This window comes from Peromyscus eremicus, chromosome 4 (genome assembly GCF_949786415.1).
Source record: "Peromyscus eremicus chromosome 4, PerEre_H2_v1, whole genome shotgun sequence".
Taxonomy (NCBI): Eukaryota; Metazoa; Chordata; class Mammalia; order Rodentia; family Cricetidae; genus Peromyscus; species Peromyscus eremicus.
This window is the reverse complement of record NC_081419.1, coordinates 75,288,840-75,360,928: the sequence shown is the minus strand read 5'-3', so window position 1 is coordinate 75,360,928 and position 72,089 is coordinate 75,288,840. Positions and strand designations below refer to the sequence as shown.

At 35.6% G+C, this 72,089-nt stretch overlaps 1 long non-coding RNA gene and 1 pseudogene across 1 annotated transcript; both read left to right on the top strand.

The window, feature by feature from the left end:
- The first annotated feature begins 18,790 nt into the window (after positions 1–18,790).
- On the top strand, positions 18,791–39,601 carry LOC131908402 (uncharacterized). The gene is made up of 3 exons (XR_009378580.1): positions 18,791–18,887; positions 19,787–19,836; positions 39,495–39,601. It is a non-coding gene; the product is annotated as an uncharacterized LOC131908402 (long non-coding RNA).
- A 4-nt stretch (positions 39,602–39,605) lies between these two features.
- LOC131907820 (large ribosomal subunit protein eL38-like) lies at positions 39,606–39,829 on the top strand (annotated as a pseudogene).
- The last annotated feature ends 32,260 nt before the right edge of the window (positions 39,830–72,089 follow it).

Genomic DNA, 72,089 nt, shown 5'->3' with positions numbered 1-72,089 from the left:
TGATTGTATAGGGAAAGAAATAAAGTACAAAGTTAGCTGGATCTAAAGTCTGACACTATCTTCTAGCTTTCATTAAATGGGTTTGGCATCGAATAGACATGAATATGAATTAAACTACTCAAGAATTAAATAATGAATGTATACTGTAACTTTATACTTCTAATGAAAGAAATTTCAACATTATTATGTAAAAGGATTAGAGATTCTTCATGAAAAATATGGTCATGTATGGCTTTTTTGTTGTTGTTGTTGTTGGTTTTCGAGATGGGGTTTCTATGTGTAGCTTTGTGCCTTTCCTGGATCTTACTCTGTAGACCTGGCTGGCCTTGAACTCACAAAGATCTGCCTGTCTCTGCCTCCTGAGTGCTGGGATTAAATGCGTGCACCACCACCACCTGGCTGGTCATGTATGTTTTAATCAAAAACTTAGAGATACATATTTGTAATTTTTTTCTATCTTGGGATTTTTTTTTTTTTGATTTTTCAAGACAGGGTTTCTCTGTGCAGTTTTGGTACCTGTCCTGGATCTCACTCTGTAGACCATATTGGCTTCAAACTCACAGAGATCCATCTGGATCTGCCTCCCGAGTGCTGGGATTAAAGGCGTGTGCCCTTTATGCTTGGGAAATTTATTTTTTAAGACCTTATTCAGCTTCACCAATTTTCTTCAGTTAACTCTCATTTCAGCTTCTCCAAGGATCACTTTTACTATCTACATTCACAAAGCTTTTTCATCCTTAGACTCACAGCAGTATGTATTCATAACTGTAAAATTGATGTCTAGCAAGTGGATAAGTTTACACACAATAAACTATTTTTGGCAAGGCATTCATTTCATTGATATTTTTCTAAGACATTCAAATATATATTTCAGCTACAAGATATGAAATGTCTTAATTATAACAGTTGTGTTCCGTGTTGATCAACTTTCAGTTATATTTTATTTTGATATAATTTACTATTCTATAGCAACTTGAGAAGTCATTACTTATCTGTTGTCATTCTATGTGTATACACCACAGCTGATACTCTCAGCAGTGAGGCTATGCCAAATAATATTGTAATGGAATCATATTCAAAGATTTTGTTAGTTTGACAAGTGATAGGCTGAAGATATAGCTCAGAGGAAAACTATTTAAGTAGCTTGTCAAGGCCTTGGGCTAGATCTTCAGTACTGAAAACAAATAAACAGATAAACATTGGCTCCAGTTAATTATAAACCTGATCATTGAAGACTTTGTATCAGCTATTTTAGCAAGTATTATAAGTGATAATAATGGCTTTGATGATTAGATTAAACTAACCAATCACTGAACAACTAAATTGTTATTTGAAAATGATTCAGTGAAACATTTTTTCTCTCCTGATTTAGAGTACCCAAATTTTATATCTCATAAACATACGAAATAATGTCTTCAAGGTATTCAATATCTTGAAAATGGTAAAGAAATACAATAAGAATAAGGAGTTAATTCAATGATTTTTAGATAACTTTTATCACTATAATTTTGAGATAATTTCTGTCTTCTCAATAATTTCAAAAATGACCTCACCTACTCATTCTTCAGTTTCACTTCCTGTAACAAATTGCGTAGAAACTTTCTTTTAAAGATCCATTCATATTTGTGCTTGGTTAATAACATTAGCTAATGGGTAAAACATAATTCAACAGTGTTATAGAGGGTATATATTTACACTAAAAGCTACCAACAGTTATGTTCTGTTGGAAAATGATTGTTGGAATCAACACAAAACATTTCTGTTGATTTTAGGATTAAGGACATAAGTAGCATTGTGGTAGTTTCAAAAAGAAATTAGGTATAATTGGCCATTTTTTTCTTTACAAGTATGATACATAAACAAATTATTTTAAGATAAAGCATGAGAGAGATTGGTTTAGCAGACATAAGGTAAGCTCACATTTGTTTTAATTGTTACAGCAGAGTAAACTCATGAGTATTGAAAGAGGGAAGGTGATTGGATAGAAGTCATCCATTTCCTAAAAGTCTTCATGAAACAATGTTGAAACCTGATAACAAAATGTAATTTTTAAGTTTTTGATAATTAATAACACAGGCACAGGAAACAAATTTAGTTTAAGGATACAACAAGCATAAAATTGAAAAATTCTAAACTGGAGAACATATTTCTCTCTCAGTAGGTAAGTAAAGCATAGTAAGTCATTGGATGTTTCTGAACATTTATTATGATGTAATTCCTTAGGTTGAGTTTTATTTAAAAAAAAATGTCTTCATTCTGTTTTAGATGTCTTGCAATTGAGAATACCTAAGGAATCCTTAAATGGATAGATAGACAGATACATAGTTAGACAGAGAGAGAGAGAGAGAGAGAGAGAGAGAGAGAGAGAGAGAGAGAGAGAGAGAGAGAGAGAAAGAGAGATATGTTTTCCATTCACAACCTTTTTTTTTTTCTGGTTTTTCGAGACAGGGTTTCTCTGTGTAGTTTTGGTGCCTATCTTGGATCTTGCTCTGTAGACCAGGCTGGCCTCGAACTCACAGAGATCCGCATGACTCTGCCTCCCAAGTGCTGGGATTAAAGCCATGCGCCACCAATGCCTAGTCCATTCACATCTTAAGATAACATTCAGATAGTTTGAGATAGCGTTTCACCTAGAGTCCCTTTTGGCCCTGTTTACTACATTTACCAGTATCCAAATTCCTAACATTTTCCTTTTTTTGTAATCAGAGTGCATTATTTTTATTCTTTTGTAATTTCATTTTATACACACATTATGCTTTGGTCATGTTCTTTACATCCACTTTTAGCCTAAATAGTTGGAGAGATGAGAATATGTCTGCCTGCTGCTAAATGATTGGGTGAATGTCATTATAGTTTCTTTTCAATTCATTAATGTCTTATTTTGTTAGTACTTTGACAATTTCTTGCATGTATATAGTATATTCTAGATAGTGTAAACCACAGTTTCTTAACATGTGGGTCGTGATCACTTTGGGGTCACATATTAACTATTTACGTTACTATTCATAACAGTAGCAAAGTTACAGTTATGAAGTAGCAATGAATAATTTTATGGTTGGGGGGTTACCACAACATGAGTAACTGTATTAAAGGGACATAATCATTAGGAAGTTTGAGAACCACTGGTCTAAATCCACATTCTCTCTTATCTTCTCACCTTATATCAGTCACCCCCTCCTTACCTGTACCTTTCCCACATCTGTGATTTTGGTTTTATTGTGCAATTCACATGAATTTTAATCAGGGTCATCTGTACAACCACTGTTTTGGCACCATCCTTTGGAGTTGGGTGAGATCAACAGAGAGTACACAAATGAAGGAACTGATGAAATTTATGCTATTGGGTAAATTAGGAAAATGTAAGAAAGATTTCATGGGGGGCTGGAGAGATAGCTCAGAGGTTAAGAGCACTGACTGCTGGCTGCTCTTCCAGAGGTCCTGAGTTCAGTTCCCAGCAACCACAGGGTGGCTCACAACTATCTGTAATAAGATCTGGTGCCCTCTTCTGGTGAGTAGGCATACATGCAGGCGGAACACTGTATACTTATGTATACTTAATAAATAAATAAATCTTTTTTTTTTTTTTTAAAAAGAAAGATTTCATGAATGAGGTTAAGGTCACTAAAGTTGATCCTTAATTATGATGCTTTCTATCATATATATCATTAATATTCTGATCTTATTCATCTTCCACCCTCAATGGCCACCACTATTCTTCAGATTCATTGCTGGTCCCCTTCCTTCTATAAAATATTCCCCATGCTTACATATCATGTGTATTTAATACATTTTTTTATTTATAGATTATGTGTGCATCAGGAATTAATGACTTAATACAGAAAGCTCCTGATTTTAAATTATGATAACTTAAAAATAAGAAAGAAAAATTGGAAGATAGGAATCTCTGTCGTAAAGTACTGACATGAAACTGATACTAAATTATATTCTACTTACAATAGAGTACAGATAATTATAGTATAATTAGACAACTACCCTGGGCTTACAGTCTATTCTAAACATACAACTTTTTTACTATAACATTCCACTGTTTTGCAATTTATCATGTATTTGACAAGAATTTACAAAAATGATGGTTTATAGTGACTATACTTAGAAAAAATGTAGTGATTACAGAAACCTTCAAATATAGTCATAAAATTAAAATTAAAAACCCCGTCATCTGTAATTGATTTTGTTATGCAAATATTTTAGTTGCATTATAATTTTGTGTACTTTACACCAATATTAATTAATATGACTATTGAAACAAATTAGATAGTAGAAAAGAAATTGGTGTATCTTATAGATGTGGCCTTGGAATTTTGTATCAATGCTATTCTTGCAACTGTCCTTGGAGAAACATATTAGTAACCCCATTCAACATATGAAGAAAAAGGTTTGGAGAAAAATGACTCATTTGCCCAATTTTGTATAACTCTAAGTGGCAGGAACAGACTTTTAACCTCATTCAGCCTGATTCTAAAAACTGTTCTGTTTGCTTTCTATTAAATAAGAGGGAGTAATGATAATTTGCCAGAGTGCTTCCCTGAATAGAAGGTCGTGCCCATGGACTGCTGTCTATCTCTTAGGTATTATGACTGTCTGTGTTCAGATATTCAGTCAGAACTACAAGAATAACAGCATTCAATTTTTATTCAAACCAATTTGTCTGACAATAGTTCTAGGGTGAAAATGTCAAAAGCTGACAGTAACTTTAGGTCAAAGGATAATTATAGTGAGAGATTAATTTAGTCACATCAGAGGAAATTTACTTCAGACGTTAGTCTGGTGTCAGCGACAATGTTTTCTACTCACTAATGGGAATTTGGGCCTTGTTAAGAAATAAAGAACTGTAAGAGTACTACATTAGTGGAAATAATAGTGTTTTCTGTAGCTGGAGTAGATTTGTAATTTAGGAGTCAGACTTAGAGTATGTTTTCTTTCCTTTCCTTTGAATTAACAGGGATTTCTTGGTTTATCCTATCTGTCCATGTGTGGCTACTTAATCCACACGTCTCTGTAGGCACACTGCACTGGTCACAGATGCTGTCTAGGCTGAGCAAATACAGTCAAATGTCTCCCTGCTTCTCATTAGGATACTGGATCAGAGGTATTTCCAGGAAAATAATTGTGGGAAACAACAACAAAAAATTCACATATTTTTTAAAATTCTGTAAATTTTACATTGTGCCAAGTTTAATCCTTAAAAAAAATTGAACATTGTGTTGACCCTTTCAGATATTAGTAACAAAGGTGTGTACAAAGGAAATGTGGACCAGGAGAAATTTTTCTTAAAAAATTCACACTATGACGTTTTCCCCACTGCCTGTAGCCTTGTATCCACAGAAACCCTAGGGGAAATTTTTCATTTCACTTTCAGAAAGCAAAATGTTTTGACTACAAAATAGATTTCCTTTCTATATTATGCAATCTACCCATGATATGATTTTTTTAAATCTTTTTCAGGTTACTGACAAAATCTCTTACCTTGCTCAAATCACTGGAGTTCTTCCTTTGACACTGAGCTCAAGAACCACATTGTAAGAAAGGTCCTTCATTATCACTTGGATCTACAATCTATTATCCTTTTATCCTTTCCTATTCCCTTTATAACTCATCCAATCCACCATTCTGTATGTATTTTATTATCTTTCTTCTTATACAAGTTAAAATATCCATATAGCTAAGGATTTTGTCAAACCGATTTTTTGTTGTTGTTGTTGTTGTTTTTAACCTAATAATAAGCAGGTCCTTGGATATGGTAGAAACGTGTTGAGTATATGAATGTGAAAACTGCTAGTATAAGTGTTTCTACCCTGATGTAATCCTTGAGTCAGCTGAGACTCCTCTTGCTGATATAACACTGCCTTTTATCTCAGAAGCTTTTTTATCTTCCTCTTCTGATGCTCAGAAGAAAATAATATTCATTAATATATTGCAATTGTGTAGAATTTAAAGTGCTCCGACTCTCTGTGTAGTTTTGCATACAAGTTTATCAAGCAACTTGTATTAAAGATAAAAAAAAATTCTTTTCCAGGAAGAACTGACAATCATCCATTTTTCATTCCAATCATCATCGCTCAGTTGTTTTTTCTGCCTGGCTTCCAATCCTTCTTGCTCCTATTTCCTTTGAAAGTATGCTATTTTTTACAATGCCTCTGAGTCTACTGTGTGGGCTTTAACTAGAATTTGTCTCATCAACACAATTATATTCTAAATTTAACCAGTAACTTGGGACACAATTAAGAGAGTGTTTGTCCACATGGATGAACTCAAAGAAACCATATTTATATCACCTCAACTCCTGTCGAATTACATTTGACACATCTTTTGTATTTTGCTTTTTGTTTTTTGGGTTTTTTCAAGACAGATTTTTTTCTGAGTATCCTTGGCTATCCTGGGACTTGCTTTTTAGACCAGGCTGGCCTTGAACTCAGAGATCTGCCTGCCTCTGCCTCCTGTGTGCCACTGCCTGGCTCCCCCCACGCCCCTTTTTTTTTAAGACTACAGTCATACAAACCATTCTTCCATCTCAGCATTGCTCATGAGAGTGTTTCATTTGTGATCATGTTCTCCACCCTATTAGACAGTACAGGATATTTATTATTGATTTTTTTTGCTTGCTTCCCTATGATTTTGGAATGTTCTATGTTGTTCTCTTTTGTATTAGAAACTATCTCAGGAGTCAGAAACACCAACCACAAAACTTTACTTAGTGCCTCCAAAATTCTATAAGAAAAAGCCCTAATATTACAGCAGAATAAAGATATAGAATAAATTACCCACACTTAGAAATGAATTGCTATATTGCTTTAGTATTATAAAGGCTCTTCCTCAGAACATTAATTTCCATTTGTGACTATGGTTTGATCCCATTTTGATCATCTAGCCTGATTTTTAAGTAGCAAAATATATGGAACATTGTTGAAGGCTGGGATGATGAACTGAGGCTTGCCTGAGGCCCAGATATATGTGGAATGAGAACAGCTCCTTCTCAAAAACAGAAACATGCTTGACAGAGCCAGTAATAGCCTGGGGCTAGGTCATTGGGAGAGCTGTGACTTCAGATCTTGGACACCCAACTCTTCCCCTCCTTAGCAGCTGTGGTTTTCAGTCTCAAGGCTGCTGTGCACTTGGTGTGTAATGTTCTTTAGCTACCCTGTATTCCTCTTTTCAACATTGTTTGATTACTTTCCCACTGCCTTAGTCCCAGTGTATGACTCTACTGACTCTGTCTCATTTCTCCCCAGTAACAGTACATAAATTCCTATACTTCTTAATAAGCTTGCTTGGCATAAGACACAGCTCAGGCAAGACCTCCTGATCCCACACTTTCTTATCCTCTTTATTGTTTATCCTCTTTACCTTCTGTTCTCCTGCTCCTCTTTCTCAGGACTCTGCCGCTGAAGGAATATCTGCTGGTCCAGATAAAAACTTGATTTTCTATTTTAGTTGTACCTCGATTTTGATGCGATTTATTGAATAAAGAAATGAAATTTTAGGGTAGAAGTGAAATGTCCAGCCTAGGATTTACACACTCACAGTAATGTTGGGATGATTTGGTAATGATCCCATACAGAACCCTATCATGATCATGATTTGTGTGAGACAGCTAATGGTCTACTGACCATATCACTATTTGTATACGATAAGGGAGCAGGTATAGCAGAGGTGACAAAACCTGATGCTGTACTCTGATGGTCTATAGAATGGAAGAAATTTATAGAGATTTGCTGCTTATAGGCCTAATTTAGTGTCTATAATCAAAATACTTGTAAGAATAACATTTGATGGAGGAATTGCTTTTTCATACCAAACTGATAAAAGTGGTTGACAATTTTAAGACATAGTTTTGATATGTATTTTGTAGATAATTGTATTAAAAAGAGAGACATAGCTGGACAGTGGTGGGGCACACCTTTAATCCCAGCACTCAGGAGGAAGAGGCAGGAGGAGGATGTCTGTGAGTTCGAGGCCAGAGTGGTCTAAAAAGCAAGTTCCAGGACTGTTACACAGAGAAACCCTGTCTCAAAAGAATGACAAAAGAGAGAGGGATAAAGAAAAAATGATATTTAAGATGGTTTCAGGAAACAAGCTCTCATTGAAGTTAACTAATAATTAAGACAAATACAAGCTGTATGGAAAAGGAAAACAATGATAAAGAAAGGCACAATAAGAAAAATAGAAATCAGTGGGCACTTAATTCATGTGTAGAAATATATCACAACAGAGAAATTGAAAATGTTAAAATCTACTCACTTTACAGGGTTTTTTTGTTTGTTTGTTTGTGGTCCCAGAGATCTTTCCTTCAGTACATTTTGTAAGTATACCTTCATTAATTTTGGATAGTAATAATTTGTCTTCTCCACCTACATACATTTAAGGACTTGTGTCTGTTTTCTCTATGCTCTGCACAAAATGATGTGAATAGAAGAGGTTGTCTTTGTTGATAGAAATACATTGAATGGAGAACTGAGGTCAAGACTTTCTTACAAGGGTAAATGTAGAGATTTCTACAAGAAGAAAGAACAACTGGATGTGGTTTCCAGAATATTAGAAATTACTACAAAAAGTATTATTGCAAAAATTTATAGTTATATAAGGTAAAAATGTTTGCTTTGTTAAATGATGATTCATTTATAAAATGCACATTTTAGTATTTTAAACATATGCCTGTCATTGACTTAGTGGTTATATTTTGGCATGACTTCGGGATTCATTGAAGAAGGTAGGAATTCAAGCTCAAGGAAAGACAAGCTTAATCTCCATTCTAAGTTCATACTCAACATTTATTGTTTTCTTTGAATTGTCATCATCACCATCATCATCATCATCATCATCATCATCACTATGAATGTCCCTTAATACAATTATTGCTTATCATGTCTAAATGAATGTGGGGCCATCTTTTGGGGCTTAGATAACCTACAAGTAGCTATATAAATAAAGTCTTTTTTTCATCTAACATCTATTAGCTGTCAATGGCTCCCAGGCAAAGGATAGTGACTTGGGAGCCTTACCCCATCAATACTCGAATGTGTTCTAGCATGATATCAATTTTGCATCAATTTCAAAGTTTCTGGGAGGTGGTTTGTAGATCAGCATCAAGTGTGACATTTCGCAGCTCTTCTCCCTCTCCTCTGGTCCTCTGGCTCTCACATTCCTTTAGTGCCTTGCTTCACAACGTTCCCTGAGTTTTGGGTGGGGTAAGGTTAACTTTATGTTTTTACCCTTTTGACAAAGTCCTTTGTCATGTGAATTCCAACAGTACCTATTGGCAGGCCAACTCTCAATTGTTTATGTATCATAACAAATAGCAATTACAATCCAAATTTGTACATTATTTAATGTTTTCCAAAATACTTTCACCCAAGTGGTTCTATTAGATCCAAAAAGGATTCCCTGTTGTAAAGAAATTCAATGGTAGTCTCTGATACATGGATTTACAAATTATGTAGGTTAGCAAAATACATAGTTCATTTTAGAATCATGAAGTAATTAATTTGAAAGAAGTGATAAAGTTTTGAGAAGTTTATGTCAATAATCTATCTAGAACTTAATTAAGTTACAACATAACACATAGAAACACTCCATGAACACCTTTATAATTTAAATATCATGTAACATGCAAAATCACCCATTTTTTAGATTATATTGATGAGTGACCATATGATAATATAATTTACAGAAAAATCATATTCTAATTTGTAGTTGAAGTCTGTCTTCACTATTATCTGGTATTCAGGCTCCATAAAAGCTTTATTCCAATTCTGAATCACTTGTAGAAGTCTGGAAGTGTTTGATTCTTATAAAAATCTTCTGTTGGGGCATTTAGGAAAGCAATTAAGAACTTGAAATTTGAAGAAGTTTCTTGTTTTATGAGTCTCTTTAGTATTTGCTCCATTCACACATGGTCATTTAACATAAATATAAGTGCTAGAGACTAATTTAACTTTAAGACCGTAATTTTGCTCTCCTGAAGGGATGATGATCTTGAAGTACTCAACTGCCTGCTAAGAGATGGTTTTAAGAAACAAGCACATACAAAAGCATCAACTAAAGAGGGATGTCAAGATGTAAACTGTGTATTCTTCCTTCCTAACTGCCATTTTACTTCCATGAGTTCCTACCAAAAAGTTGTGAAACTGCTTATTTATGTTGGAAACTATTGCTTTTCGTAAAGGTGGCAGATGGCATTTTCTTGGCACAGCACAGAGTAAATTTGCAGAATTAGCAAAGGGGAAAGGCAATGGAGATAGAGACAAATCTGCTTTTTCATGACACTTCTCTCAGTAACAGCTGCCACAATCTACAGTTGCCTTGGCATGGCAGAACCTATTCCCAGGTGAAAGAAGCATGGTTCTGTAGAGATTCCACGAAGCACTGTAAAAGGAGGCGCCTGTCCTGACACACTGGTAAACAGTGACATTCAGAGGAAAGTCTCAGTGAGAAGAAAGAAGTCAGCTCTGCCTGCTACACTGCATGGAAGTAGGAATTAGTGAGGAGACCTATAGCAGCCATGATATGAAACTCACCAGTTTTGTACTTTAATCCCACTGTTTAAAATGATCTTACCATGCATTTGTCACAGACTAGGCAACCCAAAGTTATATTTGTGCCCTGGATGTATGCTGTTTTTTCTAAGTAGAATTTGAATGATACGATGTGGCCAATATTGAAAAATTAGCAGATTTCACAGAAACATGTCTTGAAGATTCATGAAGCTGACTTTTCTTTGCTACCCAGCACCAGAGTATTGGAAGTGAGGAGATGGAACATACACACCAAAAGCGTAACAATTGCTTTTCACATTATTGTGTTCAGAGTAGTTTTCATCCTTAAGTCAGAATATGTGTGATCCACAACAAGCATTTTATTGAGGAGGAAAACAGAACATCAACGACAAAAATCAACATGCGAGAGTAGAGTGAATTCAGCTCTGTTGTAGAGTATACTGAAGAGTTTCCAGACTTCGGGAAGTGATTATGGACTTGGTTGGTTGGCATATTTCCTAGATTCAGAGGTGACACTGAGTATACGGTGATTTATAAAATTTGTCCCTTGGTATCTGGGTATTTATGGGAAAGACCTAAATGTGGCCTTCAGTGCATAAGGTCATAGGAGTTATTATATGGTAATTTTTATTAACCACCAAAGAATTAGATTCAGGTACTATTGTGAGGGTTTAACTGGGTCACAAGAAAATAAAAACATAAAAGAGAGGGACAAGGTGAGAAAAAGAATAGAATAAATAGGAAAGGGAAAGAGAGAGCTATGAGAAAGTCTGGAGGGGTAAAAATGATCCAAAGACAATATATACATGTATGAAATTAACAAATAATTAAATTTAAAGTATTAAAAAAATAAGTTTTTTCTTTGAAATTAGAACCTTGCAAATCTTTAACTTCAGATACTTATCATTATTTAAAATTTAGTACCTCTGCTCCCTTGTAAAAATAATTAGCCAATTTGTCTATGTCTGTGATGGTATGGCAGGCATACTCAAATCTGTTTCCAAGTTATCATTGGATTCTTTCCTTTTCCTCTCACCCAGCTACTTTTAAAGAGCAGGGAGAGCTTGCTCAGTGAAGCTATTGATATTTAGAAACAGAGTTTTGGTCTCTTTTCAAGATCAATTCAGTCCAACTCTAAGAGGAAACTGAAAACTCTTTGGAGACTTACTGGGTCCTCTTTCTACAGGGCTGTTGTGGAGGAATCCTGCACCAGGGCTGCTAAAAAGACAAGTACTGGAGAGTAAATGGAAACTAAATGAAAACATACCAGCAGGGCATCTGGCTTCATTTGTACTCTTTTGAAATATAAAAACAACACTCAGAGTAGTCCTGAATCCCTGAATGCTGATCACAATGCAGAAAAGGAAAGCTGCATCCCCATTCCCCAGGACCTGCTTCTCACGGCTCTGCAATCTGAACAGTCACTGAACGCAGAAGGCCTCCTGCGTCCTTTCTCCTCTGTCCTCCAGGGGTAAAGTTCTCTGAAGCCAACCTTAATTGGCCTATTCTGGCTTAGCTGGGCCATCTGCTGCGACTTCTCAGACAGTCTCCTGGGTCTACGTTTTCTTTTCTCAACATAACTGGTGTACTCCACTTCTCTGTTTGTCGCATTAGATGCATGCTAAATTTCTATATACATATCGTCATTTCAATTTATAGATACATTTTTCACTGATAGAAAGGTTTTTCTAAAATCACTTGGGTCTTTTTGGAGCATGTGTTCTTAAGTTTTCTATCAGCGATGTGGAACAAGATGACTTTTAAAAAGAAAACCACCATCACTAGTAAAACCAAAAACCCCAGCAAACATCAAACAAGAGAAATAGTGTCTAAATAAATGATCTGGATGTTGGTAATTCAGAACTAAAAACTTAGCTCAGAACATAATTTATAATCAGTAAAATAGTTTTAGGACAGGTTCCAACACCTTAGCAAACACCAAACCTCTAGATGGACTCCTCCACAAATGAAGCCCCCTTTTTCCATCCTGGAAAAATTCCAAGCAGTCATGCCATATGCACACAGTCTCCATTTCCATTGAGAGACTGTAGCTCTCCAGTTCTGATCAACAAACATCTCTGTTCTGGAGACAACAGTTGGCAATATTTTACTCCCAGCTCTCCTCCGTCCACCGCAATCTAACATTAGTGATTTCCTCCCACTATGTGCACTGGCATTTTAGGAAAATTGATTTTATTGTATTTTATTTTGACTGAGTTACAGTTTCCAATTCTAGCTGTACTCACTCATAGTTCATTGCAGAATGGACCTGCAAATATTTTCAGGGCCCATGAAATATTGCACATAAAGTCTCAGAGGACTGCATGATATGATTTCATCCTAAGTAGATGGATGAAAAATTCATGAGTTGTGGAAATTAATTTCACATGATCTTTAAATAACTTGTCAGACCCCTTTTAAATTCACAGTGTTAATAATAAATATATGACATCCATGATTTTACAAATAGATAATACATAAAATATCTATGTAACTCTTGATTATACAATTGTGACATTATCCTTACAAGAAATGTGTAATTAGGTTTCTTTTTTCCATTTCCACTTCCTAAAAAAACTTTAAAGTTTCCTAAATATAGTTGTGCTAAAAAGATCTGCTCTAATAGTTATCTTTGAACTAATTCCCTGTTCCTTTGTAACTTCCTGATTGATAGACGGATCCTTCATTTCTGTAAGGTCGCTTTTGGGTCTACTATATTGGGGACTGGATGAAGCAAGGTTTAGCCATGGTTAGAGGTTTAAGACATCGTGCTGCATCTAGTATCCTCTAGAAAAGTCAGGAATGCTTAAGGAATCAAGAATCCATCATTCATTTGCAGTGAGGCCTCAACAAAATGCTCTTAAATGTAAGGTTTGGGTTTAGAATTTCCAGTTTTGTGAACATGTGCTGTACTGGGAGAATGATCCACCCTAACTTCACAGGACTGTGGTTATAGTGTGCAGAACCTTACAGAGCTTGCATTCATTGTCTCTTCGAGGACTTCTCATTTTGTCCTCGGAAATTTCTCCATACCGTAAGTTAGAAATATTAAATAGTTTTGTGGGATCTTTAAATTGTTCTAGGAAAAATCCTTTTAAAGTAGATCATGGGAACCTTTGCTTTGTAGTTTCACCAGATAGAAGTTTGGGAAATATGGGGACACACCACTTGTGACTGGCATCTGAAGTGGTAGGAATTTTGGTGAGCTTAAGCTCATATCTTATGAGGTATGCACAGACACAAGTCAGTGACAGAACTGAATTGAATTGTAGGATGCCCTGTTTGTGATGGAGGTTTGATTATTAAAATGAAACCAGATACACATATATTTATGGGTAGAGGTCCTGGATATGGGACTATCAAAGAAGAAAACACTTTTTTTCCTACTTTATACTGCCAATTGGTAACAATAACTCAAATTGTACTTTCAGTGTTTGAAAGAGGAAATAGAATAGCCTGGTTATTTCATTTCACAAATCTAGAGTAGTATATTGAGAATAACTTTTGTTTTTATAGGAAGATATAAAATGAAGAAATCAAGTTGTAGAATGTAGCTTTAAGACAGTTTGAAGCTATGTTTGTTGAGACTTTCTTCATTACTTTTATTTTTCTGAGGGAAAGTTCATAAGCAATGCTTGTGTTTGATGATAAACAGTATCTCCAGGGGTTTTCCACCTAGCTTTAAAATTTATACTCCTCCAACAAGGGAAAATAGCTCATTATATTCCACCTGTTCTTCCATATGATAATATAATGTATAAAAATATTTGTGTTGGTTTGATACTCTTTCTAAAGAAATGATCATTTAGAGCTAGATGAATTGTTTGTACCATACATGGATAGAATCAGAAAACTAAAGAAGCAAAATTAAAGGTTTATTTTTGACCAGGACAGTTTCTTAGCAAGAGGAGAAACAATGATTGGCTCATTCACAATGGCAGAGTCTGTTTGAGAAGGGGATGTGTGGGACTTCAAATTTCTATATTACCAAAAGATCCATCAAACACAGCACAGAATCATTTTCACAAACCCAAGAACAAATGAAGGGAGAAATATTTGTTTAGTGTGGAATTAGGGATCTTTTCATTGGTGTTATTTTAATGGGTTTGTCAAAAGCCTCACTCTTAGTAGTTATTTTAAAAGTAACCTGAACAAAAGGAGATCAAGGGGATACAAATTGGAAAGGAAAAAGTCAAACTTTCCCTATTTGCAGACGATATGATAGTATATATAAGTGACCCCAAAATTCTACCAGGGAACTCCTACAGCTGATAAATTCCTTCAGTAAGGTGGCAGGAAGCAAGATTAACTCAAAAAAAAATGAGTAGCCCTCCTATATACAAATGATAAATGGGCTGAGAAAGAAATCAGAGAAACATAACCTTTTACAATTGCCTCAAATATTATAAAATACCTTGGGGTAACTCTAACTAAGCAAGTGAAAGACCTGTATGATAAGAACTTTAAGTTTTTGAAGAAAGTAATCAAAGAAGATATCAGAAAAAGGAAAGATCTCCCATGCTCATGGATAGGTAGAATTAACATAGTAAAAATGGCAATCTTACCAAAAGCAATATACAGATTCAGTGCAATCCCCATCAAAATCCCAACACTATTCTTCACAGACCTGGAAAGAACAATACTCAACTTCATATGAGAAAAACAAAAATCCCAGGATAGCTAAAAGAATCCTGTACAGTAAAGCAATCTCTGAAAGTATCACAACCCCTGACTTGAAGCTCTACTATAGAGCTATATTAACAAAAACCGCTTGATACTGGCATAAAAACCGACTTGTGGACCAATGGAATCGAGTTGAAGACCCTGACATAAAACTGCATACCTATGAACATATGATTTTTGAAAAAGAAGCCAAAACTGTACCATGAAAAAAAGAAAGCATCTTCAACCAATGATGCTGGCATAACTGGATGTTAACATGCAGAAGATTGCAAATAGATGCATATCTGTCACCATGCATAAAACTCAAGTCCAAGTGGATCAAAGACCTCAACATAAATTCAGTTAAACTGAACTTGATAGAAGAGAAAGTAAGGAGTAGTCTTGAACATATTGGCACAGGAGACCACTTCCTAAATATAACACCAGTAGCACAGACACTGAGAGAAATAATTAATAAATGGGACCTCCTGAAACTGAGAAACTTTTGTAGAGCAAAGGACATGGTCAATAAGACAAAATGAAAGCCTACACAATGGGAAAAGATCTTCACCAACCTCACATCTGACAGAGGGTTGATCTCCAAAATATATAAAGAACTCAAAAAGCTAGACTTCAAAATACTGAACAATCCAATTAAAAATGGGCTACAGAGCTTAACAGAGAATTCTCAACAGAAGAATCTCAAATGGCTGAAAGACATTTAATAATTGATCAACATCCTTAGTCATCAGCAAAATGCAAATCAAAATGACTCTGAGATACCATCTTACACCTGTCAGAATGGCTAGGATCAAAAACACTGAAGACAATTTATTTTGGAGAGAATGTGGAACAAGGAGAACACTTCTCCACTGTTGGTGGAAATGCAAACTTGTACAGCCACTCTGGAAATCAGTGTGGCGGTTTCTCAGAAAATTGGGGATCAATCTTCCTCAAGACCGAGCTATACCACTCTTGGGCACATACCCAAGGAATGCTCAATCTTACCACAAGGACAATTTCTCAACTATGTTCATATCAGCATTATTCATAATAGCCAGAACCTGGAAACAACCTAGATGCCCCTCAACTGAAGAATGGATAAAGAAAATGTGGCACATATACACAATGAAGTACTACTCAGCAGTAAAAAACAATATCATGAAATTTGCAGGCAAATGGGTGGAACTAGAAAATATCATCCTGAGTGAGGTAACCCAGACTCAGAAGGACAAACATGGTATGTACTCACTTATAAGTGGATAGATACTAGATGTAGGATAAGGGATGGTCAGACTGTAGCCCACAGCTTGAGAGAGGCTGATAGGGAGGGACCCTGTGAGGGACACATGGATAGCCCAGCAAAGTAGAAGTGAATGGGATCTGCATGAGCAGGCTGGGAGTGGTGGGGTCAAGGAGAGGAAGGAGTAGGGGGTGAGAACATAGGGAAATGGGAGGATTGAGCTGGAGAGGAGATGGAGTGGGAGAGCAGGGAAGGAAATACCATGATAGATGAAGACATCATGGGAGTGGGAAGAGGTAGGGTGCAGGGGAAGCTCTCAGGAATTCATAAGAATGACCTTGCAATGTTGGCAGTGATCGAGGGGGTGGCTGGACTGGTCTACTGAGTACCCTAATTGTCATCATAGAGCCTTTATCCAGTGACTGATGGAGGTAAGAGCCAGGGATCCACAGGTGGGCACCATGCTGAGCTCCGGGAATCCAGTCGATGGGAGAGAAGAGGGATTCTGCAGACGGTGGATATGGAGATCATGATGGGAAGATGTGCAGAGATGACCAGCCACACTGGTGGAGACCCATGAACTGTGGACTAGTGGCTGTGGAGTTCCCATGGGACTGGACTAGACCCTCTGGATACGGGAGACAGTTGTTTAGCTCCAACTATTTGGGGGACACCCGGGTAGGGGGATCAGTTTCCATCCCTGGTGCATGGGCAGGCTTTTGCAAGCCCAGTGCCTGAGGTGTGGCAGCCTTGGTGTGGCAGGGAGGGGCTTGGACCTGCCTGGGTTTGCTCTGCTGACTCCCCATGGCAGACCTTGATTTGGAGGATGTGGGGATGGGGGGTGGTTTAGGAGGGAGGGCTGCTGGGTGGGAGGAGGGAGGAGGTGGAGTCTGTGGGTGATATGTAGGGTGAGTAGAAAATTTCTTTATAAAAAAATGAAAAAAAAAGTAAGCTGATTTCAGGTATCCATAAGAATGGTACTGAGTAATGGGTACCATTTGCTTTGTCCAGTGGAAATAGACGGGAGGAAATAACAGTACAAATGTAATTGGGAGGAATCCATTGTTAGTATTCAGGTCCAACTGGTCCCCCTGGCTATTGTTCCTTCATCTGTCACAGTGAACTTTAAAAATGGAAATGAAATAATGTTTTTCCATTACAAATTTTCCACTGAATCTTCCACTTTCATTTTCATGAGAATATTTAACTCACAGTGAAGTTTCTTTCTAAAGAGAAACATTGCTTATTTGCAGTTATTATCTATCATTTCTTATCTGTGTAAGTACATCTGAGGAACTATCTCAAAAATGAGGGTTTGCTTCTGCACTAGATTCTGACTTTCTCTTTTATCAACAACAATAAAATACTTTAAAAGCTTATCTCAGAAGTATTTACTTAATCAGATAATTATTTTAAATCATTAATCAAATGCTATCTCATCCTTTAGTAATAATTAAATGTTTGCTTTAAGCAGAGGCTGCAGTGTATGACACAACACAGGCAAAGATGTATACATAAGACTATTTCTCATTTGATTTTACTCTTAGTTACTTACTAGAAACAGCTCTTGAAATTCTAACAATTTAAGAATGTTAATTAAGTTAAATCCTAATTAAAAGCAAAATATTGAGGTACCATAGTATTTTCAAACTCAATATATTGTTAGCTATTTGATATTATTCCAGGAATTAACAAAAATTAAAATCTGTCAGAGGCACACTATCTTGAAAATGGTGAACCAAAATTTATACCAGAATATTTTAGTTTCCTAAACCGGAATACATTTAGAAAGTAACAACTTCATCTTTAAATGTATCCTGTTAGTGGCTGGAGAGATGGCTCAGTGGTAATAGTACTGGTTGTACTTTCAGAGGACCCAAGTTTCATTCTTAGAACCCACATGGCAGCTCACAAGCTTCTATAACTCTGGTCCCAGGGCATCTGATACCCTCTCCTGCTTTTGTCAGGCACCAAGAACATGTGATGCAGAGATATACATGAAGACAAAAGGTCTATTCACATAAAATAAATAACAAATTAACACTTCATTATGTTCTGTTAATATTAAGTACATCTAAAATAGATAATTTGGATGAAGGACACTTTTTAGAAATGAAGGGCCACATGTTCTGTAAAAGTTTAAAAGATGAGGAAAATGACTGTAGAATATTATATTAAGATGTGTTACATTTGTTTATGCTGTGGAACATTTTTTAATGATACAAAGATGTGTTGCATTCTTTTATGTTGCATTTGTTTAATTCTGTGAAGCTATGTTACGTTGCCTGTCTAAAACATATGATTGTGGTGATATATGGTTTGTGATGTCACAAATAACACTTCCTTGGAGATCAGAGTGGGGAGCTAGCCACTAGAGGCCAGGCAGTGGTGGCACACACCTTTAATCTCAGAACATGGGAGGAGAAAACAGGAAGTGATATGGCTGGTCAGAGAAAGGAAGTAATAAGGTGGGGAGGAGACAGGAGCTTGGCCCCTTTCAGGGTGAGGAAAAAAGTCTTTCTAATTTGAGGCAGGACCAAGCCCCTCAAACTTAGTATGCCAGGCTTTGTTGATGCCCCAAGGAAGGCCTTACCTTCTCTGATAAGTGGATGGGGGATGGGATGAGGGGAAGTGGGGTTGCAGAAGAACGAGAGGGAGGGGGAACTGGGATCAGTATGTAAAATGAAAACAGAGTTGAAAAATCTAACACATCCCAAATAGTAAGGTATTTGTACATAAGCTAGTTGCTTGGGGCTTGAAAAGAATTAGGAAGATTTTTATTTGATATTCACAGTCATAGTATCTTCTAGGGAACATCAGGATCATTGGTACCATATTACAGATATGTAGCAAGACATGCAAAATAAATCAATCATCAAGAAGAATTGTAGCAAGACAGATAGTTAGACTGATTAGATAGAATAGAATAGATAGATAGATAGATAGATGATAGATAGATAGATAGATAGATAGATAGATAGATAGATAGGTAGATAGATAGATAGATGGACGGATGGATAGATAGATGGATGGGTGACTTATTCCAAACATCATCTTATTTCACATTGGAAGTACAAATTATCCCACTGGCTTTTTGGTAGTTTCTAATATTTGGAAAGGACACACTGAATTCCAGGTTGAATTACTTGGCTATTTCTACATGAATATGTTTTAAAGGGTGGACACAAATGGAAGCAAAAGCAAATAAAAACTCTAGTTTACAATGTAGTATTGATTTCAGATATTGGTTCTAGGAACTCCGAGCAAATCACAGCATAATTGTAATTGTTTCATGCCCTGTGAAAAGCAAACTAGAAAGGAAAGATTTAGATATAGTTATTTGGGAATACTCCTTTATATGTTACAGTGGACAGAAAAGAACAGAAGCTATCTGCACAACCAGAAAATCCCTAGGAGGTGAGTATCATTTTATCAAAGTGGCCAAACCTGGGTATGTAGAGGACAACCAGTTATTGACTATCATTTTCTTAAGGGAACTGTTGAAAAATGCTCTTTATGTTATGTTTCCCAACAAAATATTTCTATTTCCTCATATAATTAATGCTTTTAAAATTTGTTACTTTTATTTTTTCAGATTATAATATAATTGCATAATTCCCTCACTTCATTTCCTTGCCTCTAAATCCTCACATATGCCGCTTCTTGCCCTTTTTTATTCATAAATTATTTTTTCATTAATTGTTGTTACATACATATATGTATAAATACATACATGTTATCAAATACATAAATAAAATTTCCTCAGTATATAAAAATGTTACTTCTATGCATGTTTTCAGGGCTGACCAGTTGGAAGAATACACTGATTGGTTACCTAATTAATGCTTTGTTATGTGTGACTGTTTGTGTATATTTTTTGTGGAATTTTGTCATTCTGCTGCTATTAAATGCTACTTTTATTTGGTACTATATTGCATTTTTTGGCACGTAAGTGCTATAAATTTCTACATGTTTATCTTTTCAAATACAGGTGAATAAACTTCCAATATCTAAAATTATTTTAATCCATTTTCTAAAGATTTGTTACAAGAGAAATATCTTATATATGATAATGCTCCATTATAAAATTGAAGCTTGAGGTATTTTATTCTTCTCCCTTACTGAATTACCTGGAACTATTTCTGTATTTTTAAAAAGCAGTGGTCATATTATATTGTTTCCTGTGTATAATTAAAATGTAAATGCCTCTATTGGTTTCATGATTAAGTAGAATTCTATTATTTGTTCATAATGGTAATTACCTTAGCTTTCAATATTTTTTGACTTATAATATTAATATCATAATGTCCATTCAGTAGCTCTAATAAATTCTTTAAACTTTATTCTCAGTATTCTAATCATAATTTTGTTCCCAATTTAGCATATTATAATAATTAAAGTAATATAGAAAAAGAATAAATAAAATCAAATTAATTATTAGTGTTGTCCTTAGAAAGTGCTGGCCTTCCATCTATTTGTAGTATTTAGAGTAAAATTCCTTAGAGAACTCTAGTTTTTAAAAGTTTGCATGTAAAACTTTCTGTAATGTTTTCATACATATTTCAAATGTAATTCATAAGCCAGTAAGCTCTGCATCATCACTGGTTAAAAGAAAACTTTCGTCCATAGGGAAGGGAAGCAGGGAAATCAAATTTAAGCTACATTTTTTAAATTTTATTTCATCTTCAGGTTTAGTTTTCCAAAGATTAACTACTATACTCCTCTGTACCCTCTACTTAAAATTAGTAATTCTTTCATTTATTTTGACAGTTTCATCTGTTCACTGACTATCATACACTTGTGACAAATTCAAAGCGAAGCATCCATCTTTTTTATGAATGAATTCTTGCTTGGATGTAAAGATTGCACATTTAGATGTGACAGGCTGATGGCGATTATAATTAAGTAATACAGAAAACATCTGCCTTTACCTGCGACTTGCTTGCAGAGGTTGCTTTATTTCTTCATAATCTTAGGACTATTAGATTTCATATAATTTTTCTTTTTCTTTCTTTTTTTCCAGATTGGGGTTTTTGCTTAAAAAAATTTAAAATCAATTTTAAAAACTGCCCTTTAATTATAAAGCTTCATATCAATTTGACAGTGTAATATAGCCCAGACATAAATTAAATTGTACTACTTTGCTTTGTTACTGAAGGTGGCATGCCCAAAATCTTTCTGGTTGACCTTTGTACAATAATAAAGTATCCTGTCTCCCTGGTACTTTTGATTTTATAGTTTTATCCTTTTTATGCTCCTTGGGATACTTTTCCAGACCACTTTAAGTTTTCAAATAGAATTGTCTGATTTGGGCATAATAGAATCTGACAGACATAGAGGAACAGTCTTCCTTGAAGAATTTATGGGTTTTTCAGAATGCTATCTGGGAGGCCACCTCTGCCCACATCACTGATGCATGAGTTCATCTTTGGCAAGACAGCCACAGAATTGCTTTTCTACAGAGAACTGATAACTTCTTGGGGGAGAAGAGGGTCAGCTGGCCACTATATGGATATCATGCAACATAAGCCCCAAATGCTATAAAACTGTGAAAAGTCAATGGGTATTTTAGAAAGTGAGGTTCTTGCTGCTTGCATTCCATCAGGCAGCGATTTTCCCTCTGATTATCTCACCCCACTTCATCTGTCTCTCAGCATTCCCCTGCCTGGAGCTTATCACTTTTTCTCTAAAGGAGATTTGTTGTTCTGTCACCTTCCCTATTGTTTCCAGCACTGTTTTGTCTACATTGCATCTGAAAGTAAACACAAAGGGAAAAAGTCTGAGCAGCACAAACAATCTCAAATTACGTTTGCCTCTGCCAAATTTCCCGAGGTGTAAACTCTTTCGCCAGATGGTAATATTATTGCAGACTTCTGTCTCTGTTGTCTTCTGAAATGTATTTAAGCTCCTTTAAAGCAATATTTTCTTTTATTTAGAACTCGGGTCCCTGGTAGCAAAATTCTTTCTTCTGTTCTATTTTCACCCTAAGTTTGATTTTTGAAACATGTCCATTCTTTTGGGAGATCTAACCACATCCAATCCAGTCAAAAAAGATTAAAGCTTTAAAGACATGACCTGAAACCATAAAACTCCTTGAAGACAACATACAGGAAAAGCCTCTTGACATTGGCCTTGACTGTGATCTTCTGGCTATCATATCAAAGCCACAGTCAATGAAAGCAAAACTCAAGCAGTAAGATAAAAGCAAACTAAAGTAATACTTCTTTTCAGCAAAGCACAGCAAGTAAAAAAAAAAATCAACAACAAAAACATTCAATACAAACAGGTAACAAATCTCCAGTTTGAATATAAATTTGCAAACTAGATATCTGATAATATAGTTCCATAAAAATATATAAGGGGTTCATACAATTTCATTGCAAAGAAAATTAAAGAAATAAATAATAACTTGATTAGATACTTCTCTAAAGAAGATATGAAAATCAGTCATCCTGTACATGGAAGGTGGTAAGATATGGTCAGTCATCATGATAATACAAATATACAATAATGAAACATTATTTTCCACGTCTTATGACTGTAAGAGAAGTGAAAATGGGATGAGGCTTTCTTAAAAAATTAAAAATAAAAGTCTTTGTTGTCCTAGCTGAGCACCCCAGCCTCTAGGCTTTAGGCCCAGGGATTAAACCAGTTACAGGCCAGCAGGCAGGACTCCTGCAGGCAGGCCCAAATACCACCATCCCCCACTGGACCCTATAACCTAAAAGCCCCAATCCACCCCCTCAAAACCACCCATCCTCTGAGACCACAGCTGTTCCCTAAGACACAGATTCCACCAGCTCTGATTGGACCAAGAGACTGCAGATACTCCCTGAGACACAGACTCAACCAGCTCTGATTGGACCAAGAGTGGCTCCCTGAGACACAGATTCTATTTGCATCAATTGGAGGAAGAGATTGATAGATGCCAGTACAAGAATACATTCAACAACATAAAGAGCAATATGGCACCATCAAAACCTACTTCTACAAGTTCTGAACATCTCAACGTAGACAAAGCAGAAGAAATCAACCTTAAAAAATGACTTTAAGAAGATAGGGTCCTTTAAAGAGGATATTAAAAATTCCCTTAAAGAAACTGAGGAAAAGACAAACAAAATTGGAAGAAATCAATAAATTCCTTAAAGAAAGCAAAGAAAACCAAAAAAAAAAAAAAAAAAATTAAACAGGTGAAGGAAACAGTTCAAGACCTGAAAATTAAAACAGAAACAATGAAGAAGATGTGAACTAAGGGAATGCTGGAAATAGAAAATCTGAGTAAATGAACAGGAACTACAGATGCAAGCATAACCAACAGAATACAAGAGATGGAAGAGAGAGAGAATCTCTGTCACGAAGGATACAATAGAGGAAATAGATGAGTTAGTCAAAGAAAATACTAAGGCCAAAAAAGTCATAATACAAAACGTCCTGGAAATCTGAGACACAGTGAAAAAGCCAAACATAAGAATAATAGGGATAGAAGAAGGAAAAGAAACTAACTCAAAGGCACAGAAAATGTATTCAACAAAATCATGTAAGAAAACTTTCACAACCTAAAGAAGGAAATGCCTATGAAGATACAAGAAGCTTACAGAACACAAAATAGACTGGACCCAAAAAAGAAGTCTTCTGGACACTCAGTAATCAAACCACTAAACATACAGAATAAAATATATATATATATATATATATATATATATATATATATATATATATATATATATATATATATATATATATATTAAGAGATTCAAAGGAAAAAGGCCAAGTAACATATAAAGGCAAAAACATCAGAATAACACCTAACTTCTCAATGAAGACTCTGAAAGCCTGAAGATCCTGAACAGACATTATGCCGACACTTTTAGACCGTCCCAGACTATTATACCCAGCAAAAATCTTAGTCACCAAAGACAGAATAAACAAAATATTCCATGATAAAACCAGATTTAAGCAATACTTATCTACTAATCCAGTCCTAAAGCACTAGTAGGAAAAATGCAACCAAGGAAGTTAGAAGAATCCATAAAAACACAGGCAATAGGTAATCCCACAACAACAAATACCAAAGAAGGGAAACACACAAAACTACCACCAAAAAATGACAAGAATTAACAATCACTGATCATTAATATCCCTTAATGTCAATGGATTCAATTCTCCTATAAAAAAAAACCCAGGCTAACAGAATGGACATGAAAACAAAATCCATTCTTCTGCTGGAAACAAGAAATACACCTCAACTTCAAAGAAAGACACTACCTCACAGTAAAGGGCTGGGAAAAGTCTTTCCAGTCAAATGGACTTACAAAGCAAGCTGGTGTAGCTATCCTAACATCTAACAAAATAGACCTCAAACTAATACTAATCAAAAGAGGTCAAGAGGGACATTACATATTCATCACAGGAAAAATCCATCAAATCCATTAAGAGGAAGTCTTAATTCTGAACATTTATGCCCCAAATACAAGGGAATCCACATATGTAAAAGAAACATTTTAAATCTTAAATAGCATATCAAGCCCTGCACACTAATATTGGGAGATTTCAACTCTCCACTCTCACCAATGGATAGATCTGCCAGACAGAAACTTAACAGAGAAATAAGGGAACTAATAGACATTATGACTCAAATTGACTTATTAGACATCCACAGAACATTCCACCCAACACAAGAGAATATAACTTCTTCTCAGCACCCCATGGAACCTTCTCTAAAACTGACCACATGCTCTGGAAGCAAATCTCAACAGATACACAAAAATTGGAATAAACTCCTGTATTTTATCGGACTATCATGCCTTAAAGTTAGAATTAAACAACAACACAAATTACAGAAAGACTACAAACTCATGGAAAGTGAACAATGCTTGAATGGATCATCACTGGACCAAGGAAGAAATAAAGAAAAAATTGAAGACTTCCTAAAATTCAATGAAAATGATTGTACAACATACCCAAACTTATGAGGCACTATGAAAACAGTAATAAGAGGAAAGTTCATAGCACTAAATGTCTGCATAAAGAAGTTGGATGAATCTCACTCTATCGATTAAAGGACACACATAAAAGCAGTAGAAGAAAATGAAGCAAACTCACCCAGGAAGAGTGGATGCCAGTAAATAATCAAATAGAGGGCTGAAATTTTTAAAATAGAAAGAAAGAGAACAGTACAAAGAATTAATGAAACAAAGAGTTGGTTCTTTGAGAAAAATCAAGAAGATAGACAAACCCTTATGGAAACTAAATAAAAGGCAGACAGAGAATATCCAAATTAACAAAATCAGAAATGAAAAGGGGGACATAACAACTGACAATGAGGAAATCCAGAGGATCATCGTGTTTATATGTCAAAAACCTATACTCCAGAAAATTGGAAAAATCTAAAAGAAATGAATAATTTTCTGGATAAGTACCATATACCCAAATTAAGTCAAGACCAAACAGAAAATTCAAATAGACCTACAACTCTTATGGAAATAGACGAAGTCATTAAAAGTCTCTCAATGAAGGCCGGGCGGTGGTGGTGCACGCCTTTAATCCCAGCACTCGGAAGGCAGAGCCAGGCGGATCTCTGTGAGTTCGAGGCCAGCCTGGTCTCCAAAGCGAGATCCACGAAAGGCGCAAAGCTACACAGAGAAACCCTGTCTCGAAAAAACAAACAAACAAACAAACAAAAAAAAAATCTCTCAATGAAAGAAAAGCTCAGGGCCAGGTGGTTGCAGTGCAGAATTCTACCAGAATTTCAAAGAAGAACTAATACCAATACTCCTCAAATTGTTCCACACAATAGAAACAGAAGGAACATTGCCAAACTCTTTCTACGAGGCTACAGTTACTCTGATACCAAAACCACACAAAGATGCAACAAAGAATAAGAATTATAGACCCATCTCCCTCATGAACATTGATGTAAAAATACTCAATAAAATACCAGCAAACTGAACCCAAGAACACATCAAAAAATCATTCATCATAATCAAGTAGGATTCACCCCAGAGATGCAGAGATGTTTCAACATATGAAAATCTGTCAATGTAATCCATGATATAAACAAACTGAAAGAAAAAAAATTATGATCATCTCATTAGATGCTGAAAAAGCCTTTGACAAAATCCAACACCCCTTCGTGATAAAGGTCCTGGAGGGATCAGGAATACAAGGAACATACCTAAACATAATAGACAAAATTTACAGAAAGCTGACAGCCAACATCAAATTAAATGAAGAGAAACTCAAAGTGATTTTACTAAAATCAGGAACAAGACAAGGCTGTCCACTCTCCCCATATCTATTCAATATAGTACTCAAAGTTCTAGCTAGAGCAATAAGACAACAAAAAGAGATCAAGGGGATATAAATTGGAAAGGAAGGAGTCAAACTTTTGCTATTTGCAGATGATAGGATAGTCTACATAAGTGACGAAAAAAATTCTATCGGGGAACATCTATAGCTGCACATTCAGTAATGTGGCAGGATGCAAGATTAAGTAAAAAAATATCAGTAGCCTTTTTATAAACAAATTATAAACAGGCCTAGAAAGAAATCAGAGAAACATCACCCTTTACAATAGCCACAAATAATAGAAAATACCTTTGGGTAACTCTAACAAAACAAGTGGAACACTTGTATCACAAGAACTTTAAGTCCTTGAAGAAAAAAAATTGAAGATGATATAAGAAAATAGAAAGATTTCCCATGCTCATAGATAGGTAGAACCCACATAATAAAAAGACAATCTTACCAAAAGCAATCTAAAGATTCAGTGCAATTCCCATCAAAATCCCAACACAATTCTTCTCAGACCTGGAAAGAACAATACTCAACTTCATATGGAAAACAGAAAACCTAGGATACCTAAAACAATCCTTTGCAATAATGCCACTTCTGGAGGCATCACCATCCTTGACTTCAAGCTATACTGTAGAGTTATAGTAATAAATACAGCTTTGTATTGGCATAAAAATCAACATGTGGGCCAATGGAATTGAATTGAAGATCCTGATATTAAAACACACACCTATGAACAGCTGAATTTTGACAACAAAACCAAAACTGTACAATGGAAAAAAGAAAGCATCTTCAACAAGCGATGCTGGTATAAACAGATGTCAACATATAGAAGACTGCAAATAAATCCATATCTGTCACCATGCACAAATTCAAGTCCAAGTGGATCACAGTTCTCAACATAAATCCAGGTACACTGATTCTGATAGAGGAAAAAGTAGAAAGTGGCCCAGAAAGCATTGACACAGGAGATGACTTCCTAAATATAACACCAGTAGCACAGACACTGATGACACATGACAACAATTAATAAATAGGACCTCCTGATAATGAGAAGTCTTTGTAAGGCAAAGGACACAATAAATAAGACAAAACCAAAGCCTACAGAATGGGAATAGATCTTCACAAACCTCACATCTGACAGAGGGCTGATCTCCAAAATATATAAAAAGCACGAGAAACTAAACAACAAAATACCGAACAATTCAATTATAAAATGGGCTATAGAGCTAAACAGCTAATTCTCAACAGAAGAATCCCAGGTGCCTGAAAGACATTTAAGGAATTGCTTAACATCCTTAGTCATCAGGGAAATGCAAATCAAAATGTCTCTGAGATATCAACTCATACTTGTGAGAATGGTTAAGATCAAAAACACTAATGACAGCTTATGTATGAGAGAATGTGGAAAAAGAGGAACACTCCTCCACTGTTGGTGGGAGTGCAAACTTGTACAGCAACTTTAGAAATCAGTATGAGAGTTTCTCAGAAAATTTGGAATCAAGCTACCTTAAAACCCAATGATACCACTCTTGGGCATATACCCAAGCAGTGTGCAAGCATACCACAAGGACACTTTCTCAACTATGTTCATAGCAGCATTATTCCGAATAGCCAGAAAATGGAAGCAAAAATGCCCCTCAACTGAAGAATGGATAAACAAAATGGTACATATACACAATGGAGTATTACTCAGCTATAAAAAGCAACGACATCATGAAATTTGCAGGCAAATGGATAGAACTAGAAAATATCATCCTGAGTACAGTAACTCTGACTCAGAAAGACAAACATGGCATATACTCACTCATAACAGATACTATATGTAAAGCAAAGAATAATCAGACTTCAACCCACAGCTCCAGAGAAGCTGGGAAACAAGGAGGATGCTAAGAGGGATGTATGGATCACCTTGTGAAGGGGAAACAGAGGAGATCCCAATGAGTAAATTGTTGATGAGTGGGGGCAATAGAGGGTAGGTGATGGGGGATGAGAATATGAGGGAACAGGATAGTTGAACTAGGGAAGGGATAGACTGGGAGAGCAATGTATCTTGATAGAGGGAGACATTATGGGGTAAGGGAGAAACTGGTGCTAGGAAAATTCTCAGGAATCCACAAGGACAACCTCAGATTAGACTACTAGCAACAATGGTTAGGGTGCCTGAACTGGCTTACCCTGGTATTCAGAGTGGTGAATATTCTAAATGTTGTCGTAGAGCCTCCATCAAGTAACTTATGGAAGCAGATGCAGAGAACCACAACCACGTACCAGGTCAAGCTCTGAGAGTACAGTGAAAGAAAGGGAAGTGGTATTACATGAGCAAGGGGGGGGTCAAGATCATGATGGGGAAACCTACAGAGACAACTGAACCAAGCTTGAAGGAACTCATGAACTTTAGACTGACAGCTGTGGAACCTGCATGGAACTCGACTAGACCCTGCATATATGGGGACAATTGTGTAGCTGGGTCTATTTGAGAAGCCCCTGGCAGTGTGATCAGGATTTATCCTTGGTGCATGAGCTGGCTTTCTGGATCCCATTACCTATGCTCAGACACCTTGCTCACCCCTGATAAAGTGTGTGTGTGAGGGGGCTTGGTCTTGCCTCAACTGAATGTACCAGGCTTAGCTGTCCCACCCATGGGAGAACCTACCCTGTTGGAGGAGAGGAGGAGAGGAGGGGAGAGGAAGGTGGTGAGTGGTGGGAGGAGGAATGAGAGGGGGATCTGTGGTTGGTATATAAAACGAATAAAATAAATAAAAAATACTAATTATATCAAAAAATTATAAATGATGTGATTAAGCATCTCTCTTCTTAAATGTATTAATTGCTCTTCACATCTAAGTGACAAAATACCTGTAATGAGAAACCTAATAGAGGTAGATTTCTTTTAACATGGTCTTATATACACAGAATGGCTTTAACTTGCTATGTAGCCATGGATGGCCTTTAAAGACACCATTTCTGTAGCCATCCCAGCATGATACAATTACAGGACATTACATCTCACTTACCCAGAAAGACTAATTTTGATTTGAGGTTTCAGAAGGTTAATACCATTTTCATTTAACTGAATGTGCTTGCAAAGAACAATATGAGGATAAAAGCATGTGGGGAATAAAGATCTTCATGTCATTGTGATAAGAAAAAAGGGAGATGAAGATCTTCATCCCATAGTAGTATGGAAAAGGGGAGATGAAGACAGTGAGAACCATGTACATCCTCTGAAGGCATTTTCCACTCACCTGCTTTCTCAATCTAGATCTCATCTTCTAAGTCTCCAGATAATTCCAAAATAATGTAATCATCTGAAGAATAATCCTTCTAACATTTTAATTTATGAAGGACATTTGTGTCTTCAAATAAGTGTCTACTCTTGGTACATAAAGTCTTCTGGTCATTTCATAATGTACAATGAGTTTGACCCAGTTCCAAGGGTCCTTGATGTCTTAACAGCTTAAATATTTCTTTAGAGTCAAAATTCAAGGTTGCCCTTGAGAGTTATGAAGCTATGATTCTCTGCAGAATAAAAACAACTCAATTATATTTTTAATATAAATTATCATAGGATAAACTTTCTGTCCAAAAGAGAAGAATGGAAACATAGAAAAGAGACAAGGATGAGGGGGAAAAGACAAACCTAAACACCGAAAACACTAAATCCTATGATTTCATTCAGGACTTAGCTTAGTGGTTAGAGTGACCTCCTAGAAGATTCAAGGTCCTGTATTTTTAAGCACCACATACACTAAGTAGCAGTTGGCTCTTGCAATCTCATCACATAGGGACTGGGGAAAGGAAGTCCCTGAGTTCAAAGACAGCTTGCTCAATAGTCAAAGGCCCACCTTGTCACTGAGACACTTTCTCAAAATAAACAATCAAACACAGAAGGAGATAAAAATTCTAGAATTCAAAGTATAGTATCTGGGTCACGCAGTGTTGTATTATGAGCTCCAATTGGCTTGATTGGATAAAATGAACTCCTGTGGCTTATCCTTGAATGCCTGTGTGTAGCTTTGACCTGGAAGTACTACCCCCAGTGAGGCTTCCAGTAACTGTCACACCTACCTATGACCTGCTCCTGAGATGGGGCCGAGACAGGAGCCCTTTAGACCCAAGATCTAGATGTGCCAGCTGTCTTGGTTCCTGGAAATCCTGGATGCTGGATGGTAGACCAAGCAGAGTCTCCAGAGAACCCAGCTGGACTGACCTCACCTCTCCTGGATCCTGTAACCAACCCCTTTACTACCTGTAAGTTAGCACCCAAAATATACCTCCTTTTTAACTACATGGAATTGCCTTAATAAATCCCTCAATACCTGTGAATTTCTTCACTAGATGTACCTACTACTTGACATCACCAGTATACTTTATCCCCCACTAAAGTTTTGTCCTATCTCTCAGACTAAATCTCAGGAAATGCCTGTTATTATCTACCCTGCTACACATTACCTGAACTCTAATACCTTCATGTGAAATCTGAAATAAGCCTCTTGAGTCAAAAACCTTTACATTTTACATGACTGCAAAATCAGTATTGCATGCATAACACCAAAATCTGTCTTACCTTGTACAGTATTCTGGCCTCTTGAGATATGACTACAGTGACCTCTGTGTTTCTAGGTGGATGAAGGAGGTAATACCCTTTCCAGGTAACAATGAGCTCATGGTAACCTCCAGAAGTAATTACCACAATCAAGACCAAGTTTTCCAAAGGAGTTAAAACTTCTTGCATGTGTGCCAGCAATGAATAGAACTGGACCAGTTTCTGTGATGCCTTGGAGGTATCTGCAATGCTTAATCCTCAATGGGAGATTTACTGTGTGGTGATATTGTGTTCCCCAAAATATTGTGCACCCTAATAAACTTATCTGTGATCAGAGAACAGAACAGCCACTATATATAAAGGGCAGAAAAAGGTGGCACACATGCCTTTAATCCTATCATTTGGGAAGCAGAGGTCCATCCGGATCTCTGTGAGTTTAAAGTCACACTGGAAACAGCCAGGCCTCGTGACTCATGCCTTTAATCCCAGGAAGTGAGCCTTTAATCCCAGGAAGCAGGAAGGTATATAAGGCATGAGGACTAGGAACTAGAGTTGGTTAAGCTTTTAGGCTTTTAGCAGCAGCTCAGCTGAGATTCATTCTAGATGAGGACATTGAGGCTTCCAGTCTGAGGAAACAGGATCAGCTGAGGAATTGGCAAGGTGAGGTGGCTGTGGCTTGTTCTGCTTGTCTAATCTTCCAGCATTCACCCCAATACCTGGCTCCAGATTTGTTTTTATGAATAAGACCTTTTAACATTCGTGCTACATTATTGGATTTAGAATCACCTAGAAATTACATCTCTGGACAGATCTGTCACTCCCCCTTCTCTGCTTTCTGACCCATTAAGATCTGAATGAGCATACAGGGAACAGCATTCCTCAACTACGATACAAATAAGGCCCGGGTCCCTTAAGTTGTTTCTTATTTGACTTTATGTTACCACAATAAGGAAAGCAAATCTTTCCCAATGTCCTGATTCCGTAATCTGCTAATGAGCTATACCTTTCTTGAACACAACTTTATACACATTTCTTTTCTGGGAAAACTGTAGGCTGTACAGACTGTCCTACCCTGCAGTTTGTCATATTTTTGTTGTAGAATTAGCTAAAATCAGCCAGCAATACTCATGGTACAGCCTGGATGCTGGGCTGCACTCCTGTATTTTCCAATAGATTTATTAGACTGTCACCTTTAAACTCAATCTCATTCAGTGTCTCAGGGTGCAGACCAACTGCGGACAAATTCTTTGGCAGAATGTATTATCAGAGACTCTAATCCAGTTCTCAATATGGTCCTTATTCTCTTCTGAAACTGCATTAGCACATACTTTTATGTCTTCATTCCTCTTGGCGTTTTTGTCTTTGAACTGACAGAATAATCACTATTAAGCTCTGCGTGCATCTTTTTCCAACCTTCATCTGCTAACTTTTCCAAATTCTCCAACAGACAAGTTCCAATGACTTCTGAATCACATGGCCAGGTTGTACCAATTCTTTGTGTTTGTTGGATTTTTACATCACTGTGATAGAACACCTCTCATGAACTATAAAAGGAAGAAAGATTTGCTTTAGTCATAGTTTTAATCAACCATGGCAGATAGAATGTTGCAGATAAGAGCTACTAAGTTCGCCATGGATAGAACAGCAACAACAGGAGGCCAAGGGATAGAATAGCAGTGAAGGAACTGTCTCCAATGATGAACTTCCTTCAATTAAGCTCAAACTGATGTTGTTATCAGACCCTCCCACAACATCACCACCATCTGGGAATAATTGTTTGGTACATGAACATAAGAATGCACATTCAGAACATGTTCAAACTATTAAATCCATATATACTCTTAAAAATTAAATTAGTAGTTTAGAGACAAGTTTTCATTTCTAAGTTCATTTTGCATTATTCACATGTCCGAGAGATGTGAATAATCTTAGCCTGATAATATATAAATAAATAAATATAGTACATGTCAACAGTAGATTTCTATTTAGCCTCAAAAGAAGGGGACTGGGTTATTTTTAAGAACATAAATTAATTTCTTAAGAACTGAGTAATGTCTATTGAGGCTGATATTGAAAGGAAAATGTGTATAATCTCAGTTATAGGCAGAATGTTAAGCAGTTAAATAGAGCTGCCCTCAATATTCAAGAGTAATTTTTCTCTATATATGCCATTGTTACCCAAATCCACAGTCATTTAAGTGCCATATATAAAATGGTATAGTGCTTTCATATAGCCTTCACATGACATTCTATGTACTTTAAAATTATTTCTAGCTTAATTACAATTGCTTGTACAACATAAATGCTGTCTAAAAGTTGTTGCACTTCATGTTGAAGAGATGGTTCAGCCAGTAGGAATGCTTGCTGCTCTGGCAAGGCAGCAGAGCTAAGTTACCAGCAACTACAACTACATCATATAGATCACAAACACTTAAACTGCAGGTCCAGGGGATCAAACCTGACTTCTCTTCTCTGTAAGTACTCATATGCATGTACACACACACACACACACACACACACACACACACACACACGGGGGATAAAATACATAGTTTAAAAATTAATAAATGTATTATTTACAAAATTCTAGCCTGAAATGTAATGTTATGTGTATGTTCTTTACAGTCATTTTATTTAAATTATTTTAGATCTGCAGCTATTTGAAGACAAATTTAGACTTGTAAATACAGGGAGATAATTGTGTATATAAGCCGAGTATAGAATATAGTTACTAGACATATGTATAGAGATAAGAAGAGATGATGGGAAATGAAGTTGTAGTCATAGAGATCAAGTAAAATTTCCATATTTAACATAGACAAGACAACAACAGTTAACTATTCTGGGCATGAAAATCTTCTAAAAAATACAGGTGGCATTATTACATACATATAAAATATGTAGCTATGCAAAGTGAAATATTTGTTTCCTTCCATCAGTATTCTTGTCGCTTTACATGCACATACTTATATAAACATCATATTGTATATTAGAAATATATGAAATTTTATTTAAAAAGATAGTTTAAAAGCAAGTAAAGTGTTCCACTGAGAAGAATGGGTTTGTAAATAGACTTTCTTGCAAGACAGACTGATGAAATAGTGGCACAAAAGTTATGGGTGTAATCAATCATTTTTTTTTTTTTTGGGGTTTTTCGAGACAGGGTCTCTCTGTGTAGCTTTGCGCCTTTCCTGGGACTCACTTGGTAGCCCAGGCTGGCCTCGAACTCACAGAGATCCGCCTGGCTCTGCCTCCCAAGTGCTGGGATTAAAGGCGTGCGCCACCACCGCCCGGCAATCATTTTTTTAATTGAATTTAAAGCATGGCATGGAATTCATACATAAAACTGCTGAAGTGATCAGCAAATTGAGACTAGATCATCTATGTGCTTAAGAAAAAGCTACTACTATTATTCTATTAAAGAAACAAGGCAATAAAATGACTCTTTGTAGCATATTACTATAACCAAAGGGCAGAAAATTGCTCAACCCACATCGGAGATGCTTCCTCTTGCAGTATATGCTAATCAATAAAGAGATTAACAACTGGACAATGGGCATAAAATGACATACTTTCAAATCTTGGTCCTAAATGGAATGTCCTTATCAAATCCCTCAATCAGAGCTCAAAGATCTATATAGAATTGGTGGTAGAAAGATTGTAACAGCTAGAGGTGGTGGACGACTCCGTGAAAACAAAATCATTGAGACCTAACAGGAATGATACGCATATGCACTCACAGAGACTGTGACCACATTCACAAGACCTACACAGGTTCAAACCACACAATATTTTAGCACTGAAACAGGGGAAGTGATCTCAAATAACACCCCTAACCAAGAAGTTATTTGTGATTAAAAGCTCCTGGGAAACTGAATATCAGTTTTCTTCAATGGAGTGACACTGGGTACATCAAATACACACCAGGGCATAGCCCGTGGCCAGGAGTAGTTGGCAAACAGAAAATGGATTCCCCCTTTGTGTGTGTGTGTGTGTGTGTGTGTGTGTGTGTGTGTGTGTGTGTGTACTTTGTGTTTTGTTTTCTTTTTTTGTAATTTTAATTTTCTTCTTTTGAAATCTGTCAGTTTTCATTTTTGGTTTTTGGTGCAGTATTATCTGATTTTTTTTTCTTGAGAGAAAATAAGAGAAAGATCATAAAGTTGGGTGCATTGTGAGTGGGGAGCATCTTGGAGGAGTTGATGGGGAAAGAATAAGGTCAAAATACACTGTATGAAAAAACAATTTTCCTTTTATTAAACATAAATTCTTTTTTCATACAATATAATCTAAATAGAGTTTCCCCTCCATCTAATCCTGAAAAAATAACTTTTCCATGTAGAAGTTTATGATTTTGTTTCTATTTTGAAGGCAGAAAATATTTGTATTTTGAGGACTAGATTAATTATTTGAAAGACAACAAGAGACAGGAGATTATTAGAAGCAAATCAAGCAAAATTATTATGTTCATAGGTTTATAACTTAAAGAAAGAGATAAATAAACTAAGACCCTAGGAAGTATGGAAGCTTATGTTCTAGTAATGGGAGAGAACAGAGTTAATATTGGTAACTTAGGGGCAGAGGACTGATTTAGGAGAGAGATAAATTGACTACAAGAATAGCCAATGGCCTGAGGCAAAAGTTCTTGAGGAGTCCTACCAATCTCTAGGCCCTTTCTTGGGATCTGATATCCTCCAAAAGGAGATGGGACTTCTGAGGACAGACTTCTTGACATTTAGATTCCATTGTAGATTTCATCTTTTAGCAGATTAGGGAAGTTGAGCACAAAATCCCAACTACAAAAGTCTCCCCTAACAGCTTGAAATATTAAGCATAGTAAAATGATATACTTTGAGGTGATACTTTTTGAAATTTTGTTAAAAATAGAACCAATTGAAGAAATCAATGAGTATAAACACAGTGTGGATACCACAGAATGAGGATCCCTAGGAATTTGTTACCCAGAGACAAATGACCTGCAGCTGCTAGGAACACACACTCTTAGGTCCTACTCTCCAAACACTGAGCTGCTATCTGTATCATATCAGAATCCTCAGGTGTCTCCTACATGACTCTACCATGCATTATTTCATTGCTGTCTGTTCTTTGTTGTGGATAGGATCTCACTAGCTGTTTTAAGTTCACACTGCCTTGGTCTGTCTTACAATGATGGTCTGCAACCTGAATTATGAGTGAAAAAACTCCTCTTCTCTTAAAAAAAAAACAAATCCTCAAGTGACTGAATGTTTAAAAGGTTTAAGAAGTGCTGTTTCAGAAACATTGAACTTCAGTAATTATGTTTTAATACAATCCTCCAAATGAAATTTACATATAAATAAGTAGTATTAATCTAAGTATAAAGATAAGGAAATCCAGCTCAGAAAATTTAAATATCCTTTTCCAAGTCTTACATTAAATAAATCTGGGTGTAGTTTGGGAAATAATGCAAGGTTTATGTAAACCCATTTTTGTCTGAACCTAAACCTGTGCAAAAACCTGCCCATTTTCTGATCCAGAAACTGCTGTGAGGTCAGCAAAATGTTCTCAGAACTTTGAATGCTTTAAAATTTTGAATCACGGGTGGATCTCTGGGAGTCCAATTAGCGAGAATGAGGAGGGTTTATATGAGCGAGAATTGTTGAGACCAAGGTTGGATAAAGCACAGAGACAAATAGCCAAACGAACAGAAACACATGAAATATGAACCAATGGCTGAGGGGTCACCAACTGGATCAGGCCCTCTGAGTGGGTGAGACAGTTGATTGGCCTGATCTGTTTGGGAGGCATCCAGGCAGTGGGACCGGGTCCTGTGCTCATTGCATGAGTTGGCTGTTTGAAACCTGGGGCCTATGCAGGGTCCCTTGGCTCGGCCTGGGAGGAGGGGACTGGACCTACCTGGACTGAGTCTACCAGGTTGATCTCAGTCTGTGGGGAAGGCTTTGCCCTGGAGGAGATGGGAATGGGGGCCGGGCTGGGGGGAAGGTTAGGGGGGGCGGGAGGGGGGAGAACAATGGAATCTGTGGCTGATATGTAGAACTGAATTGTATTGCAAAATAAAAATTAAAAAAAATTTTTGAATCTGGTGGTTCTACAACATATCTAAAAAAAAACATAAAATTTATGTTTCTTTAATTAGCCAAAACTTTGGTAACAGTTAATACTACTAAAACTTATATATTTTCCATAGAATTTATAACATTTATGCTTTGTGAATCTCATTGTATAGATGTAAATAGGATTTGATGATTTCCTTGGTTTGGTACATTAAAAAAGAACAATGGAAGATGTTTACTGAAACACCATAGTAAGATATGTGTTCAAAGAAATAAGGATTCCAATAGACCAATTAAATAAGATAATTAGTAAAAGTATGAAAGGGTCAACATTAAAAAAGAACAGTGGAAGATGTTTACTAAAACGCCATAGTAAGATGTGTGTTAGAAGAAATAAGGATTCCAATAGACCAGTTAAATAAGATAATTAGTAAAAGTATGAGAGGATCAACATTAAAAAAGAACAATGGAAGATGTTTACTAAAACACCATGGTAAGATGTGTGTTCGAAGAAATAAGGACTCCAATAGACCAGTTAAATAAGATAATGAGTAAAAGTACTAAAGGATCAACATTGAGTAAAAATATCCTCTATTTATATATGAAGAATATCAAAAATGGTCTTAAACCAGACTGTTTTAGGGCTGTCAGAAACATGATAGACTCTTTAAAAAGGAACAAAATAATATATTTTTTCATAAATTACTTAGGCAAGAAAAATCTGTTTGCGTGCCTCTGTGCCTGATTGTTACTGCAGAAAGGCAAATGCATGCTGTACAGGTGCCAATCAACAAAAAAAGCCATTTGTGAGTGCAGGAGCTACATAGACAAACGAAATGTCAATTGATTGACAAAGATTTGAGCAGAAGGATTAAGAAAAAAGGTGAACGGCCGGGCGGTGGTGGCGCACGCCTTTAATCCCAGCACTCGGGAGGCAGAGCCAGGCGGATCTCTGTGAGTTCGAGGCCAGCCTGGGCTACCAAGTGAGTTCCAGGAAAGGCACAAAGCTACACAGAGAAACCCTGTCTCAAAAAACCAAAAAAAAAAAAAAAAAGAAAAGAAAAAAGGTGAAGTTTGAATGTAAAAATACTTTAATTTTCAAGATATTCTGGGGTAATTTAGTAGAGTAACACAATAACTCTACAAAATAAGTTGCTTATTTCCTTTAGCTGTAAATTAGTTCTCACCAAAAAAAAAAAATGCTCTAGGTCTAGCTGTAAAAATTGTTCATAAATAATGAGATGGGACACATCAGTACAGAGATAATTTTCAGCTTCTTATGACAAAGAAAAAAAGGGATGAATCTTCCCTTTTGGACATTTGTCTTTGAAACTGTTTGTTTACAAAACTGAGCCAAAGTTTTTAATCTTTGTGCAATAAAAGAATGGTTTCATTTAAAATGCTATATATAAATAACAGGTTTTCATCTCCTTTCTTCTGATGATAAATGACAGTTTTCCTCCTGATAAGCTGTCTTTATCAGTGACTTCTGCTCCAAAATCATTTATAAGCATTGACTGAAGTTTTTAAGGCACGTCTATGAGAAGCTATCTTGAGTGTCATTAATGATACATGATTGCCACACAAATGCTGAAAGGCAACTGTCTTGATTACATAGTTAGGGTGCAAATTGTGGTGATAAGCACAGGTAAGAATCAATAGCTTTTATTTTAGAGAAGTGTTTGGTGATAAACGCAGGACGTGCCATCAGATTGGCTTCCTGTACTTTTCTCTCATTATCCAGACACACAGTGAGGCTGGGACGTGACTGAAGGTGAGAGAGAATTATGTTGAACATTTATTGAGAGAAGTTTTGGGTGACTATTTCCTTATCTGTCAGGACAGAGAGAGAAATAGTGTCCATCTTAATCTCAGGAAATTCTAAATATGTTATCTGTAGTACTGAAAAGAAGAAAGTATTAAAAAATGGCACAGAAAAGTCTAGAATAGAATTTCGAAATTCTTCAAGTAATGTTTCACTAAACTTTGTTTTACTCCAAATTAAACTACCAATAAAGTTGTAAGTTTGCCCAGGCCCCTTTTGTGCATGCTGAATTCAGGTATTATTAGCTGAGCAAAGGTAAGTGTTTGTGCATGCATACATTTGCATGCAAGCGTGTTGAATTTTAGAAAATCCTAAAGACAGAGAACCGTTTGAGACTGAACTGTGTATTTATTGACAGAAGTGCTGAAATGTGAATGTCTTCTGACCGCAATGGACCTCATGAAAGGGGAAAGAGGTCAGTAATGAAATCGGTACACTTTGCTTCTTGGTTCTCTTCAGATCTTGAGGCTGTGAAGTCGCCAGGCCTCTGAGAATAGAAGAAACTGAGGACTTTCTGCTCACAGCCCAGCAGAAGGATGCCAAGCCTGTCATGATGAAGAAGGACAAGGGTATGTGAAGGTAAAAGTTCGCTGAAGCTGGTACCTTTCCAGGCTGGTCATCACAGACAAGGAGAAGGCAGAGAGGCTTAAGCACTCCCTGCCCCCTGGTTTGATAGCAAAGGAGCTGAAATGAACCAGACCTCAGCATTTTATTATTATTATTATTATTATTATTATTATTATTATTATTACTAAAAACCCTGAAAAGTCAAAAAAAAAAAAAGAAAACAAAGAAAGAATGAGTGAAATTTTATTTTCTGGTCTATCTTTTTTGGTGGCAAACCTTGAATTTAAACAACTCAATTATACAAATTAAAAGCAGCATGAATAATTATAACAGTAGATTCAAATTATATATTTTCCTGAGTGTTTGTTGACTTCCTTTCTTTAATAGCCATTTACATGGAGTTTTCAGTATGCCTGGCAGTTAACTGAGTGTTTTATGAATGTTGGATTAATGGTTAATAATCTTCATAACATGTCAAAATCAAATTCCAAGTGACTTTTCCTGAATATGTCTCTTGTCGTAAATTTATTGAAAATAAGTCAGAATTACAGATTATATTGAACACACATGCATGCAAATGTATGCATGCACACACACTCACCTTTGCTTAGCTAATAATACCTGAATTCAGCATAAACAAAAAGTACCCTTGAAAGTTCACATATTTATTGATAGTATAATTTGGAATAAAAGATGATTTAGTGAAGCCTTATGAAAGTGTAAGTTATGAAAGTTATTGTGGCACATATCTTTAATCCAAGCACTAGAAGGAAGGGAGAGGCAGGTGGGTTTCTGAGTTAGAGGTCAGTTTGGTCTACAGAGAGTTTGAGGACATCCAGAAGTACACACAGAGAAATCCTGTCTTAGAAAAATATACAAACAAAATGAAGTGTAAATTATTGCTAAGATTCACATCTGTAAAGACTCAGAAAATGCAAATAGCATTTTTTGAAGATAAAATTATACTGGATGCTCATTAGACTCCTGTAAAGACCTTTCTAAAATGCTAATGGATTCTATACATGGCTGATAGCTGATAAAATGTCAACACATCTATACTTTTCACACCACGATAATCTTCCTTGGGAAGATCTTGTATAAACTTATCAAAGTCTGCATCCATTTGTCAAATTATATAAATTCTGAAAACAGCTTCAATCTAGGAGCTTGGCTGCAAATCCACTTTAAAAAGTGACATAGAGATGTGACCCCTTCTCTATTCACAAGGAAGACTGTACATCTAACAGCTCATTTCTCATAGTTGAACTTACGTTCATTGTCATCTCAAGATGTATAACAAAGCTTTCAATGCAATTTATACATACAACATTTATGTGAATGGATTCCTTCAAAGTGACAATGAAGTAAACATTTTTTCAATTCATTTAAAAAAGCATAAGGGATAATGACACAATAGACTGTATGTGCATGTAGTTTACAAATGGGTTAGATATCATATGCAGCAAATACACACATATAATTTCATTAAAATCATTTTTAAACAATACTCAAATAAGATAACGAACATATATAGCATTGGCTAAGACTTCGTTTTGTCATTTTATAAATTCTTCTTTGTGTTTTCCTAAACATAAGACCTAGAAGAAGTTGCACTTGCCTTGTGTCCTTAGGGAAATGTTTTTGTTACTATTGATCAGAATGTTTGCTGTAGTTGTTGTTGTTGCTATTGCTTTAGAATTTAATATAGATAGATTCGTGAAATGGATCTTATTCTCTGGCTTCTTCCCCTCAGCATAAATTTTATTGCTTGGGATTCATACATACATTTCCATTTACCAGTAGTTCATATGTTCTTGTAACTAATATTATGTACACTAAATTTGGTGACACCAAAATTGTTTATATATTTTCCTTCAGAGTGTTGTGTTATTTAAGTTCATGATTTTTACACAAAAGGATGCCAGAAAAAATTTTGTGCTAGGATTTAAATGAATACATACATTTATTTTCCTTGTACAAAAAGCTAGGAGTTGTATATCTAGATAATGAATGCCATATTTATTTGATTTTTTTATTTTAAAATTTACAGAATGTGAACTTTGTTGCTTGCTTTCTTGTTTTTCTGAAGTCAGAGATGCTACAGATCTGGCATTGCATAGAATTGCTTGGCTTTTATATCTCAGTTAATTTCCAACAAACAGACAATGATAGATTGAAGAATTCAGACTTTATAGTACACCTTCCTGAAGATTTTATTTTTGTTGCATTCTGATCTTGATATTGAAATTACTTCTATAGATGTACTACCTTATTCCTCAGTTACAGGGCATTTAGGTTATTTCCATTTCTTGGCTATTATTTACAAAACTACTCTGAATTTTTATGAACATATGCTTTATGTATACTATAAGCTAGAAATAACTCTAGGAGATGTATTAAATTCATGGCAAAAGATCTTATATGATTTTTTTAAAATTTATTTCTTCTATAATACTAATTATCTTTTATAAAATATTTTTTAAAAATAAGAAGTGGTAGTAGAATGTACTTAATGCCCATTATTAATGCAATTGTAAAATTGGCAAGATCAACATAAACCACATAATTAAATTAATGAATCAATAGTGTGGTTCATCAGTGCGGAATTATAACCTATGATCTTCTCACACAGTTATGATGACTCTCAACAGGGCCACCATTATGCAGATGCATTACAACTCTGAGTACAAGACTATGATGGCTTTGTCACCCCCAGAAGACGACTCCATACTCTATGGTCTTAATTCTTCTGCTCCTTGTTCATAGTGTTCACCAAGCCACAAAGCTGAACATTCATAGTCACTAATTTTCATCATGTTGAACAGCTTATAAGTATCTGAATTCATTGCCTTTGACTTTAAAGAGGGGCTCTCTGATTTAGGCTGTGAGTAGGGTTTTTTTTGTTTTTTGTTTTTTTTATAAAGATACACACAAATATTTAGAAGGTAGTTTAATGTTGTGTCTGTCAGCTTAGCTAAATAATAGTAGTTAGTTCTTGCCAATGGCTTATGGCTTCTACAGCCATGTCTTTTTGACCTGGTTTACAGTATCAGACTTGTCACTTCTGTGAAGCATGCCTCAAATCCACTTGGAGAGTGATTGGTGACCTCCATAATAGCCAAATCACTATTGCCTAAGTGAGCACATCTTGTCTAGTAGTTTGGCATTTGTTTTAGTTAGGGTTTCTATTGTTGTGAAAGGACACCATAACCACAGTAGCTCTAATAAAGGAAAATATTTAATTGGTGTAGCTTACATTTTCAGAGGTTTAGTCCATTATCATCATGGCAGACATGGTGCTGGAGAAGGAACTGAAGTGGAGAAAGAGCTGTATCTGCAGGCAACAGAAGTAGTCTGAATCACTGGGTGTGGTTAAGTGTATATGAGACCTCAAAGCCCAAGTGACATACTTCTTCCATACTTCCTTGATGACATACTTCCTCCAACAAGGCCATACCTACAAGCAATACCTTCTAATAATGAGCTTATGGGGGTCAATTACATTCAAGCTACAACAGTATTATAGTTCATAGAATTCACAACTGGATAAAATTATTGTTGCCTTTTCATCTCACAGCAAGCTTCATAGCACATTCCAGCAATGTGAAAGCTTGCAAGCAGAGAGGAAGTTTATGGTGATATTTTATTTGTGCTGAAATGTGATTTTATTTGTATGTTAATAAATAAAGTTGCCTGAGGGTCAGAAGTAATAACAAGCCATTTAGCAGAAGTCTGGCAGTGGTAGGACATGCCCTTAATCCCAATCACATGACAGGCAGATTTCTGTATGTTCAAGGACACCACCAGCATGGAGACACACACCTTTAATCTCAATACCAACCATAGACACCTGGAGGTCTGTATAAACAGGCAGTGATGAGAAGGTCATGTGGTTGGGTTTACAACCAATGAGAAGGCAGAACAGAAAGTCAATAAAAAGACAGACACACAGGAAGTAGGTCTCTTTCTGAGGGGAAGGACGACAGTGACAGTGAGGGGTAAGAAGGCGGTTTTGGTCTTAGTTCTTGGCTGCTGCTATGACCTCTTGGGCTTTTAACTCTGCATTTGGCTCTATGTTACTTACTTAATAAAACCGTTCAGAACTACATCTACAGAAGTTTCTATCTCCATTCCAGTTTGGTTCCTTTAAGTCTTCCACAAAATGCATGTGGTATCATTAGCAATAGAATCTTATCCAGTTTCAGTGGACAGCAAAGAGGAATGGTCAGAGACTATATCTTGGGATGGTGGCTCTGATGCCTCCCTGGCCAAAGACTCATGCTGAAGCATCCTACAACTGGAATTGGAATTTTCATTTAGTAAAACAGCTTTTAGGACCCACATTATCGAGCCATACAGGGTATGTTCCTTCTAAACCTTTTTTGTAATAGTTCTATTTTTAACTGAGTTACTAAGACATAAGATTTCACCATGGCTTTGTTTATATACCCTTCCTTTTGGTTAATAGGCCCAACACTCCATTGTCTCTCTCATTGTTCCCATTCCCTCCCTATTTGTCATTTCCTGTTCCCAGCATTTGCCTTATTCATATCCATTTTACTTGTGCTCTATCATACTCCTTCCTTGGCCCCTATGTAATATCTTAGCTCCCACAGACACTCCAGTAAAGTATATAAAACTAAAGAATGGAAGCTAAGCTCAATAGATGAGGCAGAACATTGAATGTTTGTCTTCTAGGCTTATGTGTTCCTTTTCCTGAACTTGGGTTCCCTCAATCTTTATCATTATTTCTAGTCCTATTCATGTACTTGCAAATTTTATTTTTCTTTATAGTTGAATTAATTTCCATTGTGTATATGTGCCACCTTTTTATTATTCAATCATATGGTACGTTAATCCATAAGAATTAATCATTTATTTTGCAATGAATTGAGAGAAGTTTGAATTTTCCAAGCACAAAGAAACAATACATTTTTAAAGAAAGGAAACTGCTAAGCAGAGCTTTGAATTACACATTGCACAGAGGTATTAAAGTGATGAGAACAGGTGATGGGAAGCTATGAAATGCAGCAAGGATACTGAAGAATGGCTCCCAGAGTTCTCTTGCTGGAAGCAAGAAATGCCAGAAGTAGCCCTGGTTCCTGTTTCTTTGTTATATCCTAAGTGATCACCTCTGGGACAACTTAACCCACCATCTTTCTCCTCATATCTAATATGCTATTAGTCATTTTTTGAAATCCCTAGAATAATTGGTCATTGGTCGCCTATTTCCTGGGTTCTCTCCTACAATACAAGTCTCTTTATTTTCTCTCTCTTTTTCCAATTTCCTATCCCTCCTAAGGTCCCACCTGCAATATATGCTAAAACTTCTCTGTAAATTTCACCGTCTGTCATCTATGAATTGTGTTCTTTAACTTACTGAGGTAACTTTAATGTTACCAGTTTGGTAACTTTAGTAGCCTGGATTTTCTAGATACCTAGTATCTAAATGATAAAAAATTGAGAGACCTACACACATATAACTGTATATTATACCTAATGCAAACAAAAAACATTTAAATACTTTAAACCATACAGTACAATAGGGTTTGTTTCAGGTTTCTGATCTAACAATTAGTTAGGTCTTTAGCAATAATCCCAAGTATTTTAATATTTAAGCTGCATATTGCCACAATTATTTCAGACATCTACTTCCTAGCAAAAATAAAAAAGTAAAATAAATCTCTGGATTTGGCACACAATACTTTGCTTTTATTCTTGTTTGCTTGTATAATCACTTGAGTTTATCTGGATGTGCACATTTGAGATGTAAGAAATATTATATTTTGAGAAGCTAAATTAAGAGAATCCTTTTCTTGGCATTAATTCTTTTCAAGTCTCTAACAAATTTCAACTTCTGAAATTGTATATTCATTATAAATTGCTTGGAGAAAATCAAAAAGCTTTTTCTTCTACTTGGAATACATTAAATATAATGTCTTTTCAACCAAGAAGAAAAATCGTTCATCTTTTTTGGGAACTGTAGTTTCTTATCATTTGTTTAAGTTAAGTCACAATTCAAGAACAATAACAGGAACAGATAATTTATATGCATTTTTTTTATGTTTCTCATTTGCCCAAGTTCTAGAATTTTAGGGTAAAAGATTCCATAAGTTTATTTAATTCAATCCACAGAGGTGCTCAGATCTGGTAAATTACTAGACAACTGTAACCGACCTGTGGCTAGCCCCATTCTTTAAAAAAGCAAGTACAGTCAGAGCTGGATATTGTGCTGTGTGCCTATAATATCAGCCTCTCAAGAGGATGAGTAATGAGGATCAATGGAACCCAGGAATTCCAGGCTAGCCTGGGCAATGTTGCTAATCATTGTCAAAGCAAAAGCAAAAACAACAAACCCCCCACACAAACAATAGCAAAGAAACAAGGTACTATTTTCCCTAAAGAGCTACATACTGTAACTGTCCCAACAAGACAAGTTCCTCTGTTTGTGGCATGTTATGTATTCCCCGAACTTTTCTTAACAATAGCACCCGTAAACTGTAGCTGAAGTTTTCCTGTGTCCTGCCTGGCCCCCGGTCAGGACAAAGCTCTTACCTGCTGTTCTCACAGCTGCTCACACCCAAGTAAACACATACAGGCTTATATTATTTACAAACTGTATGGCCATTACTTCAAGCTTATTACTGACTAGCTCTTACACTTAAATTAATCCATAATTTCTATTTATGTTTAGCCATGTGGCTTGGTACCTTTTCTAAGTTCTGCCTTCACATCTTGCTTCCTCTGTGTCTGGCTGGTGACTTCTGACTCAGTCTTCCTCTTTCCAGAATTTTCCTTGTCTGCTTATCCTTATTATACTTCCTGCCTGGCTACTGGACAATCAGCATTTTATGTATTAACCAATCAGAGCAACACATACACATCATACAGAATGACATCACCCACCATTTCCCCTTTTCTTTCTATTTAAAAAGAAGATTTTAACTTCAACATAGTAAAATTATACATAACAAAAAGTTATCAAGCAAGAATTACAGTTGTAATATCTAGTCTACTTGCATTTGGCAAAATTAAAGAAAATATTCTATCATTTATCCTATATTTGTGAGTCTAAAGTTTCATATCTACCTTATCTCTTATCATAACCAAGGAAAACCATAATTATATCGATCTATATCTATCTATATCAACTACATCAAAGACCTCAGAAGGATACAATATTACCTAAGTAAACAGGAAGAGTATTGCAAGCAACTTTCAAAAATCTAGAATGACAGAGACAGCTGTCTGCCTGTACAGTCATCCAAAGTTCCTCTATAACATTGGGGCATCAATCTTTAGCCCACAGGTCTAGAGTCTCTCAGTCGCTTCTTCCTGTGTCCTCTAGAATGTCTGGCAGTTTCTTCTGTGAAGCAGGAAACTGAAGGACCACCTCATCTTGCAAATTTCAGTGGTCACCTTCCTATGGGTCCTGCATGTCAAGCTTAAACATTATATTAAGCCGTCGATGCAAGGGCACATTTTTTTTTTTTTTTTTTTTTTTTTTTTTTTTTTTTTTTTTTTTTTTTTTTGCCCAGTGGCTAACTTTTGCCACAAAGAAAGCAAACTCTATAATGCATTTCTTCAATGCCCATTTTCTTCTCTGAAGTAGATTGGTGTTGCCAGAAGCAGACATGTCTTAATGTCTAGAAAGTCAAAGTTCTTAAAACATTTTAAATGCCTTATTCTGTAGGTCTTTGAAGTGTTTGAAGATTACTTACCTAATTGAAATAAATCTATGTATACCTAGAAAACTTAACATGACTATAAGTTTGACGATCATAGAAGACTAATTATTTCTTAATTACCCCTTACATTTTTTTTTTTTTGGTTTTTCAAGACAGGGTTTCCCTTACAATTTAAATGAGCTGCACAAGCACAATACCTTAAACAAGAGTAGAAATATACATATAGTATAACAAAATTAACTTTAAATTTGTATCAATAAACTAAAATCTATACCAATGTAAAACATTTTCAGTAAGTTGCTCTTTAAAAGTAGATTCAACTATCCACCCTTTCATCTTATCATATCTATATCTTATATTTGTATATCATATCCCCCTTTTTTCTTTTAGAAAGGTATTGACTATGACCCATAATAATTTGTAACCAACAATGTAAACAAAGACAAACATCTATAATCCATTTTTTGGGAATGTGGGCATAGTTTTCTAGGCTACTTCCTGATGATAAAGGGTGCTGTATTCTTATGGGGATGCTGAGAAAATTAAGAATTATGGTCAAGTCTTGACTGGAATAGTCTGTGAGGCTGCATTGTCTGAGCCAGTTGCCTTGACACTGTTCTAGATTTTAGATCATCTGGGCCATGGTGTCATCGGAGACCTTTCAGCGGGGATTGACTGGTCAAACCATATTAGCCTGGAAGCAAAACAAAAATAGAGCCTCCTGTAGCTGAAAGTTTTTCTGTGTCCTGGCCTGCCGGCATTTGGGACTATTCTCTCCCACCCACGTCCCCCAAATAACACACAGAGGCTTATATTAATTAAAACTGTTTGACCATTAACTCAGGCTTCCAACTGACTAGCTCTTATACTTAAACTCAGCCCATTTTTGTTGCCATATTTTCCATGGCTTTACCTGTGTGCCATTACATGCTGCTCCCTGGATGATGGGCTAGTGTCTCCCTCAGCCTTCTTCCTGTCTCTCTCTTTGAATTTCCTGCCTGCCCTTAAGCTGCCTTGCCATAGGCCAAACAGCTTTATTTATCAACCAATCAGAGCAACACATATTCACAGCTTACATAAATACATCCCCCCATTAGCCTCCTTTCCAAAGCATTGTATCCTTAGACATAATTTTGAAATCAAGATATCTTTAAAATATTCATATTGATTTAACTCAGCAGCTTTTAAAATCAAATGTCTCTGTACAGTTAAAAATCCCAAACAACACAATCCAGATTCTCCATGTAATAGCCATCTTTATGTGGCTTATTTTTTTATATTACCTTTATTTTCTCTTTGAAAACTTTATTTCTTAAAAGGTTCTATTTCTATATATAACTGTCTATATTTCTTTTCTTCTCTCTTCCAAGCCTACATATATGTTTACACACATTGTAAACCATTTAGAGGTTTATTTTATCTGATTCTGTTTGTTTGTTTGTTTGTGAATCTATTGCTTTAAACTGCAACATTACTAGGATTAAAATAGCAGCTTTGGCTGGTGGCTCCACCCATCTCAGCTTTCCAACATGGTGGAATTTTGTTTAACTGCCAGCTTTTGGGGAACCATGCTCACCACCGGACTCTGGGAGGCAGTGGGTCCATGTCTCCATCCAGCAGCATGTAGCCCCAAAACCTCTCTCTCTCTCTCTCTCTCTCTCTCTCTCTCTCTGTCTCTCTCTCTCTCTCTGTCTCTGTCTCTGTCTCTCTCTCTCTCTCTCTTTAACTAGCAAAAGCTAGATCCACCATGCAGCATACTGTGTGGCTTGGAGTTGCCTCTGTGTACTGTGGCAGGAATCCACAATGCTGCTTGGCTACTGGCTAATAAGCATTTTATTTATCAGCCAATCAGAGCAACACATTCACAGTATACAGAGTGACATCATCCATCAATAAACACTAATAAACTTAGTTGCTTGAGACAGACTGCATTTCCTTGTGGCTCTACCTTGTGAAGTGTGGTTTGCCACCAACACTTTCAAATCTGAATTCTGAATCCTCTTAAGAAGCTACATTCCTTTTCCTTTCTATGTGTTGGAGTCTAGAGAAGGTAGCTAAAGCTGGAACATTCTATACAACACAGTTAAACAACAATCTCAGGATGAGATATAGACCAGACAGAAAATGTTCATAGAACAAATGACCTTGAAGAACAACCATGGACCTTTAGTCTCCCTAACTTAATCAAACCCATCCTCCAAAGATTAAACACTCCTGAAAAAGTTAAAAGCCCTTTGACTACACAAGAGTCTATGTAACCTCCTATACTAAAGTCCCTTACATGATAGTTGACTATATTTTAGCAATAAGTGTCAGCATAGCTTCTCAAGTTTTTAGTAAAAGTGTTTGATGCAGGATATCTCCATTTCTTATATTATGTTGGGACACAACATGATCACATATGCAAACACACACATGCACAGCTACACGCATGTTAGTGACCCTATTTACAGTCATATGCACATCCATGCACACCATACCACATCACATACCCAAAACACACATTAATGTAACATGTTATTTATTGTGTATTCTATGTTATTAAAAGATGTTGCAAAAACTGTGCATTGTGTAGTATAGCCAGAATCTGTTATAAACTATTTGTTTCATATACTGAAATTTGATGAAGCAATGATTAACTCCCAGATAGTTTGAGGAGTTGTCCAAAGACATATGTCTATTTCAGAGATTTTTTTTCTAGAATCCAAGATAACCTATCTTCAAACTTTCATATAGTACAGTCTCCTTCAGAAGAACGTAACACTTTTGACCACAAAGATGGGAAATCACATAACACATTTCAGGAAGACTAACAATTTTTGAATTATTATGTTAGGCACATCTCCAAGAAATGATATAATAAAAGTAATTTGAGTGATGAGACATACAGATTTAGATAGGTGATAAAAGGCATATGAAAGATGAAAGAGGTGAAATTAGTTTGAAAAATAGCCACAATTAACTTTTATCACCAGCAATAAACTAAGGTACATCCATAAAATGGAATAATATGCAACTATTAAAATGAGTGATGTTGATATCATGTAACTACAAAACACGTACCCTAGGAAAGATGATTAAATGAAAATGAAGTATATGCGTTAAGTCTATAATCATTTCCTGGCAATTCTGAAATAAACAGAACTGTATATATTTTACCTAGTTATGAACATTTTTGGTGAAAATTATAGATTTGAACTAACATTAATTGATTTAATATTCACTGTTCATTTAATAGCTTCAAGCCTCTCTGTAGATTGCTGATGAAATATTAGACAATGGGCAATATCCCAGTTTACACGATAGTTCATCAATTACAGTGTCTTACAACTTATCTTTCTAAAACCTTGAGGACCTCAATTTACAACTATATTTGGACTCAAGGACTTTTGAGAAATATAAAGAATTATTTAATAGTGAGTATATTTCATTAGTAGGATGATTACTAGCAAAATACTTTTGAGTAGAGGATTTTTTTAAATGTCTGATACATAAATACTGCATTAATTATGCAATTGACTTTAAAAGCAATATGATTTTAAAGTAATAAAGAACAAATGATTTTGAATATATGTTTACTTCTAGTTAATTACTAGAGTTGGGAATGATATTTTATACCTTTCACTCATAGCATTATCTTTTAAAAATAGATTTCCATAAGTAATGACATTTGTCATTACAATGCAAGTATAATAGGTATAAATTACTCTAGAACTGAGAATGTTTGGTTTAGGATTCTTATTCTACCTCTACATGCTTTTTTACAAATGTATGATGGAAACAAGTTTACTAAGAGAACTGTGTGGTGATATATTGTTTACACTAATAAACTTGCCTGAGGATCAGAAGACAGAGACAGCCACTAGATTAGACATAGAGGTCAGGTAGTGGTGGCACACACCTTTAATACCAGCACTTAAGATCTCATGCCTTCGCTTGGGAAGCACACATGCCTTTAAACCCAGGAAGAGGTGGATGGGCAGAGAAAGGTATATAAGGCATGAAGAGACAGGAACTCACCATGTTTAGACTGAGCATTTCGTAGAGGTAAGAACTAGTGGCTGGTTGTTCTGCTTCTCTGATCCTCAGGCAAGTTTATTAAGGTATACAATATATCACCACAGAACTGTTTTCATTTAATCTGTAAAACAGAGAGAATGGACTTATATGTCTAATAGAGGAAAACTAAAATATCTGGGTTCACCTTGAACCAGTTTTTAAAATCTTTGTAGTATTCATTCTAACTATCATCACAATTTTTCTTAATGCATCATTTCACAGTTATGACTATTTTTGTATTTCAATGAATGCTGATAATGTCTGAGCCCTCACTTCTCTTTTCCATACCCACCTGCACCACACTTCCTTCTGGAAAGTATGTTTCAAATTCCAAGGTGGGAGTATATGAGACAAACAAGAGATGGAATCAAACTTTGACTGTTTCCCTTTCTTTAAGTCTCTCAAAGAACTAAAATCATTTGGAAACAATCCTCAGGACCTGTTTAAGGGTCACTCTCTAGATTTAGTTAGCCTCGGAGCATGTCATTGAGGGGTTGTGTAGGTTAAGTTAATGGAATTAAGGAAATATCATTCTATGAGCTGAAATTCTGAACTGAAAAGAAGGCAGTTGCCTAAGGACCAGAATTCATCTCTCTGTTTCATGACTATGGATGCAATGTGACCAGCTGCTCAATCTTACGTCTCCCAAAATAGAAAGAAACAAAACAACATCCAAAAAACAAAAACAAAGCACAAAACAAAGAACACCCATCAAATTATAATTAAATAAAAGAACACACCACAAAACAAACAAACAAACAAAAACAACAACAACATCAAAAAAAAAAAAAAAAACAAACTATGGAGTCCATTATATGTTCGTCAACTACTCCCGAACATTAGGTCTGCCCTGGAGTGGTTGATATATCTAGTATCACTCTTTGGAGAAAACTGATTTTCCCTCTCTCAGCAGGTATAAATGACAGTTCAGTCAATGTTTACACTAGTAGTAGCTAGGTTTTCTTTTTTCCTTTCTTCCTCCCTCCCTTCCTCCTCCCACCCCCAGCTTTTCTTCCTTCCTTTTGTAATATAACATAATAAAATATAGTGAAATAATACAAAAACTGTCACTTCGAAATTAGACAGGACAAACCAAAAAAATTGAAAGTGCCCAAGAGAAGACACAACAAACAGAGATCCACTTGTTTGCACACTCAGTAATCCCATAATAACACTAAACTGGAAGCCATAACACATTCACAGAGGACCTAGCACAAACCTGTGTGGGCTCTGTGCATGCTGCCTCAGTCTCCGTGAGCTCATTTGAGCTTTGCTCATGTTAATTTAGAGGACATTGTTTTCTAACCCCAATGGAGATTGACTTTCTACTGCATCTCAATTATATAAATGTCATAGAGAATACTCTTCCTTACCCTTTCATTGTATTTTTTTCTGTTCATTTATAAATCAATATTTTACATGTTATCTGTCAGAAATAATTTTTAAGATCTGTTCCTCAGGGCTAAATCTAAGTATTGACAATTCTGTCCTGAATGACTGTTCTTTCCAAGAGCCAATTGGCCATTCTCTGGAACAATTTTGTTAACGGAGTTTTCTGTTACAAAACCCAGGGTTAGAAGGTAATGTAACGCCGGGCGGTGGTGGCGCACACCTTTAATCCCAGCACTCGGGAGGCAGAGCCAGGCGGATCTCTATGAGTTCGAGGCCAGCCTGGGCTACCAAGTAAGTTCCAGGAAAGGCGCAAAGCTACACGGAGAAACCCTGTCTCGAAAAAAAAAAAAAAAAAAAAAAAAAAGAAGGTAATGTAACTTTCACATTTTCTTCCGTCTTAATAAGTGCTATAGGTAAATAAAAGACAATGGTCTTAGTCCTTGTCATTTTCAAACATAAAAGAAAAAAGAATTAAATAGCAATAAAAATATAAATAAATTTTAGTGAAATTGGTCAAGGGAGACTTAGGGGAATAAAATTCAGTTAGAATTATCTATACCCTGGAATACTAAAAAGTTAGCTACTTTTAAAACAGAAATAAAGCCAGTGACATTTGTCTCCTGTGCAAATGGTGCAGGGGTGTGATTGTGAGCAGAGAGAACAAGAGATGAAAGTTACTGTGAAGAACAATTAATTTTAGTGCAACCTAACGTATATTATAAATTATATTTAAAAGCAGAATGAAGTTGAGGATCTTAAGTTTTCATTGGAATTTTAGTGTTTGGAAAAATTATTCATCAGAGTTTCTTAGGTATAGCACAATTAAATTTTTTTTCAGCACATGAACTCACATTAAAGATTACTCCTTAGAAATGCCAACTGTCCAAGATCCCTGCATATCAGGTTCCATCTTCATAATGAGGTCAATGTCTATGTGACCTACAGTATTGGTGACCAAAAGAATGAGTTGACAGAGGCTTAATAGATTATTAACAAAGGATATTAAAATGACTTTGGAGTACTTTTAAAGGACATGTTACTTGAAAATGACTCAGAATTTATAATGTGAAGTCAAACTAGTATTTAGCAATATTTTTTCTGTTTTTTTTTTCACTTTCCTTGTCCACTGCTCAACATTCTTAGCATTTTTGACTATTATATGTTTCTTCACTTATATAGATAATATCTTATAGTAATAAACCACCATTCTTTAAATCAAGATGAGAGAAAAAGAGAGGGATTTTCATAGCTGTCTCATGATTGTATTGGATAGAAACTCCATTAAACAAACAAAAATGTTGGAAGGTTATTGTGATAAGCAGTCTGATTTAAGAAACAATGTTTGATATTGTTGATCAATTTGTTTTCTTATTTGAAGATACCTGAACGCCCAGGGATGTTCCTTTATAAAATCACCCTCTAGACAAATGCACTTTAAAAATATTCTGAACTATGTTGATTTCATAGATTATTCCTCCTCTCTTGTATAGTATTAGAAATTGTAGAATATGAGAACATTCATCTTCATTTATATGAATGTTCTTAAATATTATTGCCACATTTATTTGTTTGCATGTGGAGGGAGAGTAGGATCACATGGCCACAGCCTATATGTGAATGTTAGAGAAATACCTGCATGAGTCAGTTTTCTCCTACCATGTGATTATGGAAATTAACATAATTGGTCAGCCTTGGTTGCAGATGCCTTTACTTAGTGAGTCATCTTGCAAGGTACTGAAGTATTTTTAAAAATAGAACTTATATACATATAGACTAAAATTAATAATCATAATTTAAGGAGATTGAGTTCATATAGGCACAAAAATAAGACTTTAAGAAGGATATGCACACATTACCCCAATACACTGAGGACTTCAACTATACTAAGTATTACATATAGTCTTAGTGGAACTTTTAAAACAAAATGATTTCCTAACAGTTTTGTTCATATTAATCAGTTATAGACAAAATACATTTTTAAATGATTGACAAACTTCCTGGGGCCTAGATTTCTGCTCAAAATGTTTTCTGGCGCATTTGCCATGAAAAAATAGGCATTATTGCTTGTGTCAGAGAAAAACTCCTTCAGGTAGACTGAAACAAACTAAGAAGATGGTGTTCAAGACTATTGCTTAGACTCCACTCCACCATAACAAAATATAAGAATTTTTAAGCACTATATTGAAGGGCATTAATACAGTTTGTTCAATGTGATACACATCTGTTTTTTACTAATTGTCTTATTGACATTAAGCTTCTAAACTCATACAGAGAATGGGAGATATGAGTCCTAAATTCCCTGCTGATTATAATTTAATAGGATGATCTTCAGAATTTAAGAAAGACATTTTTGGATGTAAATCTAGTAAGACAATTTAATAAATTTCTGTGTGTGTATGTGTGTTTTCACACACCTGTTATTTTAGTTTTGTTCTGCTAGACATTCCTGATTACTATAGTATGCTACTGTAAAGTAAGGATTCATAATGAAGAATAAAATTATATGATTTTGATAATAATGGTGGAATTGGAGATCATTATGTAAAGTGAAATAAGCCTGACTCAGAAAGACAATTATTTGTTCTCTCTTTTGTATGGAAAAATGAGACAAAGAAAAATAGAGGAGGTTGAAGAATGATGTGATAATGGAATGGATTAAGGGGCTAATAGATAAGAGGGAGGGTCCTAAGGGGAATGGGAAAGGTTGAACCAGGGTCCTCTATAATATGATATGGAAATAAAGTATATAACATATATTTATGAACCAACCAAAATAAAATCCATTTTTTTTTAACTAATAAAAGCTACAAAATAAACTTGTGAAACTCATTATTGATAAGGACCTTCCCTTTCTGGTATAGATACCAGAAAAATATGGAAGAATGTTCCATTGCCTGAAGCTAAAGAATATCTATTCAGTTTTCCAGCCTGTGGGGACACCTATATATGTTCTTCAGATTACTTCAGAAATGTTCTATTTTAATTCCTTGGGGATTTTCTCAGATTTCCTAAACTGTTACACGTATTGGTGTATATGATACTCCTTTTGATTCTAATATGAAAAAATGCATTGCCTTCAACTTTCCCAAGACATTGTAACAAATACAAAAAATAAAATCTATATTTATTATTAACCAGACAAATCAAACAAGAAAAAGGCTGGATTTCAAAGATGAATACAATGTACAATATATAATACTGGGAGTTAAATTTCTGATAAATAGAGTTATCAAAATTAAAACTGAATTATTTTTTCAAAAGCTATTTAAACCCTTAATGGGGATATAGAAGAGGAGGTAGAAATAATGAATAACATTTCTTGGTATCTTATAAGTGGCAACCTTTACTTAAAATGCTTCACACATCTTTGGTAATCTTCCTGATGTTTTCATGAGGAAATAATGCCAGAAAGACATATTGGCTACTGTGAGACAGGTATTGTCCTAACTGCTTCATATGTTATGCATAGTTCTCACTGTATTAGTAACTTTCCTATTGCTGTGATTAAACCACCATGACCAGAGCAATTTATAAAAGAAGACATATACTTGGGCTTAAAATGAGATGGTTAGACACCATGATGGTGGAAGGAAGACATGGTAGCAGGAACAGTTGAGAGGTCAGCTCTTGAATGGCAAGTTCACTGGGAAAGGCAGTGGTATTTTGAAACTTTAGAGCCAGCTCTCAGTGACATATCTTCTCCAACAGACCCTACCTCCTACTTCTTCCCAAAGAATTCTCCCAAATTGGGACCAAGTACTCAAATATTTGAGAGTCTGGGGGGGGGGGCATTCTTATCCAAACCAACACACCTATACAAAATATCTGTGATAATTGCACTGATGTTGTGATTTGTATGAGGAAACTGAGGCAAGTACAAATTCAGAAGTATGTTTACTTGTATATATCAAGTAATATTGTATAGTATAGAGAATAGATGATATCTAGTAACGTAATCTTAAATTCAAGTTCTTCATCATCTATTTCACCAATTACCTGGATTCTTTTAATACATTTATTTCTATTTCACTCATTTAAAGTTATTTAACAAATATATTGTGTAATCTGCCATATGGCCTGATTTACTTTTGTTTTACTTAATGTTTTAATGGGTAGTTTTCCAGTGATACAAATGTATTTTCAGTATGTAGGAAGAATTTATAATTTTAATGTTGTTGTTTTGAGAAGACTCAGTCACACCATCAGATCAGAACCATAGGCACTTAAACCACATGTATTGCCTAGTCATAGTAGGGTCTCTTCCAAGAGTAACTATATCTTTTCTGGTGCTTAGGCCTATCACTGGTATATTGCCTATTCAAGTAAGCACTTTTATGGACTCTATTTAGTATTAAACAAACCCAATCATTTTTTAGTCGTTTTTATGTGTCTCATAAAAATTTAGGTTGATCAGGTGACTGCACAGCTTTATGACTTTTGATAAGAGTGTCTCAGGGTTGAATGGGTGGATCACAATCCAGAGGGGATTCTATCTTCTGGTATGATGTTTGTGTAAGGTCTGGATATCAACTTTGACTTATTTGTTTTTTGATCATAGAATCCAATGCAGTTTTCAGAACCTAAAGATGGTAAAAGTAGTGTCAAGTGTCAATACATCACACTGAGGCAGGGAAATCCATCTAATCTCTTGAAAAGTTATAATATATGAGAGTCCTATAATATTACCATTGCTCCATCACAGGGATCTTTTCAGCACTGTATTTTTCCTTGTGTCTGGTCAATGTGATGGTGTACTCCCATAATTCAATGTTACTCCTGGGCAGAACAGATAGGGATTGAATTTTATAAACAGCACTGCTCTCCTTGCTTGGGCTAAAGTAACATTTACTGGATTTTCTGCTATGGTCAATTGGACAAGGTCTTTGGTCTTCTAATTATACAATCACATTGTAGGGCTCTAACAATGGCCTAATAAGTCCAAGTTGGAATACTGATGATATTCTACATGTACTCCAACATTCCAGACAGTAAATTTGACATCATCAGAATATGGATTTTTGTTTTCAGTTTCCTAAACTCTCTAGGTGAAACATGTTCAGTATCTACATATCACTGTACCAAACTCTGAGGGCATTATCAGAGATTAAAATTTAGGAAAAAATGATGTAGGTAATGAGTAATACATGCTTATGCCAGAAAATGATTCATATTGTATCTTACCTGTGAGTAGAGTCAGCCAGGAGATGACAATCTGTGATCCCTGTAACATAAGCACCATTCTCACCTGTCCGAGGTCACTTTGTCTGTAAATATCAGGAAAGAGAGGCAGTACCTCTTCCTATGCTGGACTCTGTATTATCCAAACAAAGGAATCCTGAAAGCTGGAGAAATAGCCTTCCCCAGGGAAGAGCACATCAAGGGGTTTTTATTTTTTACTTCACAGCAACCAGATTTGCAGGAAATAAATGTATGTTGTTTAAGCCATCAATTCCGAGGCTAGTCTTAGTATAATACTAATTTCATCAATGAAATACAGAATTAGAGTAGTTCAGATGATCTGTCATGGGTCTGGTAACTTTACCTCTAATGCACTGGGTTTCAAGCACAGAATCTCAACTTTTATATTTGTGAACTTCATCAGTGCTTAAAGTCTTTCTGAACCTTGTTTGTCCCCACCAGCAAGATGAGGAATACATTACATTCTTCCTAAGTCTTCAACGACAGTCAAGTAAGATCTAATATGAAATAGCTCTGCAAACTTTAGAGCAGTTCACAGACTCATGATGCTGCGATTAATATCACTTTAAACTCCCTTGAACCACCCACAGCTTTCTGAAAGAATTTTATACCCATTACATGCATATTCTGTTAGTCAGCTTCTAAAGAAAAATTGTAGTAATACTGTATGCTGGAATTTTTTAAGCAGCAAATAGTTTTGCAAAATAAGAACACAGCAACTTCTTTTACCCCTGTGTTAATAACCTGTTGTCTGTTTGCCTAGATTAATCTGTCTTGAATAATATAAATAGTAACATACATAAGTTCAAAATAATTAACAAAATCCTAAAAGTAGAGAGTAAGTTAATAATAAAAAATATTTAAATATTTATGTAAAATTTTTAGCAAAAATCAATTATAAATTGCTTCTGCCCTTTCTTCAGTCTTACAGAAATTTTGAAAATGCCCATGGAAAAACAAATATAATTTTAAAACTCAACTTTGTACATACTAAAATATTCTGTGATTGTCTTTAAAATGATAATATATGTAATTTATAGAAAAATGATGTTGAGTGTTGTTTGATGCTGCATTTGAATTTTATTATCCCAATGGATTTTTACAGTAACTTATCAAAGGCGCCTCATGATTTCAATTTCAGTAATTAACCAACAGAAAGAGAGAAATTATATACCCTTTTCAAGCTTATGACACTTTTTGCATTATTTCACACCCAGGTTTCATTTGAAAAATGGTATTGCTTGGTTTACCTAGTTAATCCTTTTTCAGAATACTATTATAACATACATAAATAGTTTAAAAGCAGCTTATTTTTTACTTTTTTAAATATTTAACGTAATTTCTTTAGTGAATCTTATGGAATTTCATATCATGCACCTGAATTCTGTTCACCTCCCAGTCCCTCTGTATCCTCCTATCCCAACTTCAGTGGCCTTCAAAATGAAAAAAAAAAATCAAAACAAAACAAAACAATCAAAAAGAAAAGGAAAAAATAAAGATCAAAAGCAAAACAAAACAAAATAACAAAAACCTCCTGGGTCCTCCATCTTTCCTACCTCTCCAACATCTCTTTATTAGTCCTTGTGGCATTGGGAGCCAAGGTGTCACACAGTATACACCTTTGCCAATCAGCTTTACTTGCAAATATTCATTGCAATGAGTCACTGGTCTGTTTCAAGGACTGTAGTTTCTGGTATACACTCATCACTGAATCCTCATCAAAACTCCTCTCTGATATACCACTATTGCTCTGAGTTGTGTAGATGCTTCAGTTTTCATTCCACAGTCCCTTCATGAACTCTAGCAGGTTGTAGATGGGGTAGATGTCAGGGTGGGCCAACCCTAGGCCAAGCTGTGGTCCTGGGTGGTAGTTGAGCTGGTCAGTCTAAGCCACCAAGGTTGCCCCCTTCAGGCAAGTGAAGGATGTCATCACAGTCAGCTCTGCCCCATCCTTGTGGTGAGGGGTGGAGCCATCTATCCCAAATACAGAGTAAGAACAGCTCTCCCATGTGTGTCAGGGCCAGCTCTCTTGTTGCAGCATTCAAAGAGGGGCAGGGTCTCTAACAAGTCTTTCTCTGTCCTGTCAGCCAGCTCCCAAATAATGACACAGAGACTTCTCATTAATTATGAAAGCCCAACCTTAGCTTAGGATTGTTTCTAACTAGGTCTTATAGCTTAAATTAACCCATTTCTGTTAATGTACATGCTGCCAGATGGCTCATAGCTTTTTACCTCTCCTCCTGCATGTCCTGCTTCCTCTGCATTAGGCTGGTGGACTCCTCCTTTCTTCTTACCAGAGTTCTCTTTTTTCAGGAAGTCCCACCTGTACTTCCTGAGTAGAGTCAGAGGAGCAACAGGTGGCAATTGAAGTTCAAGGGGTCAGCCCACCAGGAGGAAACTCACTGATGGGCCAATCTCAGATAGGCAAGGCCCCAAGACCACAGATCTCGGAATGTCTTTTGCTTCTGCTGTGCCTTTACAATGTTTGATGCTGCTGTCTTTCTCTGGTATCTGGCATGGTGTGATTGGGTATGGGGAGAGTCCCACTGCCTGTAATGTAGTGTGTTTATCTCATGGAAACATCCTGTTCTACTGGGAATTTTACATGTGGAGTGCTATGAAGATGATTCCTCCCTAAGCTATATTGTCTAATTGATAATAATAATGTGATAAATAAAAATCAATACAAGAAAATGTTTTATAGCTAGGGCCTATGAGTTTTACCTAAGGTGCTGCATATGACAAAGTTCAGGTTAATGATTAAGGAAAAGAATTGAGTCCCAGAAGCCAGGCTGCCTCTAATTCTCTTAATGCTGAAAGTTGCAGTCACAGATGTCAATGTGCATCATTTGCTGAAACAAAGCTTTAAAATAACCTCAGGTTAGACCAGACGTTTTGATAATAGTTTTAAGGTGAATAACCCCAGAAAACAGTCTAAACTTCACGAGGACACATAGCTGAGTTATAGATCATCAGATTAGAGTAAAAAATACAAAGCAGCACAATTATTGCTAGCTGACTTACTTTCCTTGCTAGGTTTGGTTCAAAGGTGATGATTAATTCCTTGTGCCCATTTCTGTTCTCAATCTCCTGATATAAGAAACTATTAATGATAGGGTATGAACCCCAAAGATTTAAAGTAGAGCTGACTGATTCTTTATTGTGTATAAAAGTTTAGGTTTCTGATTCTTTTAAGATTCCTTATAAGATTACCTTTTAAGACAAGTAATAAAGTTGTTGGTCCTTTTTTTGTAACTGCAAAAGTGCAGCCTACCAATAAAAGACCTGACTGAGAAGAATGTCTTGCTTGCCTACATGGTTAATCTATAACAAGTTGCTTGGATATGAATGTGTGTGGGTTCTTGGGATAGTTTGTTTTTCACCTGTAATACGTAAAATGTTTATCATGTAAGGGATATGGAAAACATGCTGTTTTTTACTGTTTGTTTTGTATTCATTGTAATCATTCACTTGAAAAACAAAATGTAACCACATTGTAAGTTTTACATTGACTGAAAGATTTTGCTGAGGTATATAAGCTGTAAGAAAAGGAATTAAGATAGAGTTAAAATGGGCTAGAAGAAAAACAGCAAGAATGAGTTAGAAGGAAAGCATCAAGAATGAGAATGTTAGAATTATTTAGAAGAAAAACAACAAGAATGAGAGAATTAAAATGTGTTAGAAAACATCAGAAATGAGAGTTAGGAGGAAAATAATTAAGGATAAGAGAAAGAAATCACCAGGAAAATAAGGAATAGAGAATGCGAAAGAAGAATAAAGAAACAGTCTGAAGAAAACCACAAAAGAGTGCGTGAGTGTCTCTTCCCCTAACTCCTTCAGATAGAAAAGTCTTAGTATGTACTGATGCCATGGATTCCTTTAGAGCCCTGGGCTGTCTAATGACTGGTCCCCAGGTAGTGATAATCTTTCACAGTATAATAAAATATCTCACAACAAGGACACAGCTAATGGCAGGGCCAGCTCAGCATGGCTATCTAATTCCATCTGGCAAAGTTCCCATGGCTGCCTGAGGTGACAAAGGCCACAGATATGGCAACACAAACCTAAGCTGAAGTAGTACCATGAACTCAGACATGGTCTTCAGCTGCAGCTTGGGCCTGGGTGACATCCTGGCTCTGAGTAGAAGCACTGGGTGGTCACTGAGATCAGAACGGATCTGGTGGTATCTCTGCCCCCAGACACCGACAAGGCCACAGGCTGCAACCCTGACCCCACACTTGTGTGTAACCTTTGGTGGCAACACAGACCCAGGCTGCAGTGGGAAAATGAACCAAGACATGGTCCTCAACATCAGCTGGGCCTGGATGTCACTATTGCCCCAGATGGCAGTGCAGGCCACTTAGTGCAGGAACAACCCCAGTGGCAAGGTGGCCTTCAGACACTAACATGGCCCTAGACATTGGGCAGCCAAGTGATCTTTGATGATAACTGCTGCGAGCTGCAGAAAAGCTGTAGGAACTTAGCTGACACTGAGATGGTGGCTCTCCTGATAATGAGATAGAGATTTTGGATTTTCCTTCAACAAGCATGTGTGGGTTGAGGGAAGTAGAGAGCCACCTCCAACTCCAAAGCCAGCTTGGATTTTTAATTGAACCGGGACAACAAAAAGACCATTTGACACTGATAGCTATAAAGGACAGCAGAAACAGCATTTAGGAACTCCCCATGGGTGAGCCAGCTACATGGCAGAAAGAAAGAAGGGAGCTTCCACAGGTGTTGTCCAGCCCCTGGACCACATCAAGTGATTGTGTGGCAGGAAGGGACAACTCAGGCAAGATAGTGGGATGGGTGCTGGAGCTAGTTGGGGGCTCTGAGCTGGAATTTCAGGCCAGAGCTAGAGGTGAACAATACCATTTGGCCAATTTACTCTTTTTCTTGGGAAATTTTTTTTATGATGATCTGTCCTTCTTCTTCAGATGTTTCACTTGTCCAGTGGTCTCCAGATTCCTTAGTTGGATGTTTTTATTCTCCTAGAAAGATAATAGTAAATAACACAATCTCAAGGCTCATAGTGTGAAGAAATATCCTGCAATATTTCCCTGAGCCAGATGGTAGGAATTTGGTGAAGACATATTATTTAGGCCTGGGTGTTTCAAGCTCTCTCACTCATGTATAATGTCAGGATATGAGTCTCTGCATTTGTTCCATCTGCTGCAGTAGGAAGCTCTCTCAAGATATCTGAGCAAGGCACTGAGCTATGAATATAGCAGAATGCCATTAGGAATTATTTTATTGATCCTTTTTCTTTTCTTTACTTTTAACAGCAGTATTTGGTATTTGGTTTTACCCTAGGTCCCAAGATTATCTAGTCTTAGTTCTTGATTGTTCACATAGTGTCAGTATGTATTCCATCTCATGAAATGAGCCTTTCAGTCACAATCAAATGAGATATTGGTTGGTTATTACCCCAGCTTTGTGCTATTATTAGCCTAGAATATCTTGCAGGCAGGATATCATTGCAAATTAAAAGGTTTGTGACTGGGTTGGTGCTTATATTTCTCCTTTGGTAGCATGAAGAGTACTTCCCATTAGCAAAGATACTAGGACATATGAGTGAAGGGTTTATGTAGGCACCAGCTCTACTTCTCCATGCTCAGTGAGTTGTATAGCAGTTGTCTTCAGCAAAGGCCCCTTGTCATTAGTTTAAGAAGAGCAACCTATTGTTTTAGTAACAGCCTGGGTGGTTTGGGGGTTTCAGTAGGAACACTTTGTTCAACATCTCAATCATATGTAAACAAATCTTGGCATTGGAAGATTAATTGGGTGACAAGAGATGTCCAGTTAGGGCTCTGTCTCCCAAATTATTTGGCAATTTAATTGAGATTGCCTTCAAATATGTTAAATGTATATATTTTAGAAAGCCCACCATCCAGGGAGCAGCATGTAACAGGCACACAGGTAAAGCCACAGAACACGTGGCGACATATAGATTAACAGAAATGGGCTGAGTTTAAGTGTAAAAGCTAGTCAGTGATAGGCCTGAGCTAATGGCTGAGCAGTTTTAATTAATATAAGCCTCTATGTGTTTACTTGGGTCTGAGCAGCTGTAGACAAGGTAGAACACAGGAAAACTTTCAGCTACAGATTAACCCTCACAATTCTTCATCCCAAACATTCGTCTCTCTTTTGTTATTTCCCTATGAGTTTTTAAAAGAGACATATATACTTTGTTATCTCTCCTATAGCTACAACTGGATTTGGGAAAGCTATATATATGAAAATATAATCAGGTTATTTTGTGGTCAGTTCTGTCATGAATGCTAATGTCATGCTTGGAATTGTGATGGACATTATATCTCTTCACATTCTATAAGATAGAAAAAGGGTAGTTTACATTGTTTCAGTTTATTATATAAGTATTGTTAGAAGCTGGACAATTCTTTACAGTAAAAATAAAAAGGTAGCTGAAAGATTGCTCATTGAGCAACAACATATGCTGGAAAACCATGAGGATCTAAGTTAAAATCCCCAGCACAAAGTACAAGCATTGCATAGCTTTATGTACCTAACACTAGTACTGCAAGGAAGATAGGGAAATTCTGAGAGCCAACTGGTAAACCACTTTAGCTTCAATGTCTCATACTTCAGATTCAGCAAATGATTATATCTCAAAGGAATAAGTCTGAGGATGACAGCATAACACAGTACAGCATAGCACGTGCTGTCTTCTGGCCTTAGAATGCATGACCACCAGTATATACCACATAAAACACACACACACACACACACACACACACACACACACACACACGACATGTGTGTAGGGGGTTCAAAACTATTGTTTATTTGGAAATGTGCTCATTGAACCTGTGGATGTGTTCTTGTGATGTGTGAAAGTATGGAACATACTATTCCTATGGAATTCTATTCTGTAATTGCATTTGGAAATGAGCTCACTGAAGCTGAAGATGTGCTTGTGTGGTGTGTGTAAGTACTGTACATACCAAACCTTTGGAATTTTATTCTATGGTTAAAATTACAATATTCATTAAAAGAAGAGATTAGAAATTTTATTCTGCACAAATATTAACCAGACAAATACTCTCTACTATATGCTGTTTTAAATGCACTAGATTTTCAGAACTAGTAAGCTATAGTCTATGCTATCATGGTTACTTTAAAAATTTTTTTAGTGGTAGGCACACATGTGCCATGGAACAGTAGTATCTGTCAGAGGAGAATTTATGGAAATTAATCTCTATCCTTCCACCATGTAAGTCCTTGACAACAAATTCATTGCCAGTCTTGGTAGCACTTGACGTTATCAGCAGAGCCATTAAACTAACCCATTATCCAAGGTCTTATTTTGAAGATTGTTTAAAATATGGATAACATGTCTCTATTATAGCTGTTTTTCCTGGAATCACTCACTGTCATTTTAATGATAATCTTGTGTTTTCCTCCAAAATATTCAGTCTGCAATAGATGAGATTCATCTCTAATTATGCATCTGTTGTTATCATATCATCATATCTTAAAGGAATTCATACTGCAGATAGAGTGATATCCTTTTACCTTGATTGGTGCTTTGGTATTTTGATATCATTTGGTCAATCTAACTTCATAATTTTGGTACAAACAAGTGAATTAAAAAAACAATGATATTAGCTGTTCTGACCTTGGGACTTAATTTAATAAGCCCCCTACTTCAAAAATATGAAAAAATGGGAAATTTGTATAGTGGAGGTATTCTGAATAAGCAGAATCTACAATTCCAAGATCAGCTAAATACCTGATATGATGTTGTTTGAATACAGCATTCATTGAGTTGTAGATATGGGCAATAGAAGTTGACTTGTACTGTTTTCCTCTGTGTCCACACAGTTTGGCTACCAGTACCATATTATTTATTTCATATATATATATATATATATATATATATATATATATATATATTCAGTCATTGTATTTAATCCTCTTAAATTTAATGGTTAATTCATAAGTTGGATTATCAACATATACAAAATACTTCAAATTAATTCAGAGATATTTAGTAATTACTATTAACAATAAATTTGACTTACACACGAACTCATATTTATGAGAATTCAGTGTTAATGGTTATGTTCAAGAAGAAGATACTTTGAGTATTTTAATTAATGTCAGTTGACACATTTCCTTTTTTACTTAAATAATTTTGAAAGATACTACTGTTGCTTGATATAAGTATAAGGACAGATAGATTTTGCAAAATCAACTATAGAGTTTTAAAAGTATAAAAGAGTTATAGAAAATATATCTCAAGAGATGATTCTAAAATGGTTGATATTCAGAGAAGCTATTAAATAATCAGAATTTTGACCAATGGAAAGTAGGATAGAGTACATATCAATGGGAAAAAAGTTAAAGTCTTCAGTTTTAAAATACAGTGTAACATAGGGATAAAACTGATTTGATTAAATTATATGGGTTTTATGATGGACAAGAGAGAAATACAATTACATTACTTTTGATCAATGTCTTGAAAGCTCTCAAAAGTAGTTCATGTTTATTTTATATTGAAAGATTTCTATCTGGTTACTAGCACAGGAATGTAGCCTAGGTACTTGGGTACTTGATCTTAAGTTCAAGGCCTACCTTGGAAACTTAAGGAGATGCTGCCTCAAAAAAATTCATTAAAAAATAAAAGGTCTTTACTAAAAGGGGAAAACTAATGTAGGTGAGGGTTGGGTTTTTTAAGAACAGTACTTTGCTTACCTGTTAGTTCACAGCATTTTCGATACACATGAGACACTGATATATTTTGACTACTATGTTACTGGAAGTTACTGTAACATTGTAACAGACAGATAGATTAAACAAGCTGGAAACAGTAAAATTCAGAGATGATGAAATTCTCTACTAGGTTTTACAATACTTGGTATCTGAACATATGAAGCATATGGAAAGCTAGTTTTAAGTTATATGCTATGAGAAACTTCTACTTTGTAATAACAGGTTTTGTGATATTGGAAAAAATTGATTTTGTCAAAATTGCTAAGGTTAATTCAGTGTGACAGAAATAATTTTCTCCTCAGATGAATTATGTTTTCTTTATATGTATAATGATTTCTCCTTTAGTAGCCTAAATTGAAATTTTTCTGGAATAAAATAATTGTATTTTTTCTTTCTAAATAAGTATAAAACTAGTATGAACAGAATCAATCCTTTTTGAGTTGTTCTTTTTTGGGATAATAAATAAAAATTCTAGAATAATAGGTGGAAATTATTTTAAATTGTTAAACTAGATGTTTTAGGATACCATCTTCTGTTGTAGCTTTGATTAACATCTTTTTTCCTTTAGAATTTTTTTTGTTTTTTTAAATATTTTATTAAGAAATGTTTTTCATTCATTTTATACACCAAAGATCCTCCTACTCCCGCCCCCCCCAAGCCTCCCCCTCCCGACCAATGCCCACTCCATCTTAATTAAGGAAGATTTACATTTGAAGACCAAGTAACTGTGCTTTCTTATTGTAAGATTTATTTGTATTTTATTCATGTGTATGTTTCTGTGTGACTATATGCCTTGTAGTGTAGGTACCCAAGAAAGCCAGAAGATATTGTCAGATCCCCTGAAGCTGAAGTTACAGGTGGGGGTTTGCCCCCTAACATGCGTGCTGGGAATTGAACTTAAGTCCTCTGTTAGAGCAGCAAATATTCTTATCTACCTTCATCCAGAATATTTTTTCCAGCCCTAAAAGTATACTTTCTGTCAATCAAATGACACTACAGTTCTTATAGTTGGCATAAAAACGGAGCAATGAAGATTTATAATATTTATCAAGCCAATAGACAGTGTTTCACTCTGACTGGCACTTATATTGTTCTCTTGTCTTAATCATCAAACAGAAAACAAATACAATTCATAACATTTGTGTTTTCCTTAAAAATATCTGTAAAGTATATTATATCATCTGTAATCTGTATTCTACTACTCCAGGAATGTCTAGACATCTCCTATTAAATATGAAAATCAACATTAATCAAGATATGATATCATCAATAATATGGTAATTTACCTTAAAATACATAAGCAGAGTTATAGTAGGAGTTTTAAATGCTAAATTCCTAGCTGTTAAATGTTGATTTTATACATAAAAAATTTCAGATAAAATCACTTTTTAGTTCTTATTTTCTCCCAAACTTTGTTGATCTTAAACTATATATTCAAATAGCTTTCCTTTAATGTTTTATTCATTATATGAAACAATGATAATTTTGTATTTTTTTTTTTTGGTTTTTTGAGACAGGGTTTCTCTGTGTAGCTTTGCGCCTTTCCTGGAACTCACTTGGTAGCCCAGGCTGGCCTCGAACTCACAGAGATCCGCCTGGCTCTACCTCCCGAGTGCTGGGATTAAAGGCGTGTGCCACCAACACCCGGAAATTTTGTATGTTTTAACATCTTAGAAATTGAGTTAGAATTCTTTCTCTTGAAACATCATATCAAAATGTCTTCAGCACTAATTGCTTTTATGGTGTTACATATATAAAGATAAGCACAGATATAGATAACATAAGAACTGTTAATGATGAACTTAAAAATATATGAATGTAAATTTGCAGCATGAATTATGTGCATATATTCAGCAATATACACACATTCACACATACATATATGTGAATATATATATTTTAAGAAAATTTAACTGCATTTTCACAAATTACTACAGCAGTAGAATAGTATTAGTGATAGTCTATGTAATAGCTCATATGTGGACATTTAATGTGCAGTATTTTTGCATATCTATCATCTATATATACATCACAGTTTCTGAACCCAGAAATCCATCTTATAATTTTCTCTTTGCTTCATATATGACACAAATAATAGAAATAATTTTGACGTGTAATCTTTATTATGTTTTCTATGTTAGAAACATAATTTTGAAATGAAAGCTATTTAACAGGATGTGTTTTTTTTTTTTTTTTTCTGAATTAGGATCTCTGGATTTATGAGCCAGAAAATCACATTAGTAATAATCAGTCCAAATCATTTAAGTCTAAACAAAGATTACAAGTTTAATTGCAAATATTTCTTGAGTGTTTTTAATACAGTGAGAAACAAGGGGGAAACATTGTAACCATAGTATTTTAGAAGAAGGAGTGTGACCCAAGAAAGACTAGGCTCACTGCGCTTTGAAGCTCTGGAAGCGCCACATGCGTATTAGGAATCAGTCATAGATTCTGATACACTGTGCGCTGGTTCTCATGGTCCCTAGATATCCCATAGATGTTTCCTACATAGAAAGTCATTGTCATGGAGTTTTGCTTCAGACTCGACTTGGCCATGTCTGGGCTTCCAGAACTTTAACTCTCACTGCTTCTCCACTACTAGCATTTTATTTTTTATCTTGTATTATTAAAGAACTGAATGATGAACGAGAACCTAGCCACTAAGGTAAAGGTTAGCATCCGAACTGTAACTTATACCTACTGGGAGAGGGAAAATCGATTTTATTCAATAGAGTGACCAGTGGTGTATCCACCACTCCAGGGCAGGCCTCAAGTTCAGGTGTAGTTGACTAGCATATAATGGACTCTACAGGTGTTTCTGTTGCTGTTATTTGGTTTTCTTTTTCTTTCTTTCTTTCTTTCTTTCTTTCTTTCTTTCTTTCTTTCTTTCTTTCTTTCTTTCTTTCTTTCTCTCTCTCTCTCTCTCTCTCTCACTTTCTTTGTATCATTTCTTTTGTTCTTTATATCGTGTGTGTGTGTGTGTGTGTGTGTGTGTGTGTGTGTGGTGTATGCCCTTGCTTGCTTGCTTTTATTTGGTTACAATTTGTGGGGGTTTTTGTTTGTTCATTTGTTTTCTTTTTGGGTGTGATTTTATTTTGTTTTTTTGGTTTTGGAAGGGGTTTGTTGTTTCTTGGGTTTTTGTTTTTTGAGAAAGAACAAAGTTGGTAGGGTAAGAAGTGGGAGAGGATCTGGAAGGTCTTGGGGCAGGGGAAAATACGTTCAAAATATATTTAAAAACTGTTTGAAATAAAAATATTTTCAAAGAAAGAAAAAAAAGAAACAAGGGAAAATCCTTTATACTTCAACAGAGCAAAAAACGCAAGATTAAAACTCATTACTGTTACCCACTGATCAATGATAAACATGAAACTTTGTTTTAAAAACAATGAGTAAAGTGTTGATTTATTTTTTTCCTTTCCATAAGGATTGCTAAGAAATGAAATGTGTCTCCTAGGAAGAGTTTGTGATGACAGATTTTTTAAATGCTGAAATAAGGTTTCCAGAATTTATTTTATCCCCTTTCTAGCTTATTCTGTTTCTTGCAGACAAATCTCTTCAGATAAATTCCCAAATGAACCAGCAATCGAAGGGAGAGGAAGAATTCATTTGCTTGATTCTGAAATAATGGGTTATTTTACATCTGCTTTAAGTCATGTTATTTACTATTCTGAAACGCATTTTTACCTTTTCATACACCTAATCGGATTGTAAAGGAAAAGCCACAAGGACAAGGGAAAAGATTGCACATTTGTGGATAGAAGTCGGCATAAAGTTAAAAATAAACAGAGAGCCTCTTAACTAAATTTTCCGTGGTGCATCTTGGGAATACTCTCCAGAGATAAAAATGCTTTTGAAGAATGTTGTATTCAGAGTGAAATGCAGATGCGTGGCAGAAGACAATTGGCATAAGGAAAAACCAAATTCCCATGATTTATACAGAAGAAGAAAGATTGGCAAGTCAAAGATTTACAAAGGCAAACAGCTATTAGAAGAAGAACTGATGTTTATCTTCTGAGTTGGGTTTTGAAATGTATTTGTGGTAATTAAGAACAATAACATGTAGATGAAATTCTACTGTACCATGAATAAGAAGATTTTTACCTTTTTTTCAGTTGATTCATTTATTATTTACTCAATTAACTTTAAGTATTCAAAATATGCTAATCAGTACTAAATGAATGAAAAAGGAGATGAATAAAACAAAACAAAAACAGTTTTTAACTATAATGTGTCTGCATATAAAATTTATAGAAGTAGTAAGTGTATGAAGTGATCCTGTATGCATTTATAAAAACGAACATTCCCAGAAAGCAATCATCAAATTATCTGGCAGGGACCTTTCTGAGTGTGCATTCAGTTAAGCTGAAAATATAATTTAATACAGAAAAACCACATATATTTATGATTTATTGGTTTGTTTATGATTTGCAAAAGCTACAAGCAGTAAAAGCATCTTTTATAAGTGAATGGACAGTGTGTGATAGCCAACCTTAAGACTAACCTCAAAGAGCAATGATATCATTTTGTCAGTCATTATTCTAGAAAAGATTGTTTCATGACTGGGTCATTAAATAGATTCTGATCCAGAATATGGATGATCACTGTATCTTCCAAAGGCTTCCACAGAAATTCTTCTGGTATTTCTGGAGAAAGAGGAAAATGCTACCAAAACATATGCAGATTCCAAATTTAGTGCTTTCCTGAGGCTTCATCTTGTTAGAAGAATGTTTGGAGATTTTGAACATGTCCATCTTCAAAATCTCATGAGTTTATAAGTACCAACCTCCCTAATTCTCCCTACATTTATGTTCTTCCTTCTTCCTTTTCCCTGGCATTTTTGTCTTCTCCCAACCAAAACTCAAGTCTTACTGGTTCTGTTAGTCTAAAATAAATTCATACACAGTGATGTATTCAGATAACAAACATTATTCATTGATTAAAAAGTGAGAAATCTACAGAAAAACACATACATATGTTCAGTAAATATTCAGAAAAATTGAAAATGTATGAAATACACATACTATATGGTTCAAACTATATGATCTTCGTAGAGGAAAACCAGAAATATAAAGACAGTGAACAGGCAATATGTCTAGGGATTCCAGAAGAGAGCAGGGGCAGAGTTAGAAAATGGGATATTATTGTAATGAACACAGATTCTGTGAAAATATAATAGTGCACAGCAAAGATTGCACATGTATAAAATAATCACAGACCCTTAAGAAGTAACATTAATGTGAACAATAATGTTCTATACTAATACGACATGATAATAATAATGAAACGTCTTGGGTGGGAGAAAAGTTGTTAAA